The 54,399-nt window shown below is 43.0% G+C and overlaps 4 protein-coding genes and 2 long non-coding RNA genes across 7 annotated transcripts; 1 reads left to right on the top strand and 5 right to left on the bottom strand.

The window, feature by feature from the left end:
- Positions 1-13,748: 13,748 nt before the first annotated feature.
- LOC306825025 lies at positions 13,749-16,496 on the bottom strand. Its single transcript, XR_013779208.1, has 4 exons — positions 15,971-16,496; positions 14,434-14,611; positions 13,985-14,290; positions 13,749-13,813 (listed from the first exon to the last, which is right to left on the bottom strand). It is a non-coding gene; the product is annotated as an uncharacterized lncRNA (long non-coding RNA).
- A 2,754-nt stretch (positions 16,497-19,250) lies between these two features.
- Positions 19,251-21,954, bottom strand: rnaseh1 (ribonuclease H1). Of its 2 annotated transcripts, none has more exons than XM_079345339.1 (8): positions 21,486-21,954; positions 21,038-21,165; positions 20,678-20,869; positions 20,192-20,291; positions 20,030-20,084; positions 19,822-19,906; positions 19,580-19,704; positions 19,251-19,488 (listed from the first exon to the last, which is right to left on the bottom strand). In XM_079345339.1, exons 1-8 carry the CDS (start codon positions 21,611-21,613, stop codon positions 19,372-19,374), a joined length of 930 nt encoding a protein of 309 aa, XP_079201465.1. In that variant the 5' UTR covers positions 21,614-21,954; the 3' UTR covers positions 19,251-19,371. The 2 variants fall into 2 exon arrangements, with proteins under 2 accessions (XP_079201465.1, XP_079201464.1); XM_079345338.1 differs by having other exon boundaries at positions 21,029-21,165; positions 21,486-21,900.
- A 51-nt stretch (positions 21,955-22,005) lies between these two features.
- Positions 22,006-26,879, top strand: rps7 (ribosomal protein S7). The gene is made up of 7 exons (XM_079345397.1): positions 22,006-22,086; positions 22,752-22,837; positions 23,329-23,400; positions 23,751-23,894; positions 24,801-24,865; positions 26,223-26,373; positions 26,766-26,879. Exons 2-7 carry the CDS (start codon positions 22,763-22,765, stop codon positions 26,841-26,843), a joined length of 585 nt encoding a protein of 194 aa, XP_079201523.1. The 5' UTR covers positions 22,006-22,086; positions 22,752-22,762; the 3' UTR covers positions 26,844-26,879.
- A 399-nt stretch (positions 26,880-27,278) lies between these two features.
- On the bottom strand, positions 27,279-32,498 carry ipcef1 (interaction protein for cytohesin exchange factors 1). Its single transcript, XM_079345315.1, has 9 exons — positions 31,233-32,498; positions 30,399-30,559; positions 30,193-30,266; positions 29,269-29,340; positions 28,881-28,936; positions 28,553-28,647; positions 28,251-28,470; positions 27,961-28,136; positions 27,279-27,849 (listed from the first exon to the last, which is right to left on the bottom strand). The coding sequence occupies exons 2-9, from the start codon at positions 30,555-30,557 to the stop codon at positions 27,688-27,690; spliced, it is 1,014 nt and encodes a 337-aa protein (XP_079201441.1). The 5' UTR covers positions 30,558-30,559; positions 31,233-32,498; the 3' UTR covers positions 27,279-27,687.
- A 5,688-nt stretch (positions 32,499-38,186) lies between these two features.
- Positions 38,187-42,543, bottom strand: LOC306841554. Its single transcript, XR_013781547.1, has 2 exons — positions 41,791-42,543; positions 38,187-40,237 (listed from the first exon to the last, which is right to left on the bottom strand). It is a non-coding gene; the product is annotated as an uncharacterized lncRNA (long non-coding RNA).
- A 6,256-nt stretch (positions 42,544-48,799) lies between these two features.
- LOC306841549 (uncharacterized protein) lies at positions 48,800-54,053 on the bottom strand. Its single transcript, XM_079371502.1, has 2 exons — positions 53,323-54,053; positions 48,800-50,498 (listed from the first exon to the last, which is right to left on the bottom strand). Exons 1-2 carry the CDS (start codon positions 53,513-53,515, stop codon positions 49,147-49,149), a joined length of 1,545 nt encoding a protein of 514 aa, XP_079227628.1. The 5' UTR covers positions 53,516-54,053; the 3' UTR covers positions 48,800-49,146.
- Between the last annotated feature and the right edge of the window lie 346 nt (positions 54,054-54,399).

Genomic DNA, 54,399 nt, shown 5'->3' with positions numbered 1-54,399 from the left:
CTCCTTCCTCTCTCCTCCTGCCGTCTTCTAACCCTCTTGTTTCACCTCCTCTTCCTCCTTCCTTCCTTCCTGCTCTCTTCTTCTCACCTCTTCTTTCAGCCTCTGCTTCCTTTTACTTCTCTCACTTCCTGTTTCCTCCTCTCCACTTGATTCATGCTCTCCTCTCCTCTCCTCCCTTCCTTGTTTCCTCGGTTCTTTCCTCCCTCGCCTTTTGATGATGCTCATCTTGTTTCCTTTCCTCCTCCTCCTCCTCTCCTTCTTGTCCTCTTCTTTTAACTCCTCTCTTCTTCTCCCACCCTTCCTCGAGACAGAAAGTTTTACCTGTGGTTTCTCAAAGTTGGCGCCTAGGGTACAAAGATCTCCTCCCTACACCTCCTCAAAGACTTTCACCTCCTACTACTACACACACACACACACACACACACACACACACACAGGGATCCATATTTGAATTCCGTTATCTGACGTTATTGAGGCCTGTCATGTTGCGGTGGGCTGTACGTTCGATGTTCGGGATGAGGAGATTTGGGAGTCGTGTGCACGTAAATTATTCATCGCCCCTTGAAATGCAAACGACAGCCGAGGCGAGGGAGCCGCCACGCTATGTAGGTCACTTCCTATCTCGCACGGCCTCGGCACTGGAGGAGAGAGAGAGTTGTTGAAGCGAGGCGACCGGCTGATGAATCGCCAATCTGAGACGAACACGTGACTGGAAGAAGAGGTCGTGGGTCTTTGTTTTCCTCAGAGGGACGAACGCCTCCGTGAAAGACGGTGACCTCACCTGGAGTCCAGGTAAAGGTGTAGCGGTAACGTCGAAGGTGTTCGCAGTAATACTTTGCACGTTTCCACTGTTGAAGGCTAAATATGCGATACATGAATATGAAGTCAGACTCCCTCTGGGTTTGCTGTTCTCAGCTCTGTGTTCACGCTGACAGGACGAAGCTTCCTTCGATGCTGATGTGAGAACGCCGCAGGATATTCTCCGGAGAATTCACCTCAAGCCAATAGGAGGGGGAGGGGCTTTTGTTTTTTTATACTGTGATATGCAAATATTTTCATTATAACATCATAGAGAGGAGTCTGTCGCTTATTTCGCTACTTCTGCTTTTTTTTTTTTTTTTACATCAATTCTGAAAATAAACCAGATGTTTTGATGTTGTATCAAAGAATACCTTTGTAAAGTGTGTTGTTTAAAAAGACGTGTCAATCAAAACCAACAAGCGTCCATTAAGAAAATGTGATGTCAGAGAGAACATCGCCACAACCACGCCAACGGATTACAACGCACAAAAACAACAAAAAGACACTTTTAGTCTCTAACTCTTGAGTACGCTGATGATGCATCAAACTTTTGTTGTTAAAAATTATAATTATTTTGCTTCGTGAAGATCACGATTTATGTGACGCAGAGAACGCAGGTGACCACCAGGGGGCGACGCTTCTAAATGATCTCTTATGAATTACTGTTGATTCTTAACCTGTTTGTGTCTCTTACGGATAAAGACAATGACAATGTTTTCCATTCATGGACTTGTCAGGGGAGCTGTCTGGTGTCTCCGTGGAAACAGGCAGCCATTTTAGATTCTCACAGGGGAGCTGATGGCGTGAATACGGCTGCTATCAATCAAGCTGTGGTTCCCCCTGCGGTGACGGGAACCCTGATCAGAGCTGCAGAGAGAGGGCTCTGTCTCGCTCGCTCGCTCGCTCTCTCTCTCTCTCTCTCTCTCTCTCCTCTACGCACATACTTCCAGGTTCTCTTGAATATCTCCGTCAACGCCAATCAGAAGGTGGGAAGATGAATCGAGATAATCTCTCTGGGGAACAGATTTGCTCCTTCAGATATGTCGCAGATTAAAGACAGAAAATACAGCAAAGTTAAATATGAACCAACAGAGGTCACTTAACCCTACGAGTACCAAAATATTACACCTGCAGCTTTTAAATATCTTTAAGCCTATTTAATGATCCCATATTATTTTTATTTGGCCTTTCATGTTGTCAGTCTGTGAAACCCATCGAGTAGCTCTGCAGGATTCGCACCTTAAAATGTGGATTTATCTGATGCTCTGCCTGGAATGATTCGTTTTAGCTACTGTCTCTTTAAGGACCCGCCCCACACGCCTACTTGCTTGTGATTGGTCCAGGTTGGCAGAACGCTGCAGGGCTGCCAGTGGAGGGCTGCTCTCCAGGTCACAACGAGGTCTGAAGCTGAAATTCTTGGTTTCATAATGGTGTAATTTGCAGAACAAGCCATTTAGCGCCCCCTGCAGACTCGTCATGGGATTACTCCGACATATTTTGTGTTTACCTCATGATCTGAAATTTTGTTGACTTTTGGTTCATTGTGAGACCATATGTGAGTATTTAAATGAGGTTTAGCAGAATAAGTCGGCTTTAAAACCTCAGGGAACTCTGCAGCTCTACACAAGTGTTCCCGTCTCTTCGAGCTTTTTCTTTGTTTGTGCTAAATATAAAAATATGTTTAATCCCATCGAAACTTTTTTTTTAATCTCCAGCTGTCTTAAAGTAAATAAACTACATATTACATGCACCAGAACCCAGACAAAAAAGTGAAGCGACCTCACTGGATAAGTTTCTCGGGGGGGGGGGGCAACTCCACTCCAATGGTCTTGTTTCTTCATTACAGCCAATCAAAGACAAGTTCAAACCAGTTGAAGTTCAGCTTGTAACTTTGGTCCCTTCACTACATAAAAGTTTCCCGCACTTCCTGTGGAATATCAAATCTAACAATAATGAGTATACGGTTAAGGATGACCTTTTGACCCCCCCCCCCCCTCCCCAGGATGAACTCTCCTGTTATCTAATATCTGCCCGTATTTCTGCCTGGTCTTTAAAGAGTGTGGCGTGTCTCTCTGCAGGATTTTGACTTTGAACGTTTTGGGGTTTTTGGCGGCTGATTTTGCGCATAAAGAACGAGGAGAAGATTTGGAGCTGAATTAAGAAACACAAAGCCAAAGAGAGCGGCTGAGTCTGCAGGAGGCTGATTAACATTTAATACAAGAGAGGCAGACAGACAGGCACTGACAGACAGACAGACACGCTGCTGCCTGTGTTACTGAAGGGATTCATATTAATGAACAGAAACAAAGAAGGCGTCTTGTGTTCTGAACGGTACGTCGCTGTTTTCTCGTTAATCTGTCAACAAAAACACTTTCTGTCGTGCAGCTTCGGTATTCTGTTGTTTCTGATCTTGATTTGCGAAATAAGTTTGAAGAACCTAAAAGTGAGATTTTCATTTAGCACTAGCATGAAACCAAAACAAACTCCTCCGCTGTCCTCGACGCACCTCCAACTTCTCTTCCCTCGAGGTCAAACGAAGGATAACGGATCAAACCCCATTCAAGCACCATTAAACGCACGCAGAGGACAAAATGATCCTTGGCTCAAGCTGCAATCGCCCCGTGCCTTTCGTTGTTAGCGCTCCAACGTTAGCGCTATTCAGTTAGCTTGTAGCTTCACATGACAAACGGAGTGAGCGTGATCTAAAAACTCTTCATCCAAACAATCAGTGAGTATGTTCTTCTTCTTCTCTGTCTGAAACAGCTTTTATACTGAAGGGGAGGAGCCAAACACAGCTCTGACAACAACACAGCTAGCGGGACTCTTGGAGCGATCATCAAACCGTCACTCAACCAACTGCAGGATTTTTGCACTTCCCAGATGTAGATAAAGGATTCAGATCGACGCACATTCACGTTTTAAAAGTTTCAAACAGTCATCTAAGTTGCCTTCAGTTGTTTCCATTGTGCTCCCAGCGTTAAACCTCGAAGCGTCGCTGAGTGGTTAGTGAATACGCTTCCCTGAGTTTTGCCTCTCAGGCTGCCCCACTTACAGCAGCACCATCTTCATCACACCTTTCCTCACATGATAAATAAATTCACTTTAGTTGTTCTGATTGCAGAAAAAAAGCCAGACTTCTGAATCCAAACCTACTTTGAAACCCTGTCTGGTCGATATGTGTTTGTTTTTTTTGAGTTTTTCAGGCAGAGCTTTTCAACCGAGCTCCAGACACAACAGGAGGCGAGACACAAACAAATCAAAACAAAAACAATTACTGAACCACAGCCTCGGAAAAATCTATAAAAATCTGGTTTTATAAGTGCGTTCTTTTAGAAATGCAGTCTTTGGATCATTTCTGCGTATTGAAGTTACTGGCAGGAGCAGAATCTGTATCAGCGAATATTTAAGAACAAGTTTTGGAGAGATGAAGACAGGAATGTCCAGGCACAACTCGGAGATTACAGAGCAGAAAAACCCGAGAGATATCTTTTGTTTCTAAGTCAATTACAATACGCCTACATAATTACTCCTATAACTGAATCACAGAGGAAGCACAGGTTCCCCTGAAGCTAACGATGCGAAACACTTGATAGTGAGCGAAGAAATGAGCCAAAAACTCAAAAGGCTAATTTATGTAGAAATATGCGGCTGCTCGTCGGCCTGTGGCGGCCCTCGGAGGGTTTCACTTTGGCTTTTGTAATCGAGTGATTACAGCGGGAGCACACGACTGGTGGACTGTCGTCGTTTGAGGTGGTGCTTGGGGTCGAGTCAAGACCACATTTCCCATCAGCCCTCCTTCTCACACTAACATTATCCTTCCTGCAGATGCTCCCACAAAAAAAAAGAAAAAGTTTATTTCTGTCTCCTTCTGGATTTATCATCGCTGGTTCAACCTCTGAAGGTTTTAATGTGTGTATGATGGTGTTCTCTGTTGAGGCAGGGTGTGTGTGTGTGTGTGTGTGTGTGTGTGTGTGTGTGTGTGTTTGGGATTCAGACAGTCTGCCTCTGCTGCCGGCTGCCTCTCTGGATCTCAGCCTGCTGCAGACATGAACAGCATGTTAACATCCAGCAGCAGGCAGCTCACAGCTCCCCACCACACATCTCTACCACGGCACAGCGAGAGCAGCGCTTCAGAGGAACACGCCGTCCTCACAATGCTTTTTGGTTTCTATGGTGATCCAGATGGATTTTAGAATTACTTAAGCTGCGTTTCCATAGACTAAAGCCGGGAAGGATTCCCAAATTACCGATCCGTACAGTCCCACTTTTTGGGGCGCCAAGAATATCGATCTGAGCCTAAAAGGCTTTATTAATAAAGAGTCACTGCTGGATGTCTTCTTCGTTGGTTTTGTTTGTGCAGCGTTTTTCTCCTTTGTTGAATTTATTAGCGAGGTAGCTGTTAGCGATTAGCTGCTAGCTTGTAATGCTATCACCTCGCTGACGCAGCTTTTGGCGTCCAGTTTACACAAATACGGCAGTGGAAACACAAACGGTACTGTCGTGATCCGTACTCTCCCGTCACTTTCTCTTTGTTGATTTTATTTTTGAAACACAAAGTCTTGTTTATAAAGCTTTAAAGAAAAAGGGAGCAGGACTAGTTTTTTCGTTTTTTTTCACTTAAAACCTTGAAAATCCAGAAACAATGCGTTCATTGTTATTTCTTTTTTTCTGACCAATCTTGGGGGGGGGGTTTGTTTTTTTAAATGTTCAGAATAAATAAATGAAATGCAGACACAGCTCACGTTCTTTAGCCTGACTTCTGTTGGTCAAATCGCCTACGCACACGGTCTGGCATGCAGGCGCTGTGATTGGTCCCCGGAGTTTACCTGCACATACAGAATGACCGGTATCGCCGCCGCCTCTGCAGAACTCTTCCTCCTCTTTGCTGTCACTCCTCGGTTGATTTTTCAGATATTTGTACGAGTTTGTTTTGTCTCCTTTCGTCCTCCGTCGAAGGTCTACTTCTTCTTCAGTCTAGCTGACTTTCCTTTCACTTTTCCACTCTCTCACTCTTTTCCCGTCCTTTCTCACAGGTGTTCTCGCCTCCCTCCTTTAACTTCCTACTCAGCCTACCTGTTCCTTTCTTCTCCATCTGTCTCCACCAGGCTTCTTGCTTCCATTCCCTCGACCACCTCACTTTCCCTCCCTGTTCCATCTCCTCGCTTTTTGATTTCCCCCTCTCTTCCCAAGTCTGCCCCCCCCCCCCCCCCCTCCCACCACCACCACCAGAAGTTGCTCCCTCTTCTCCTCTCTGTGTTTCTGTCTATCTTTGTCATCTGTTTCCTCAAATGTCCTCCAATTCCCTCCCCGCCATCTTCGTCTCCTTTTTCTTCTCGGTTCCTTTTCTTCTCTCTCTCCCCCCCCCCCTCCCCCGTCTCCCACTCTCCTCTTTTCATTCCCCACCTCTTCCATCACGTCCGTCCTCCCTTTTCGTCTCATTTCTGCCGTTTCCTGCCTTCTGAAACATCAGCGCTCGCAGCGGGCTGTCGAAAACCACCCGCAGATTCTACCCACAATTCACCTCTCTTAATAATGAGGACGACGGGTGCTGCCGGTGCGTAGTTCAAACACTGAAAACAGCAATTAAAAGAGGTTGATGAGTCGGTTTTGGTGAAGAGGTGAAACCAGGTTTGTGCTGTTTGACGCTGCAAGTCAGCTGAGCGTTTTCTTCTGATGTAATGTGTTATGATAATTCTGACGCTTTTATCCTCCTCATGAGTCTGCTGCAGCGTCTGATCACATCTTCAGGGCTGAGCCACACAGCTCAGTGTTGATCAAAAAAAAAAAAAAAAAAAGACACATCAGCACTTCTCTAATGCACGGAACCTGTAATAAGGTGGTCCTGCTTCTGCATGCACGGTGGGGAAGCACCAAACCATCAACAGAGTATAAAAGGGACACGATAAAACTATAATGAGTTTAGTTTTAGAAGCTGCAAACTTACAGAGACCAAATCTGGGCCAGAAGGTGGAACCCAAGACGTAAAAGTAAAAGTAGTGATCGGTGTTTTCAGAGGAACTATCCAAACGCCTCGTCTGTTTTTGTTTTTGTGAATCCAGGTGAAACAACTCCTGCATTAGTAACATAATCAGAGTTTTAATTTTATGTTACTGTAAGTTTTAAAAGGCCAGAAAACAAGGGAAGAAAAATCCACATCAAGTATTTATGTTCAAAAACAGACAAAAATAAATAAAAAGCTGTTTTTACAGCATGAAAAAACATGTTTACGTGCAGACCGTTAGCGTGCACAGCCAGCGTGTCTGTAGCGTGCAGACCGTTAGCGTGCACAGCCAGCGTGTCTGTAGCGTGCAGACCGTTAGCGTGCACAGCCAGCGTGTCTGTAGTGTGCAGACTGTTAGCATGCACAGCCAGCGTGTCTGTGGCGTGCAGACCGTTAGCGTGCACAGCCAGCGTGTCTGTAGCGTGCAGACTGTTAGCATGCACAGCCAGCGTGTCTGTGGCGTGCAGACCGTTAGCGTGCACAGCCAGCGTGTCTGTGGCGTGCAGATATTTTGGCGTGCATTAGAGGCACAGCGAAGCAGGAAATCAAAGACATCATCTCTTAGTTGGAGGCATCTTTGTTTATGTTCATATATGGAGAACAGTTGGAACCTGACTCTCAGCTATACCGCCTCTGATAATGAACACACACACACAAACACACACACACACACACACACACACACACACACACACACACACACACACACGCACACACACACACACAGACAAACAGATGCACCCTCTCTCTCTCTCCTCTGGAGCTCCATCTGTGTAATGACATCTCACGCTTGGTTAGGACTCTGCTGCATAATTAGAGCTCTGGCAGCTGATGGATGGCACTGCAGCACCTCCACCCTGCCGACCTTGGCCTCACCTCGGCGTGGGATGAGACCGGCACGGGTCCGAAAACGTAAAGCTGGGCACATAAAGGAAATACCACTAATGAGTAAAAATGAAAGGATCACCCCTCGCTGTTTGCTCTAACGCCTTCAGTGTTCCTTTTTTTTTTGTATTGTAAACAAACACTGAGACTTTCAGCAGCATGAAAATCAGATGTAACAAATAATCAGAAACTGGTTTTATGTCGGCCAACAAGGCGTTCAGTTTTGTCATCATGCACTACTTTCACACCTCCACCAAACTCCAGAGCTGCATGTGTGAATGCAAACAGTCAAACTTTATCCAACGTTTTCTCCTGCCAGGAAGTCAGAGTGAGCTGATGTGACGTCCTGCAGTTTCACTTGGAACCTCGGAGCAACTTCAGCCGTCCGACTTAAATATAATATAAAAGTATAGTGTTCAAGAGCAGCTTAGTCCTCCTTTATTCTAAGTAGATTGGTCACACAGGAAGTATCGTAAATATTCTATTTGTGGACTCTTCTCCTCTGTCGCCCCCCGGTGGTAGAACAAACCAGTAGAACTCAATTTGATCTGCAGGGTCCTTTTGCACCTTTAAGAAAAAGCTAAAGACCTGAACACCTACGACCTTCATGATGATGACAATGATGGTGGGTTTTTTTTTTTGTTTTTTTTCATTGTATGAGGGACGGTTTTGATGCTAATTAGAACTCTCAAGATTAGCGGTCCATGTTGGGCTCTGTCTCTGGTCACTTCCTGTCAGCGCCTCTGGTCACTTCCTGTCAGCACCGGTCTGTCCAATCGGACTTAAAACTGTCTGTTTTCACTTCCTGTCGTTGTTTCCTCGTCTCTAGATCCACTCTGATGTTCTTCCCTTCGGATTAAAGCTTCTGCTGAGTGAATTATAGAATTATAATTAAACTGATCTGAAATAATGACCTAAACGTTTATCTTCCAAAAACACGGATATTATCCCGACAAGTGTCGCCTTACTGGCATGCAGATCCTGTCGATAGTCAACAAGTTCAGATTATTCACATGATGACTTTTACTTTTGATTATTATTTTTTTTTCATGATTTCCAAACGCTCGAGGTCTCGTTCTGCGGTGAAACCCGAGGAACGCAGAGGTGAAGGCTGCAGGGATGCGGAGCAGCGCCAAACTTTCAACAAGGCCACAAATTGATTCATGTGTTTCTGTCCACGATGCGAATCTGCGGGGAGACGAGATAATGAAGCCCCAGATGATGGGAACCTGCCAAGCTGCTAATAGCTGTTAGCACACGAAAAAAACCCCCCCCAAAAACGATCAGGTCGAATCACAGCGATGTCTGGCTCAGGCCTGTGGTGCGTTCGCTGACCTGACTGACCAACAGCTTCATCTATTGATGAGGAAAAAAAAACTGCAAATTGGATGTATTGCATCGCTTCGTTGGCGAGTAATCAGCCCGTCTGGGACATGATGCTTCTGCTCACGTGCTCGTTACTTCAAGGCTCATTTTAGCAGATTACTTTCACAATAAGGAAGATTTCAGGGTTTTTATTTTCTGTGTTTTAAAGTTACGTAAGATTTCAGCAAAGAATTGATGAGAGGAAATGTGGCACAGAGATTGTGTTTTACTCTGACCTCTTGACCTCTGATTATTCTGATTAATACATCTTTGGCTGCAGATGAAAAAAAACGAGTGGTTGCTTTTGGGTTTTGAGATCACCTCCTAATGGGATTGAAGCTTCCTACGTAAAAGATGTTTAAATCAATGCTGTTGTCTAGAAAACCAGATCCCTCGCCAAAAACCTCCAAGAAAGAACCCCCCCCCTCCTCCCTCCTCCTCCTCCCTCCTCCTCCCTTTTCTTTTCTTTTTTTAAACAAACGGGATGTTAAATCATAGCAGGTGGGGGAGCATTTTTCAGAGCCAGATGCAGACAGCTGTCATGGAAACAGACACGACTTTGTTCAATATTGTCGTCTCTGAGCGTCACTCTCTCTCTCTCTCTCTCTCTCTCTCTCTCTCTCTCTCTCTGCAGAAGCCGAGCCGTTCATTCTGCGGCAGGATCAGAGAGGAAACGTTGAAGACGCCGACGAGGAGAGCGGGGGGGGGGGGGCCAAAGCGTGAGAGCGTGATGATGTTCTCCAGCTGTTCACGCAGCAGAACGAGACGTTTGCTCCTCAACGCTCCGACGATAAAAACCTTCGAATAGAAGTTTCAAAAGTGAGTCCGACTTGCACGCAGAAACCTCGGCGTGACGTCAGACGCTCAGATGACACCTCAGTGATTCAGACACAAAGAAACGCCAACATACCTTTAAACCTCTGCTCAGAGGTGAAGGGATATCTTAGCCTTTAGGCCTGAGAGGCCTTAAAGGCTCACGACCATCCGATTCTTGTTTCTGACTCCTAAAGAATCATCTCAGTCATTAAAATGGATTAGTTATAATAATTATATTATTTGTTATTAAAGAAGGCCTGGTGGTTTGTTTATGGCCAGGTCTGCAGAGAGGGTGACCCAGGTTTAGGTCAGACCTTTGGCTACTTTGCCGAGGGTCATTTCTCTCTCTCTCTCTCTCTCTCTCTCTCTCTCTCTCTCTCTCTCTCTCTCTCTCTCTGTCTCTCTCTCTGTCTCTCTCTCTGTGTCTCTCTCTCTCTGTCTCTCTCTCTCTCTCTCTCTCTCTCTCTCTCTGTCTCTCTCTCTCTGTTCAGCCATTAAGCACCAGGATCCAGAGTGGAACCTGCAGCTGGTGAGACATTTCGTACGCCGAGCTTCTTCTCCACCGACTGAGCTACGACCAAGACTTGAATCTCAACTTTGCGGGAGTCAACTTGGACTTTCACTACTTGGAACAACCATCACAGTCTTGTCATACTTCCTGTCAGGCAGCAGAACGCCTGCGTGAAGTTTCTTTAACGAAACATCCCCCGCTCCATGTCAGACGGTTTGCGGTGTCAGAGAGTTGATCAACCCCGGCAGAAGATGCGAGTTTATTTGAGCCGCTGTCGGGTCTAGAAATTGACAAAACCTCGTAGTGAAGTGTGAGCAGGATGTTTCTAATGTCTGGTTTGTTAAGTTTCTTTACAGTTCTTCTCGCTCTTCCTCCCCTCCAGCGGGGCAGCGGTGGACCAATGCCAGAGCTCAAGTCTGCTGAGGAGAAATGTGCGTGCGCTGAGGAGGAGTGCTAACGAGGCTCAGCCAGCAAGGAGGTGAAGCTGCTGCGAGATGACCTTTGGCCTCCGAGACACGCTCTCTCTCTCTCCCTCTCAGACTGGGCTGCCTCCGGCGGGGTCGTGGCGGCCTACGTTGGCCGGAAGGCAGCAGCCAGGGTCAGAGAGAGAAACCCCGAGCCTCCGTCTTGCCGTTTACAACATCCACACCAACCGATCGACCGCCCGCAGGAGCACGGAGGAGGAGGAGGAAGGAGAAGGAGAGGAGAGTAAGGGAGGAAGGAGGCTCTGATTTCTCTCTCTCTCTCTTTTCCATCAGCAGAAACAAATTAGTTTTTACAACACGTTCTGTCAGACAGAGAGGAAATACTTACTCACAATGTGAAGCACTAAGTAGGAAAAAGTACAGAAGCAGCATCAGCACGGTGCAATAAAGGCAGTGATTTCAAACAGAGGGAGCCACAGACATGTGGAGGTCGTCATCCTTCTGCCTTCCATCTTTTACAGGACAAACGAGCAATGCAACAAGTCGAGTCTCGCCCCTCACAGTCACCTGTGTGCAAAGGTGTGTGATGGAGAGAGAGAGTACAGTGTGAGCTCCTCACAGCATAGACGTTGCATCCCGCACACATCAGATTTCCACACAAAGAAACCGAGGGGGCTTTACGTCCGTCGCATGTTTGAACGCTCACCTGGCCTGTCGAGAAGTTGCTCACACACCTTGCATGTCTGAGCTGAATCACTCCCTCCTTCACTCTGACTGTTTCTCCTTCCAGACGGACGGGAAGATGAAACGCAGAGGGCAGAACAAACACCTAGCTGTGGGCGTGTCACCCACCTAGGGGGGAGGGGCTACTGCCCCTTTGTGATGTCATGAAGGGAACATCTCCAAACGGCCTGTTTTGAGCACACATTTTTCTGGAGGTTCTCAGCCCAAACTTTGTCAGATGTTACGTCGCAGCTTTTTATAATGCAGTGAAAAAAATTATACATTTCAATTAAAAAAAGCCCAATCTGTGCAACTTAATCAACAGTTTTTTTTTTCCTCCCTCAGGTCTCTGAAAACTTCTCCGAACTTGCTCGCTGCAGTCCGAAGGATTCCTTGGCACTCATCTCCTCATCTATGGAGCGTCAGTCAGCGCTTATAGTTTTTAAAAGGCCTGTAGCACATGTAGTCCGCACTGCCAAACGTTCGTCAGCTAAACACCCGGCAGGGTTACAAAGTTCTGTTCAGTCTCATAAAGTTTGAAACGTTACATGCTGATATTTTATTTTTTATTTTTTTATTGCAGTATCTGATTACTTGCACTCCACTTAAATAAAGGAGGACTTCGCATGCACGCACTTACGTACATGTTACATGAAATTGATCTCTACCCTCAAACAGATGCTGAAGCCTTTTCACCTTTAGTCACTTGTGCAAAAAAAAAACAAAAAAAAAACAATTGGCTGCTGAGGGGTTTAGAAACCAGACCTTTTTCCTCAGAGATGAACTTTTTAGGATTTTTACAGCAAACACAACCAAACCTGAAAACAAATGAAAACGTATCGCCACAGGGACCTCGCTGTTTCCACGGCAATGTTTCCCACCCCAATGGCTTTTTTAAAATGTTCTCCTGTTGCTTGTTTCAAGGAAAAATAAATTCCCTTGGCATCTGTTTTTGTCTTTTGGACCACGTTTTCATTCAAATATGTCCACACAACTCAAGTTTATCTTTTTATGAATTAAATTCTCTTTTTAATTAAATCAAAGATACATGAACGTTTTTGTTTCCCTCACAGTTGAGAGCACAAATGCATGATGTCTCGGCTCCAGTCCTCAGGTTTCATTTTTAAATTCATGAGGAAATATATAAAGAATTTTCAGGATTCAGTGACTTTTTTTTTTTTTTTTAGCTCTGAATGTCCAAATAGATAAATAGAATTAGAGTTTATTGTGCGTTGTTTAACGCTGTCAGTGCTGCAGACTCATGTTGGTGCTCAGCGCTTGTATCTGTGACACTGGCTCCCTCTAGTGGTTTGATAATAGTAATGCAAGTGTTCAAACTCCAAGTCTGTGATCATCAGCACGATGTCGCTGACGTCGAGCGCACCATGACCGCCCCTCACCTATCGAGCTGTTCTGGAGTTTGAGGGCCATCCGTAGGGTTTCACCCAGAGGAAAGCTCCTCCCACGCAGGGATGGACTCTCAGCATGTCGTCGACAGAGAAACAAAATAAACGTTAGTCTCGGGCGACTGGAGTCTCAGATCTACACATCGTGACCTCTCCAAAGATGAATGAAAAACCCATCTCGTAAAGATGTCTGTGATGCCACGTGAGAGACAGTCAAGAAGAAGAACTTCCTGATAACAGCAGGTTCTTATCAGTGTTTTAAAAGCTGCACTGGTGTTTATCTGAGATCAAAGAAAACATGCAGGGATATCACCTTTCCTTACATAAAGCTTTATTTGTATAAGATCTTTTTCAATGTCTGAAAAATCATTTGGTCCGTGAATGAAGCAGCTTAAGTCTTCTGACATGATCCAAACCAGCAGGAGTGTTGACACTGGTACCAATAACTACGGACTACAAGTCACACTGGGAAGTGAGATTGACAGATGGATCGGCTCACCATCACCAGTAACGCAGCTCTTTTTGTTCGGGGGTGGCTGTGGCTCAGTGGGTCGAGCTGTCGTGTCTCCACTTGGAAGATCGAGGGTTCAATCCCCGGCTCCTGTGAGTAACATGTCTGATGTGCTCTTGGGCAAGATGCTTGACGAAGTGCTCCTCCTCCTTTGGATCCCTGAGCATCAGAAAGATACTTTATTTCCTGTTTGGATATAAGCCTGCTTTTATTTTGAAAATAAATAAGGAACAACTTTTATTTAACCACAGGAAAAAAGGAACTCGTTACGGATTAAAAAAATGAAAAGAGTTAAAGAGGACGGTAATGTGAAATGTTGGACGCCATTTGATGGACATTACTTTTGACGTCGTCGTCGTTTTTCCAACCCTGAAGAAAAAGGAAACAAACTGTTTAACACAAAACTTTTATTTTCACATAACGTTCAAAAAGTGTTTTTAGTCCAACATAAGGATTGAGATATTATTATATAAATATCTTTAAAATTATTTCAATGTTTCAGTTTTATTTGTTTGAAAAGAGTACGGTTGAAATACTTACTCTTGGTAACAGACAGATGAACGACAGAGGAGAATGTTGTTGTTCCTGATATGTGCTGTTCACACACATACAGACCAGCATCCTCCTCTGTGATCTTCTTTATAAGCAGAGAACAGTCCTCTGTAACATTCAGTCTGCCCGATTCAACTCGAGGGTTTCTAACCTGCCAAAGATACACCAGCCCCTCTGCTGCTGGGTGTCCTGGATAAGTCGTATATTCACACGTCTGTTGAACTTGTGTCACATTTCCACAAGGCAGCGTGGCGTCCTCGCCAAGTCTGAATGTGACTACTTTATATTGAGCTGCTGCAGTCGAGAAAATGACAAAGAAGAAAGTAAATCAAGAAGAAATTGATTATAATCACAATCAGTTTCATGTGTGTTTTCTCAGAGTTCATTAAATCCATCATGTTAAAAAAAGGTTCAATATGTGATATAAATGTTCTTACCAGCAAACTGAAGCAGCGCTGTGAGAAGTAAAGAAGTTTGAATCCATTTGAGCTGGTTCATCCTGATTCTGCGTCTCCGTCCTCCCGTTGTCTCCCGACTGTCTGACTTTCTTCACTCGTGTGTTTTTAAACAGACGCTGCATCTCCTCCCCCTTTTTCAGCGTTCCTTTCCTGAGAACTGAAGGGGAAGGTAATCCAACGATCCAGAGCCTCAACCAGCCTCAACGTGCTTTTATCACATAACCACATCATGGAGCAGTGTCAACTATTAAAGTTGTGAAATGCAGGAAGGGTTTGACATTGTAGTATTCTGCTGCTATAGACTGGTGTAGATTTGAGTCCTAAAACCAGGAAGTGAGTTAGCATTTTAGCGCCATGGGTTCCTCACTCTAAAAGTCAAAGTGGATTTTGAATGTGTTTGTGTTTATACGCCTGAAATAAGGTCTGTGGTTAACACAAGCTGAAGAGATGTTTTGCTAGAACTACGTTAGCTAAGACCCCCACTTGTGAATTTTAGAGTTTTTACGCGACCTTTAAACGGCAGTTGCTAACGAGTAGCTAACTGAAACTACAGTGGTTGTCATGGAGACATTAAACGTCATCACGCCGGGAACTCTCTCCCTAATCCTCCTTACAGCCTCTAGTCATGTTTTTCAGTGCTCTTGTAAATATTAGGTAAATAAACAACTTATTAAGCTAACGTTTAGCTAGCTTGTCAAATCCGCTCTTCAGATTGATGAAGCATAACGGTCGTGACGTCATAATAAACCGCCCGCGGTGTAGTTAGCTTGTAGCATAACGTTAGCTTTTTACTTCTCTGGGCTGCATTAACTCTTCAAACTTTATATAAATGATGTTCATCTGTAAAGATTATCCCGCTGAACAAAACAGCTACACATCAGAAACGTGTGTTTGACACAGAGATTATTTTCTGCAATGATCCAAAATCCAATTCAAAAATCCAACAGGCGAATTTTCGTAGGAACCACCGCCGCCATTTTTTCGGATTGGCCTACAAAAATACATCATTACTACACCAGTCTATTGTTCCCACCATGAGCATCTGTTTTCATGCTGCAGGGGAAACTGACATGTACAACACTCCCCAGCTCCTTCACAGTCATTTCTGTTAAATTCAAACAAGGCCCAACATGTTTGTTTTGTAGGTGTTTTCATCTGAGATATTTGGCTCTATAACTCTATTTTACTAACAATGGGACATGTTCAAACTGACAGCCTCCTGCAGGATCACTGGGGAATGCTCTCATTCAGCTTTATTGTATGTGTTTATGCCGCCCCCCAGTGTTGTGGAATTTTCCTATTTCCAAAGAGTGAGATTAAAGAGAAGATCTATTCAGTAAAGAACCCCAAGAATGATCTGGTCTCAATGAATATTTATTCAAAGGCAGAATCAGTGTTCAAAGACCCCCCTCTCATACTGTGAGGAGAGAAAGTGTCACGTTTACGGGTAGGAAACATGGGAGGACCCAAGTGCAGAATACAAATTTATTAAACAAAAGATAAAACAAAAAATTACTGAATTAATAAAGCCAAAACGTTCCGAAAAGCAACTCGAGCAAAGACAAAGAAAATCCAAAAACCTACGAGGAGAACCACCGGGAGCAGGGAGAAGAAACAACAGGCCGACGTAAGACAATGAACCGACAAGAGGGTCAGAACACACAGAGACTAAATAGACATGGGGTAATCAGACACAGGTGAGACTAATGAGACAGGTGAGGAACATCAGGGTCATCACAAAGGCGGGAAACACAAGGAACAAAGAACACAAGACCAGAACAACTGAAGACAAGTACAAAGTAAAACCCAACACTGACAACACCTAAAACCAGATATACAAAATAAAACAGGAAACACTAAAGACAGGAAATAAACTAACAGGTCACATAGGAGGACACAGGGAAACACACTGAAGACTAAAATAAACACAAGACTATGAAACAATCAACACAGGAGGCAAACCACTACAAAAACTTCTTCTAATGATGACAGATCTGAGTTCTTAAGGTGATGAATTGATGAAACTCAAAATGACACTTAGCTGTACTGAACATCGAGCGCTGTAAAACTTTTACATTCATTTAATTGGGATCAATCACATTTTAATCACACGTTTAAAATTCCATTAACTTGTATTTCAAAAAGTTTTATTTTGTACTTTATTAAGCTGAGGATACTTTATTTCCTGTGCGGATATAAACCTGTTTTTATTTTGAAAGAAAATAAGGAACGTCGAAGGTTAAAACATTCATTTAACCACAGAAAAAAGGAACTTGTTAAAAATAAAAATGAAAGAGTTAACGAGGACGATAATAATGTGAAATGTTGGTCGTCATTTGGTGGACATTACTTTTGACTCGACAGCTGAGCCGCCTCCTGCTGGTTGTGGTGTTTGATTGGTATCCAAACCTGAAGAAAAGGGAAACACAAGCAAACAAGTAAACTTGTGTTTTCATATAAAGTTCAAAAAGTTTGAATATTTTAAGGGTTTTCGGTCCAGAGTCTTTATAATTATTGAAATACTTCAGTTTATTGTTTGAATTAGAAAAGATTGAAATACTTACTCTTGGTAACAGATAGATAAACTGGAGATAAGCCTCTTCTTGATTTGACATTTTGACAGAAATACAAACCAGCATCCTCCTCTGTGACCTTCTTTATAAGCAGAGAACAGTTCTTTGTAACTTTCAGTCTGCCTGATTGAAATCCAGAGTTTAAAACAACATCAAAATTAACCAGCAATGTCGCAGTTGTTTTTGTCTCAGCAAAGAGCCAAACCATCACACACTGTTGCCCTTGTATCACATCACCACAAGGCAGCGTGGCGTCCTCTCCAAGTCTGAATGTGACTTGTTTATGTTCAGCTGCTGCTGTCGAGAAAAAGACAAAGAAGAAAGTACATCAAGAAAAAATCGATTATAATCACAATCAGTTTCATGTGTGTTTTCTCAGAGTTCATTAAATCCATCATGTTAGAAAAAGGTTCAATATGTGATATAAATGTTCTTACCAGCAGACTGAAGCAGCGCTGTGAGAAGTAAAGAAGTTTGAATCCATTTGAGCTGGTTCATCCTGATTCTGTGTCTCCGTCCTCCCGTTGTCTCCTGACTGTCTGACTTTCATCACTTGTGTGTTTTTAAACAGACGCTGCATCTCCTCCCCCTTTTTCAGCCTTCCTCACTTCTCAGGGAAAACTACGGAGATGAAAATGTGCCAAAACAGATGAACTTGTGAATTTGTGGAGTACAGACGAGGGAGGAACAGGAGAGTGGATTAAATGCAGAGAGACATCTGTAGTGAAGGATGTCTTCTTCTTCGAAAAACCTTTCAGTCAAAATCCCCTCTCCAAATATCACGTCACTATTTAAGTGCAATCAGTCTTTCATATTTTAAACGAGTTTACGTCTATCTGCATTTAAAAACTGAAAGAGATTGAAGCCAATAAATATTTAAAGCAACGTTTGCATCCATGGAAGGCAAAGTTACACAATTTCTCTCAACACTGAGTCTTCACTATGCTATGACAGCTTCTTACTGTATGTATAATAGACCTACTGTTCATGTTTCACTCTGTTGACATGTTTCACAACAGGAAGTTCCTTCATAAAGGGATCATTTCATTCTCACACTGTGTGGGATGAAATCTCTGTTTGAACTTTTATGTGTCTTCATAGTTTAAACTCTCCATGTGCATTTTAATTTGATATCATTTTTTTGTTGTTGGGCTAAAGCCAAAATACATGAACTCCAGCATGTGTTCAAACTTCTCAAAGTGAATCATTAAGCGTATAAAAAGAAAATGAAAATGATACAAATGTTCTGTTCAACTTTATTTTGACCCTGCTGAGCCTCAAACATCAGGAGCGACGCATCACATCCTGGACACTCTGTTCACCACCGTCCCATCAGGCACTGGGCTGATGGGAGGGTCACACTGACCATCCGTACGGTGCACAGAAGGAGAGAGCTGAGGAGGAGCTGTGTGACATTGAGAGCGTGCTGCCGACAAAAATCCCTCCACTGTCTGAAACACTTTTAATCAGGACGCGTCGTTCTACAATTCCTCGATTAAAATCTAAAACTCTCTGAAAAGTTTTTTTTTTTTTTTTAAATCAAGGAGCAGAGAAGTGTTGAAAAGCACTTAGATGTTTAAAGTTCACAAAATGAAATGTGAACCAGTAAAACCAGCCGGCACGATGAAACACTTAATGCATATCAGACAATCCCTTTACTTTAGCACCTTTAATGATAATCACATTGATCGTGTGTGGACACTTCCCATTCGGCAGAGGAGCGAATATGAGAGCGAGGAAGTACCCCATGGACCCTCCCTTTCCTGTCACCTACATCACTATATACCGACACACCCAGTGCCTCCAGCGTCCCTCATGGAAGAGAAGACATATCCACAACTAAATAACATGCAAGCAACGTCTCCTACAACTTCAATACATTTCTATATTTTTTTAAAATCTTTTCTGCTGCTTTTGTTTTACATTTATTTATCGAGGGTTTGGCTTCACTTCTTCTGCTCCTGAACAGATCAGAGTCACAATGTTGAGAACTCCAAACTCCATTTATTGATTTATTTTAATATACATTTTATTTAGTTTTTCATGAAACTCCATTTATTTATGTTTCCTTCATGATTATTTGTCTAAAGCTCATGCAAGTGCGTGCGAGCTGTGTTTGGGGAATCCTTGATAATTAAAGAGGGAAACACCATGTGTCCCTTCGTCTCCTCTCCTGTCAGTGTTTATCTGGTTCCGCTCCAAATACAAGAATTTCGTTTGAGGCAGAAATGTAAAAACTTTATTTACAGCAACAAAAAACAAACAAAATGCACAAAAACATTTCTTCAAAGGCAAAAAAATAAAATAAAATAAAGACTCAGACTTAAAGCTGCAGCAGATCTCTTTAAAAGTCGTCGTCTGAGTCTTCAAACTTCTCCTCTAAAGGCTTCGCTGCTCCTTCCCTCGACAGTCGGTCCGCCTCCTCGTTGCCTCTGTAGCCGGCGTGACCCGGGATGTGCAACTGGAGGAAGAGGAGGAGGAGGAGGACAACGCTTCAGAACAGCTTATAGGGAGGTGTGGAGGTGACTGCACAGAGGCGTGTCGATATTTACCCAGACGACCTCCAGCTCTGCGTTCAGTCTGTCCAGCTTCACAAAGTCGTCTTTGTTGGTGATCGGACCTCCAGACTTCAGCCTCCAGCCGTTCAGCTTCCAGTTCTTCACCCAGCTGGTCACACCTGCACACACACACACACACACACCTCTCTTCACTCGTCTTTCTGATGGACGCTGGGATTCAAAAAGCCGCACACACTGGAGAGGAGGTTCATGACGTGACGCTCTTCAGGACTCACCGTTGATGGTGAACTTGCTGTCTGTGTAGAGAACCAGCTTCTTGATGTTCATCTCTTTGGCTTGTTTGAGCGCTTTGTAGGCCGCCTGGTTCAAAACGACACGCAAACAGGAAACAGTTCCTTCGTTAGACATGATAAGAGACTCGTGCTCGTGGTTCTGCACGGACTAACTGGAACCCTGCAGGTGCACGTAAAGCGAGGCGCTCACCTGTAATTCAGCGCGCTGGTTGGTTTGCCTTCCATGTAGACGCTCTGCAACATTTCTGCAGGAAAGCAGCGTCACATGTGACACACGAGCGGGCGTTCAAATGTTCTTTAATCATGACAGAGTTCAGACGTGTGTCAGAGTGGCGTGTGTGCGTTTTCTCACAGTGGACTGTTGTGGCCCCAGTAGACCCCGATGCCGGCTCGGGCGCCCTTCTTTCCGTTACCCGAACAACAACCGTCGGTGTAAACAACCACAGCATCACCTGCGGAGGCAAACAGAACACGGGCATCAGAATTCATTCATCCATTCACACACCGCTGAAGAAGCAGTGGGAGCAACTCGGGGGGGGGGGGGGGGGGGGGGTTAAGTGTCCCGGACATGTTGCTGCACAACTGAGCTGGGAATTGAACCCTTGACCTTCCGGTTGAGAGACGAGTATTTATTACTCGACGTTGCAGAACAGTTTTTACATTTCACTGCAAATCTTTCAATCTTTACTGATTTAAACTTATTCTAAATCACACTATTAAAAATGCCTTTATTTAAATTCTAGTTTGATAAATAACTTATTAAACTAAGCAAAAGCTCAGTGTTCAAATCTACAGTTCACATTTATCTAAGATCCACAAACATGTCCGACCATCTTACCCATATATGTGAATCCGTCCGAGCTTCCTGAAGACGAACTTTCCGACGGTTTGACTCGTTTGGGGCAGGACTCTGCTCCTCCTCCTCCTTCTGTTTTGGAGTGAGCTCTCTTCTTACCCAGCGGGATGTACTCCAGAGGCTCGGGGCCTCTTTTTGGAAGCAGATTGATGGTCGACTCTGCAACGTCAGACACTGAAATACAAGTTTTTATTTCAGCGCTGCAAACAACAAATCAACGTACTTTATAGTCAGCACAGTGACGCGCGTCTTAACCGCCGGACTTTGTTTCTACAGTTCTGTAAAGTCAAACATATGTGTTCCTCACAGATCTCCACAACAAGAAGAGTTTACCTGGCTGACCTTTTGTCACCTCTGGAGCTGCAAGTGAAGGTTCAATTCCCCTGATGAACAACCAGGCATCTTTCTCTGATGCAAACTTCTTAAAAGAAGCTGACGGAAACTTGTCCACTTGGCTCTTACATTCATCCCTGAAAAAGCAAAGTGAAAACACAAAATAATAATAATTAATACAAGCATATCTGACCAGGACACTGTTATTGAATGTATGGATAAAATATTTATAGTTGTGTTTTCTCCAAGCCGATATAAAGTGTTGACTTGTGTTATCACAAAACTATCTTATAATATTCCCTGTCTGGTTTTCTATGCTGAGAAACATGAAGAAGAAGTTCAATCATTAAATATCTGAATGGAGTTTCGCGTGCACCTCCAATAAGCTACAACCGGCTGCAGCGCTATTTGAGGAGTTTTCTAACAATGTGATGAGCTTAATTTAAAGCCCTCTCACCATGAACTGTAGACTCCTGGTTTGAATCCTTTCTTCACTGCGTAGAAAAACTTTCCTTTGGCCATGTCGTCCACGGCGCTGCAGACGCTCCTGCGGGCTAATCTGAACACACCGGTCAGCCTGAACATCACCGTGAGGAGGAGGATGAGGGGGCTCTTGTTGCCATGGTAACTAAAAAAAGGTCATGAAGTAGGACTGCTTAAAAGGAGTAGTTTGCAATAACCTCCCTGGTTAAAACCGGCTGCGGGGCACAGCTGCACGGCATCCGTGATAATTACGTAATTACGTAAGCAGCGCGTAGTTTCCGCTCTCTATAATTACAAAACTAAGTCCTTTGTTACCATGACAACGTGTCAATCCCTGCTGCTGTCTTTAAACGTATCTTTGTGACCTTAAAGTTTCAAAGTCAAAAAAATAACAACGCAGAAAAAAATTCGACGTGACAAGCACATCCACCTTCACACAGCAGCATTCTCGCGATGTTTTATCCCCAACAACCCAACTCGCCTTAACTCTCGCGATAGCAACTTCCACGCGCTCTGATTGGATTAATACAACTCTCGCGATGTTCCGGCCTCTTCCTTGGCCGTCGTTGACTGAGGTTAGTCGTGCGATTTTCCCCAGGACTGTCTTTTTGGTGTTTAAATGTGTCTTAATGCCGTTTTACTTTGGTTTTTCCGACCCGTTTGGCTTCGTACATGACTGATGCGTTAGATTATGCGTGTTGTAAGAGCGGATGGCTGGTTTATATATATTAAAACAAAGCGTAAAGTAAAGCAGCTCCGGTGAATGGCTGTCCTGTAACAGGGAGCAGTTAGCAGGCCTAGCATGTGTTCAGGCAGCAGACACAGGAGAGATAATAGAAGAAGAAGAAGGCTGACTTTAAAACTAAAATATATGCTTGATTAAGTCGCTTAATGTGGATAAAATAATGTTTAAGCTTTATCTCCCTCTGGGGCTAAATAATAGCTCAACTGTCAGCCTGCTAGGTGGCTTCGGCTAGCTCACTTAGCGCTGACTTCTCCAACATTAGAGACGTGATGAGTGTCTTTATTGTTTCTGCAGGTTTGAGTGTGTTTAACTAAGTGTTGACTGACTCATATTCACCCTTAACTGCTTAGTAAGTTTAAAATCCATGTGAGTTAGCCTCGTGTTAGCCTTTAGCTTAGTGCTGCTCAATGATACATCCTCATGTGTGTGAAGAGATGCCTGGTGTGTTTGTGTGTACATGTGTGACTTAAATGTGTGTTGATTTTGTCTTTGCAGAGACACAGGCCATGTTCAGTACCAGCGCCAAAATAGTGAAGCCGAATGGCGAAAAGCCAGACGAGTTTGAGTCTGGGATCTCCCAGGTAAGATCTTCACATCCTGTGGTTTTCAACTTGCATTGAAATGTGTGTTATTAAGGCTGAGACTGATAGTCACTAAAATGCAAGTTGTTCAAGGTTCAGTCAAGAGTCTGAGAGTCAATCAGAAACATCATGTGTGTAAGAAAGAAAGCTTTTATTGTCCTGCACAATGGAACTAAAAATATTTAACCTTAATTGGTACTTCATGTGATTTTTGTAAAATGAAAGATTAGAGATGAAGGAAGTGGAGGGAGGATTCATTGGACCACATGTGATGTGGGGTTGGTTCATGTTGGAGTTCTCACTCTGAGCTAGAAGCAACACTAGTCGTAAAGATTCTTTTATCAGCATCACGTGGTCACTCCTAATGTCGTCAAACATGTTGAGTATTGGTACGTTATAATGTTGTCTTCCACTGACTTATGAGGCGGGAACCTGACCAATCACACGAGGAGAACAGAGAAGATGTGAAAATGTGTCTCGTGTCCCTGCAGGCTCTGCTCGAGCTGGAGATGAACTCCGATCTGAAGGCTCAGCTGAGAGAGCTGAACATCACAGCAGCAAAGGTAAGGTGTCTCGTCTCACCTGTCTCGTGGTGTGAAAATGTTTGATCTGCTGACGTGGTCATCCAGCGAGGTTGCTCTCCTGGCTCTGTCCTGGTGGCGTATGGGAGCGTAGCCTTGATTGGGGCTGAGACGTACATTCCCGTTCCACGACGTCGCACACTAAGCTGCGTCCCCGGCTGCTGGTCGGCCGGCGAGGACGAGGCGTCCTGCATATTCCTACATCCTCCCAGAGTCCCTCTGGGGCCGTGACTGGGGGGCCAAACCATGCAGTGCACAAACTTTACCTCCAGTCTTTTTAAATATCTGTGACTGTTTTTTCCTGTCCTCTGACGTCTGGGTCTCGTCTGCAGGAGATCGAGGTCGGTGGCAGCAGGAAAGCCATCATCATCTTCGTTCCCGTTCCTCAGCTGAAGTCCTTCCAGAAGATTCAGGTGCGTCTGGTGAGGGAGCTGGAGAAGAAGTTCAGCGGGAAGCACGTGGTCTTCATCGCACAGGTGAGCTCAAGCTTCTCGGGCGTTCTTTGAGCGCTCCGCCGCGCTCGTGTTTGAGGAGAAAAATGAAGGAGCAGTGACCTTTTTTAGTTTAAACTCAGAGTGATGACTGCTCCGTCTCCAGAGTGTGAAACAGGATGAAAACGTCAACCAATCAGAGCGCTGGATTCCTCAGTGATCTGCAGCTCTTTGTGTCATCGTTACCCGTGTCGAGTCCGAGCGTGTTTCACACACGGAGCAGCACCAGCTGAATGGAGCCAGAACGTTCTGGATGCAGATGCAGTACGGATAAATCACGTGTCATTATGTTTAAACTATAATTCAGGGCACAAAGCATCTAAATATCAGATTTTAAAACCACTCCACTGTTCTTTAGTTTGCATTTTAAGTCAAAAAGTTGCTGATTAATTTTTTATTTTTGCACGTTCGCTCTTGTAAAATCTTTTTATGCAGCGTTCAGATTTTATTGTTTCCCAAACTTGAGGTCCGTGTCAGACGACATGCAAGAATCTTTTCCTGAAGGATCGGAGGTGAAACGACTCCTCCGTCTGTGTTTTCATTGTTTTTGTTACCCGGGTCCCGACGTGGTCATCCAGCGAGGTTGCTCTCCTGGCTCTGTCCTGGTGGCGTATGGGAGCGTAGCCTTGATTGGGGCTGAGACGTACATTCCCGTTCCACGACGTCGCACACTAAGCTGCGTCCCCCGGCTGCTGGTCGGCCGGCGAGGACGAGGCGTCCTGCATATTCCTACATCCTCCCAGAGTCCCTCTGGGGCTGTGACTGGGGGGCCAAACCATGCAGTGCACATTTACTTCACTGAACAGTTTAAAGTTTGATGCATGAAGAGAAGTTGTGGACTGTTTCTGATCCAGTTCAGACTCTAACTCATCGTCTCCGTTTGGTTTTCAGAGGAGAATTCTGCCCAAGCCCACCAGGAAAAGCCGCACGAAGAATAAGCAGAAGCGTCCCAGGAGGTGAGTGGGTTAAATCCTGTCCGACATCGAGAGGGGGGAGGAGCCTGTGTGGCGTGATCGTACGTTTGTCAGAGACCCTCTTCTTCCTCACATGGACTCTTGGGTTGTGTGAATCTGATTTTATGAGGTCTCGTCGTTGATCTGTTTGTCGGCCGTGTCGAGGAAACGATCAGGACGTGACTCCACGCGCTCAGACGGCTCGCGTTAAAGAGTCACTACAGAAGTTCTGTGACGCCCTGAAAGTTGAAGCTGCAGTTTAAAATGATTCTCCTCAAACTCTCCTTCAAAGTGTGAAATGTTTGATCTGCTGACGTGGTCATCCAGCGAGGTTGCTCTCCTGGCTCTGTCCTGGTGGCGTATGGGAGCGTAGCCTTGATTGGGGCTGAGACGTACATTCCCGTTCCACGACGTCGCACACTAAGCTGCGTCCCCGGCTGCTGGTCGGCCGGCGAGGACGAGGCGTCCTGCATATTCCTACATCCTCCCAGAGTCCCTCTGGGGCCGTGACTGGGGGGCTAAACCATGCAGTGCACAAACTTGAATTTCCCTCGGGATCAATAAAGTATCTATCTAACTGAGTGAATAAATGTTTTATGCACCCGTCTGGATTTTAACAGAATCAGAAAAGTTTATATTTGATACAACAGGAATGTTTGTAAATGTTGATCTAAAGAGCAGCTTCATTTGGATCAAACTTCACTTGACTTAAATCAAACAGACTTCTTCCTCCGCCAACGATTTAAAATATCTGAATGAGTGAAAGAGCTCGCACTGTTGTAACATTAAACTCCCATATTCAATGTAGTCGATAAATCTGCAGGGTGAAAAATACCTGTGGCCTAGTGGTTACTTTGAGTGTACAGAGGCTGCGGCCCGGTTTCACACCCGACCTCTGACTCGTTTCTCACGCTGTTGTGTTTGACCGTCCGATGTCCTGATGCTAAAATAAAGACGGTAAAACCTGAGAAATCCTTGTAGCCGCGCCGATCGAAATGAGCGTCGTAGCTTCTCCTCGAGGTTTAAAAATCAGCAGCTTCCCTTCTAGATTAAAGACGCCGAACTAGCTCCAGTCTGGATCGCTGCAGGTTCATCATCTGTCGGCTCTTCTCCAATCACTGAGGAGTCGTCAGATCTCAGCTTAGTGTTTGTTTTTGTTCAGTGGAGAAGAGCTCGACTGATTCATCCACCGGCCGGTAATATCTGCAGATGTCAGCGTGTCACATGACTTATGGTGTCGGCTGATTTAAAGTGTTTTTGTTTTTAACTGTGAAAATAAATTCCTCATAAATCCTCAGACGTGATGAATCAGATCTGTCAGGTCCAGTTCTATATTAACATTTCCTCTCTCCGCCTCCAGCCGCACTCTGACCGCGGTCCACGACGCCATCCTGGAGGACCTGGTGTACCCGAGCGAGATCGTGGGCAAGAGGATCCGAGTGAAACTGGACAGCAGCCGGCTCATCAAGGTCCATCTGGACAAGGCACAGCAGAACAACGTGGAACACAAAGTGAGCGTCTCGTCTCGTGGTGTGAAATGTTTGATCTGCTGACGTGGTCATCCAGCGAGGTTGCTCTCCTGGCTCTGTCCTGGTGGCGTATGGGAGCGTAGCCTTGATTGGGGCTGAGACGTACATTCCCGTTCCACGACGTCGCACACTAAGCTGCGTCCCCGGCTGCTGGTCGGCCGGCGAGGACGAGGCGTCCTGCATATTCCTACATCCTCCCAGAGTCCCTCTGGGGCCGTGACTGGGGGGCTAAACCATGCAGTGCACAAACTGTCACCTGTGATTTTTAATGGGCTGATGATGAATGTGGACACAGAAAATAAGCACACACACGACCTTTGACCCCTTGAACCGGCTGCATTAAAAGCTAATATCTGTCTCCTTTGTTTTCCCAGGTGGAAACTTTCTCTGGTGTCTACAAGAAGCTCACAGGCAAAGACGTCGTGTTTGAATTCCCAGAATTCCAGCTGTAAATGCAGATGACAAAATAAATTTGTTTACTGTTATAACGCTGCTTTTTTCTGCTTTATTTATTTATTCTGATCCACAACAAGTCAAATCAGGAAGGAGGCGAGTTGACATGTTTCCTGGTCTTGATGTGTTCAGTCTTCAGGCGGTGATTCCCAAACTTTTCTCCTTGCGTTTTTAAATCGGCTGACTCGGACTCGCCATCATCATGAGCAGAAAATGAAGGAATCATTTCTGATCTTCAGATTTGAACGCTTCATATTAACCGACTGTTTGACAGTGAGCGTGTTCACGCTGCTGTAGCGCGGCTGGCTCAGGAGGTGAAGACACCGTTACATCCTGGTCACACGAGAGAATCCTACTGAGCATGTGCAGAGTGAGGTCATCACTCCAGCTTGTTTCTTTTTGGAGGACTTGAATGTGATGGTTTACACTGAAACATTAGCTTAGCACAAGATGCTAAAAAAAAATTATATTGTGAAAAACTCAAATTCTTCATCCAATCAAAATGGAGATGAAAATAAAATAATCCTTTTAATCATCAAAAAAAAATACAGTAAAGTAGAAAATTAAATTATATAAAAATGTAAAAAGTTTAAAAGACGTGAGTCTGTGTATAAACTTTAAAAACATTCACCCTCTGCACATTGTGCCAGGCTGTAAACATGTCTGCTGTAAAAACAGGCTTTTTGAATGGGTGTGTATGTGACTTACTGTGCTGCTGCAGCCAGCCTCTAGTGGACACTCCAGGTACTGCAGGATGTTACACATAGGCGCTGGACCCTTTTAATCAGAGGTAAGCGATTTGTGTTTTAATGTGAAAGGACGATCTGAGTCACTGAGAGGTGTTCAGGAGGTCTGTTGCTCCGCGGCGCCCCCTGCTGCCTGGTTTCTTCGCCTGATCTCCTGCAGTAAGATGGCGTTGGAGAGCCTCCACGTTCTGTAGGTAGGTGGCGTTAGAGCCGGGTCAGTCAGGATCTGCTCCACCGCCAGCAGCTCCAACTGTTTCGCCTGAAGGACAAACGGAGGAGGTTATCACAGGTCCTCGCCGCCTGCCGCCTTGGATCACGTGGCGTGCAACGCTAACCACCAGGCCAATGACGCCAACGTGCACTGAGTCACCTTTAACGTGCTCCTGAGGATCCTGAGCCGGTGAAGCTCTTCATTGACTTTGTCGTTCTTACATCGTCTGACAAACGACGCTCTGAAGTCCCTCTGATCGAACCGTCCAATCAGAGACAAGCTGGCCGCCTTCAGGTGGACGTAAAGGTTCTCCATCTCATCTGGAGCCGGCTCGTCTGAAAAGAAAGAAGAGGTCACGTCACTTTTTCTAAACACTTTTCAATTCAATTCAAGTTTTACAATAATGCCAGGGTCAAAGGTCATTTTTCCCGCCAAGCTCAGGTGTTCACCTTGGGCCGCAGCCTCCTCGACACTTTGTCCTCGCACCAGAGGGAGGGACGCCCCCGTGCTGTCTCCATCCGGCCCGGTGAGATCTAACCAGGACAGACGCTGCTCCGAGCCCGCCGAGGCTTTTCTTCTTCTTCTGTTTCTGCACAAACCTGCCGCCTCGGAGGTACTTCTTCTTCTGTGGTCTCTCTGCAGGTCGTCGAGGAGAGGAGGCGGCGGAGGCTGTGAGGAGAGGAAACACTTCACAGGCCGCGCAGAGGGGTCGCAATAAAACATCGCCTTCGAGATGAGTGTTCACACTCACGTGTTCAGACTGTGCCACTTGTTGTTCGGGCTGCGGAGAACAGGAAGTGCACGCAACCTCATCACAGTCCTGATCGCTGCTTTCGCTGTAGCACTCTATACACACACACACACACACACACACACACACACACACACACACACACACACACACACACACACACACACACACACACACACACACACACACACACACACACACACACACACACACACACACACACACACACACACACACACACACACACACACACACAGAGAGAGAACAACTTACAGACAGTTTGCAGACTAAGTGAAGATTTTCAGAATAAGAGCACGAGGACTCTGACCTTCAGCGAAGATGACGTCACACGGCTCGGCCGCCTCCGACAGTTTACTGATCCACCTTCAGCACAAAAAGACAAACACACTTATCAGTTCACACCATCACAGAACAAAACCAGAGAAGAAGAGGAAGTCTACATCTGTACCACACGAAGCATCGATAACGATCGAAACAGCCTGAGCTCAACTTCCAATCAGCTCTTTATATTTCATATCAGTTTAGTCCTTTTTAATTCATTTAATTTAGTTTTCTTTAATTCATTTTATAGTCATTTGATGTCTATGTTTTATTTTAATTAGCATTTAAATGATTTTAGTTTTTATTGATTGAATTTCCTTGCCTCATTTTATTTTGTATTTTGTTATGGTTCTCGTCAAAGATTCATCACTCGCCTGTTCATGTCGAGGAAGCTCTCTGCAGCGATGAAGATGTTCACCACCAGAGGATGACTCGCTGTTATGGCGCTGAAACACAACACAGAGGCGTCAAACATAAACCCCAAACGCCCCCGTGTTCAGGCGGCCTCGGTTAGCATGGTGTTAGCTACGACGCTGCCAGGCTAGTGGCAACACCGAAACTACCACATGACCTCTAATGACCCGACAACACAAGTCCAAATATTCAAACATTAAACAAACTTTAGCATTGATTATACACTGACAGTATATCTTGTTTCACAATGCAGGAGAAAGGGCATCTCTGTCTCCACCTCGCCTGTCCGACAGCGACCACATGTTCTACTTTATTTTGGTTGCTATGGTTTCCTGTGTCTTCCTGTTTGTGATCCATCTCTCTAACAGTTCACAGATATTCTGTTTCGGGCCGGAGAACGTTCCAGTCTACTTTGTCTTTTAGTTTCTTCTTCTCAGTGTTCCCGATCGTTTTCTTTACATCGTGTTGGCTCTCTCTCTCTCTCTCTCTCCCTCTCTCTCCATCTCTCTCTCTCCCTCCCCCTCTCTCTCTCTCTCTCTCTCTCTCTCTCTCTCACTCCCTCTCTGTCTGTCTCTCTCACTCCCTCCCTCTCTCTCTCTCCCTCTCTCTCTCTCTCTCTCTCCCTCCCTCTCTCTCTCCTCTCTCTCTCTCTCTCTCTCTCTCTCTCCATCTCTCTCTCTCTCTCTCTCACTCCCTCCCTCTCTCTCTCTCTCTCTGTCTCTCTCTCTCTCTCTCTGTCTGTCTCTCTCCCTCTCTCTCTCTCTCTCTCTCTCTCTCTCTCTCTCTCTCCCTCCCTCTCTCCCTCCCTCTCTCTCTCTCGCTCTCTCCCTCTCTCTCCCCCCCCCCATCACTACATGCAGCACAGAGACACAGACACGTCTTACTGTTTCTTCCTGCACTGTTTGGCCTGTTCGACGGTGAAGCCACAGAGGTTGATGAATCCGTCTGCTTTCTCCGCCTGCAGAAGAAAAAAACAAACATCAACAGACTCTGTGAACCTGGCACAAAAAAAAAATCAACCAAGTCTGATTAGTTATTGTCCCCATGAGCCATGATTGACAGGTGGATGAGACATTAAAAAAAACCTCACCATCTGGTCTTTGTACCAGTACAGAGAACTCTTCTTCAGGACAAACCAGTATCTCTTCCATCTGCTCCCCAGGAAGCTGCGGCCCTCTCTCCTGCGGTGAAGCCAGCCCTCGCAGTCCAACACGCCGAGATCCTTCACAGAAACCTGCCGCCGATTCATCCCTGCTGCCAGCGACCCACAGACACAGCTGCATGAGAACAATACAAGGCACAGGTGCACGCAGTTCGAGGAAACCTGTCCAATTAGAGCGGGTACACTCCACATACCTGCTAAGCTAGGTGGCTAGTTTATTTTTGTGTGTTTGCACACCTATTTAATGAGACAGGTGTGTGTGTGTGTGTGTGTCTGGACCAGAATGCTGCAGGTTGTTCAGGAGTTTTTAAATACTTCAAAATTGTGCTTTTGTCTTCTTTTTGTGTTGCTAAAAGCTGATGTTGCTAATATCTGGTGTTATTAAGAAGACATGATCGGTCACAGTTCAGGCCACCTCTGCATCAGTCAGTGTCCCAGTTCAGCAACCACAGTCAAAGGGGTCTAAAAAACGCCCCTGCAAATCAGCAAAACAGAACAAACCACCGAAGACGAAATGAGTTTGAAGTGCAACATAAACAATATTTAAAACATTTGAACTGATCTACCACCTCCAGAGTCAACAGGAAAAGAACGCCTTTCTACCTCCATGTGAACTGTAACATTACACTTTTTGGTCTCAGTTTCACATCTTTTAAACGGCGTTACAGTCTGCCTGCGATGTACGACTCACACTAAAGCAACTGGTTTTTGTTTTTTTAGAGAAAGAACAAAGACAAGTTTTAAAGAGGTCTCCTTCCTTACCTGCAGTGTGAACGTCCGGCACGCCGTTTTCTCTTTCCACTCAGCAGAGGAGGAACTTGAGTCTCTCTCTGTGTGTGTGGGTTTATACATAAGCCCATCAACAGACCACAAAGTGAAAATCACACTCGCACATACGAACAAATACCCACACCATACTTCCTGTTTCACATCTTCTTTGACCCGTCTGCTCGGAGACGCTGCGACTCTTAACTTCCCCCTGTGTCTCTGTAGATATGAAACATTTGTGCAGCCGCTTCAGTTCAACAGACATCTTGATCCAACACCAAGTTTCATGTGAAGCTAACAGAGACGTCTGGATTCAGTGGATTTGACTCCTCATCTTAGCTGCCTCTAAAAGATTCAAAGTAAACAGCAGCTTCACACGACTGAAAACATAGACGGTCATTTTCAGCACGTTGTAAAGAAAGAATTCTTTCACCGGTGGAAGTGTTATTTACTTTATTTTTATTAAAGTGAAAGAACAGAAATACGATTTAAAACAATATTTGGTGAGAGCACCCTTTGCCTTCGAAACAGCATCAATTCTTCGAAGCACCACAGTTCTTTAAAGGACTCAGGAATGTTTTTTTCCAAACATCTCGGAGAACTAACCACGGATCTACTGTGGATGTCGGCTGGTCTCTTCATGTAACCCCAGACTCACTATAATAATGCTGAGGTCAGGCCACACCATCACTTCCAGGACTCCTTAACCTTCTGCTGCAGAATACATTTGGGACCTATCAGACACCTCCCTGATGATGATGATGATGATTAATGCATGATGGATAAGGATATTGGTATTTATCAACATTGAGGACATCATTAATTCAAAAAAAATCCCCAACTCCATCTGCAGAAATGCAGCCCCAAACTTTCAAGGACCACTCAGTGTCCACAAGATGGCGCCATTGTCCTGCTAATATCTGAAAAGCCAGTCCCTCTGTGCTCTAAGTGAAACGTGTTTCTGAGCTTTGGTCCAATTATAACATGAATCAAGCAGCAGAGGAGGTTTGAGGCCCTGTAAAAAACAGCTCTCTCAGAACGCTCCGTTTTGGTGTGTGTGTCTCTTTAAATGCAGTGAGTCAGTCGTTGATATGTCCCCCCTTAAGGAGACTTCACATTGTATTACTTTACCACAGGGGGGCGCCAGAATCCACAAACTTAAAGCTCCTCACAGCAGGTCTGAATCAGATATTCGAGCCAGAAGTTGTTCTGGGCAGGATTTAGAAATGTGTAACATTTGTTGATGAATTCATGCAAAAAGGTTTGTAATATTTATAAGACTGCACAGGGCTAACTGTTTGACCCGCAGGAGATCCAGAAAAAGAGGCTCTCGGTCCGGTATCCAAGTAAAGCGAAGACGTGCTGCGGCGCACGGGGGCTCCGTCGTCTTCGGTTGCCGGGACCACGCTCGGTTCCTGCGCCAGATTCCTCTCCTCGATGTGTGCGCCAGCGTGTCCTCGCTGCCGCCTGCCCGCACTTCAACAACTGTCCTGGACCCTTCACAGTGCTGGAGCCATGATCAGGGGTTTTCATCGCCATCGCCTACTTCCGTGTTTATGCCGGCTTTTCCAGCGTGGACCAGCTGGAGCTCACGTGACCGCTGGATGTGCCTTCGTCCAATCCCGCTGCGCAACACGGACACTACCTCCGAGACACCAATCCACGTCGGCCTATTGAATGCTCGTTCAATTGCGAACAAGTCTCATTCACTAAACGATCTTTTTACAAGAGAAAACCTGGATATTATGTGTCTTTCAGAGACATGGCAGAGAGAGGAAGAGTTCATTCATTTAAATGATCTCTGTCCACCTGGCTGCTCTGGCTGTCGGGAAGCCCCGCCCCTATCGCCGTGGTGGTGGCCTGGCCATTGTGCACAGGGAGGTCCAGAAATGCAAACTGATCCAGTCCCAAGATTTCTCTTCGTTTGAATCACAGATGGTTAAGATGGGTTCCTCATCCCCTTTTTACTGTGTGTTGATCTACCGTCCTCCTGGCCCTGCCGCTGTCTTCTTAAAGGATTTTAGTGACTTCTTGTCCTCTATTATAAAGCTGGACTCTGTTTTAATCCTTGGGGATTTTAACCTTCATGTTGATGACAGCTCGTCTTCCCCTGCAATGGAACTTCTAACATTGACTGAAACTTTTAATTTTGAGCAGCATGTTTCTGAGCCCACTCACCAAAAAGGCCATATTTTAGACTTAGTTTTTACGCTTGGCCTAGACATTTTAAACCTGTCTGTAAATGATGTTCATTTGAGTGATCATAGTCTTGTTCTGTTTGATCTGCACTTTTGTCCTGAGCCCAAGCCTTCAACAGTCAGGTCTCAGAGGCGTGTTATCACTGCTAATACTGCAGATAGTTTCTCTCATTTATTTGATCCTGTCTTGGTCATGAACTGTCTCGATGTGGATGATCTCACTCACTGTTTTAACAATCACTGTGTAGAAATTCTGAACCAGGTGGCTCCTGTTAAAACAAACTCCTCTACCAGGGAAAAAGCTCGCCCGTGGACTAATGAAGACATCCTAAATCTAAAGAGACTATGTCGAAAGACTGAACGCCTGTGGAAATCCACTAACCTTGAGGTGCACAGGCTCTACCTCAGGGACCTTGTGTCCTCATACAATGTGATGGTCGAAAATGCCAGATCTAAGTATATCCATCAACTGGTAGCACTAAATAAGAAAAACCCCAAAGTGTTATTTGAAAAGATAAACTCACTTGTATGTCCTGCTGCCCCAGTTACTCCCGTGTTTTGTGAAGCTGACAGCAATGCCTTTTTGAGATTCTTCACAAACAAGATAAAGATGATCATGGACAACATCCCGCCCCCTCTTCGTGTTACCCCTGCTGTTTCTGAGCCTGTCTCCAGCTTGTGGTCCTTGTTTAGGACTGTGACGGTTGCTGATATTTCAGCAGTGGTGTCTAAGATGAAGCCCTCCTCTTGCTCATCTGACGTCCTTCCCTGTAGGCTTTTTAAAAAAGTGTTTGGGGAAATCGGCCCGTGTGTGACCAAAATGGTTAACCTGTCTTTGTCCACTGGTGTGTTTCCTACTGCATTCAAACATGCCATAGTGGAGCCATTACTAAAAAAAGCAGGCCTAGACCAAACAGATCTTAATAGCTTTAGGCCTATTTCTAAGCTCCCTTTCATGTCAAAGATCCTTGAGAAGGTGGTCTGTAACCAGTTGACCCTTTTCCTGGATCAAAGCAGCATCCATGAACCGCTTCAGTCCGGTTTCCGTAACAAACACTCCACGGAAACGGCCTTACTGAAAGTGTCCAGCGACATTATGATGGCTGCTGACTCTGGAAAGTCCACGGTCCTGGTTCTCTTGGACCTGTCCGCAGCCTTCGACACTGTAGACCATCAGATTCTGCTGAGAAGACTGAGGTATCAAGTTGGACTGTCGGGTTCAGTTCTAAAATGGTTCTCTTCTTATCTAGCTGGACGAAGCTTCAGTGTAGCAGCCAACCAAATAAGGTCGGAGTCTGCGGACCTGCTGTGTGGAGTGCCTCAAGGTTCTGTCTTGGGTCCTGTCTTGTTTTTGCTGTATTTGATCCCTCTAGGAAAGATCATACGAAGGTTCGATGATGTTTCTTTCCACCTATTTGCTGACGATATCCAGCTGTACTGCTCTTTTAAGCCGTCCGAGATCCAGAAGCTGAGCTCCCTACGTCATTGTCTGATGGAAATCAAACAATGGCTCAGCAAAAATTCTCTGCAGCTCAATGCAGAGAAAACAGAAACATTGATTCTCGCCCCTGATGACTCAATTCCAGGGATTAAGCAGTTCTTGGGGGACCTAGGCCAGTCCGTGAAGCCTAGTCTTAGAAACCTGGGAGTTATCTTCGACAAAGACATGTCTTTAGTCCAGCACTGTAAACAGCTGTCAAGGAACTGCTTCTTTCAACTGAGGAAGATCTCCAAACTTAGAAACATGGTTTCGCAGAATGATTTGGAGCTCATTATCCATGCCTTTGTGTCTTCACGTTTAGACTATTGCAACAGTTTGTTTTCTTGTCTAAACCAGAAAGAGCTCTCTAGACTGCAATTAGTTCAAAATTCTGCAGCAAGAATTCTGACCCGGACAAATAGGAGGACCCACATATCCCCGGCTCTGAAAGACCTTCACTGGCTGCCAGTGTCCTTTAGGTTCAGGTTAAAATCCTGGTTCTGGCCTTCAGAGCCCTACATGGTCAGGCTCCCTCTTACCTTAGTGAGCTGATCCAGCCTTACGCCCCTATGCGAGCGCTGAGGTCTATGGATCAGAACCTGATGAAGATCCCTCGAGCTCATTATCACACTAGAGGTGACCGGTCGTTCCAGGTCGTTGCTCCGAGCCTCTGGAATGAACTTCCATCATCCTTGCGCTCAATTGATTCAGTTGACACTTTCAAGAGTCAAGGTGTTCTCCTTAACTTTGCACTTATGATTGCATTGCTGCTGTACTGAAGTCAATCTTCCAGGGGGAGTAGATTCTGTACCTGCCCGCTGGGGATCTGCATTCCTCAAATTTCCATCTGTGTTTGTATGAAACTCATTTAGACTATTTTGTCTGTTTTCATGAACACTTACACTTCTTAATGCCTCAGCATATGTCACCTTATTCAAAGTGTTGTACCTCTGTACTCCTTTAGCTTGAGTTTGGACCACACATCCAGCATATGCAGCACTATGCTCACCTCCACAGTTACAGCATTTTAACTTAGCATCCTTTTTACATTTACCATAATCATGTTCTTCTCCACATTTTGCACATCTCTGTTTCCATTTGCATTGTTGAGCTATGTGCCCTATTCTCTGGCATTTGAAACACCGTAGAGGTTGAGGAATATATTCCCTCACTTTATAGTTGAACCATCCGATTTTGACTTCCAAAGGCATTGTCTTTTCAAAAACAGGCAGCACAGACAAACTATCATTCTTGACACCACCTTTATTTGTTTGGAGTCTTTTAGCTTCGAGTACTTTACTGCCTTGCAACTCTTTCTTCACTTCTTCCATTGTCATCTCTAGAGGTACATTTGATATCACTCCTCTTGTTTTCTCAACCATTCCTGGTGAACTTTAATCTGACTTCCATCAAGATGATTCATTTTCATGATCTTCTCTTGTTGTTTCTTGTTCACTGCTGATATGAGAATTCTTCTGTTACCCAACAGTTTAGCATACTTGATCTTCCCTATTTCTTTCTCAATTGCTTTCGTCACCTTGACTGGATGAAAATGTCCTTTATCATTACTGAATGTAATGATAACTTTAAAATCCTCCTGCTTGTCACTTTGGGGTTTATTGTTCCCATTAGTTCTAGCTTTCAGTTTTTTTTAAACTTGTGTTGATGAGCCTTCTTCTCCACTACTTGATACAGACCATGATTTTTTCCTTGCAGCTTTCCGTTGACTAATCTCCATTTCTGAAGTCCATCCACCACCATCACCATCCGAAGTGTCACCCATAGCTACACTCACGGTACAGTTTGTTTGTAACCCGCTTTGTCCAAGATTTCGTAACTGCTGCCAACGACGCTCCGTGCATCCGCTCCACTGCTCAATCCACTTCCCCAGTCTATGGTTTAAACATGGCGGGGGGTTTTCTTTACTGTTGTAACACGGGAAGTGACGATTTCTTCAACCAATCAACGGACTGCAGTGTTTGGCTCCATCCAGAGCCATATAGAGAGATGACTCATGCGGGATTCTCCGGCGGAGCAACGTGGCGGCCATCTTGGGTCAGACAGCGGACGTGCTGCGCTCTATGGGCGCAGGTGGAAGGTTAATGATAAACTTCAACAAAAATACTCTTAACTCCATGAAATATTGACGGATTTACAAACGGCTTGCTTTATTACAGACCGTATTACACGTGGGTATGACACGTGATGTCTGTACATGTTGAGATTGCCGCTTTTGTTTTTGAAAAACAAACTTAATTGTGAAACATAGTTGTGTCCAGTGTTGAGCTTTGCAGCTTCACCAGCGATCAACTCGGAGGATTGATGACAGAGACGGAACTTTTTCTTTAGCCTTTCAGTATGTTTATTTCACCGGCTCTCATTCCGTGACTTCTCACTTGACACACTCTGAACAACTGCGCAGTACAAGTTCTAGACGCGATGAGTGACAAGAAAAGGTGATGACGTAGTATGGATACATATCACCCCTTATACCACACAGGGGGCTTACAGCATATCTCATATGTAAATCAAAATACATCACTGTACCTCAGTTAATAATAACAGAAATACATAAAATGACAACTGAGCACACAAAACAAAAGCTTATCTCAACAACACTGTAACTGTGTGTGTTTGATTAGAAATAATACAGTGCGTGTTTGTGTGAACATAAGCAGCTGTTAGTCTGATTGACAGCTGAACGTAATCAGCTGATGTCGCGTCTCATGTCTGTTAAAACTGATTTCCTCCGTGCATCTCTGGTGGGCGGGACTAAGACGCAAGTGGAGGAGACAACTTTGGAAGACACTCGATGCAACGAAAGATAAAAAGATAGATAGATACTTTATTGATCCCGAGGCAAAACAAGCAAAATAAGGGAACCGGAGCTCCATAAGGGCCTGAGGGGCCGAGATGTAAACTGGAGTGAAGCCATGAAGGGCTTACAACAAAAGCAGGATATTTATGCGTCTATTCTGAACTGGGAGCCGGTGCAAGAATATTGAATTCAAAATATTGAATTTCAGTAGTTGGGTCTGGAGGTCATCAGGGCATGGATGTGGGATCCAAGGGTTGTCTCAGAGCTCCATTTTTTTTGCACATCCTGTACTGCAAAGGGAACACAAGTAAGGACTATCTTCTGTGTATCAGTATGTGTATCTGTTCTTTTGGAAATATTTTTTCACAAACAGAGCAGCTGAAATATTTCATAATGCACATAATGAGGAGATCGGTAAATATCAAGACCAATTTACAAAACACAAAAAAAGAAATATTGCAAACAAGAATTTATTTTGTTTGGAAGAAAGAGATATTTTACATACAAAACAAATACAACATTTTTGAATAACTGTTTCAGAATGCAGAATTTATTTAATCGTGTGACTTTGTCTGCTGAAAAGATCAAACTGAAGAAGACATATTTTGGAGTCTGTTTTATTATTATTATTTTTTTAATCTAGACATCGTTAAGATGTGTCTGACCTTTTTAATAGATTCCTACAAGTATTATTTGGCATTACAGACATTTTGAAATTTCCTTCTTTCACAAACAAGCATGTGACGTTTAGAAAAATCATGTTGAGAGACCTTTTTAGACTATTAACAACTCAATGGTTTCTCTCATGTGTGAACTGCCAGGTGGTGTTTCAGAGTTTGACTTCCTTTATATCTTTTACCACAAACTGAACAGCTAAACGGTTTCTCTCCTGAGTGAACTGCCATGTGGATCTTCAGAGTTCCATTTAGTTTAAATCTTTTACCACAAACTGAACAGCTAAATGGTTTCTCTCCTGAGTGAACTGCCATGTGGGACTTCAGATGTGCATTTTGTACAAATCTTTTATCACAAACTGAACAGCTAAATGGTTTCTCTCCTGAGTGAACTGCCATGTGGGACTTCAGATGTCCATTTCGTTTAAATCTTTTACCACAAACTGAACAACTGAATGGTTTCTCTTCTGAGTGAACTGCCATGTGGTTTTTCAGTTTTCTACTTTGTGTAAATCTTTTACCACAAACTGAGCAGCTAAATGGTTTCTCTCCTGAATGAACTGCCATGTGGGACTGCAAATGTGCATTTCGTACAAATCTTTTACCACAAACTGAACTGCTAAGTGGTTTCTCTTCTGAGTGAACTGCCATGTGGATCTTCAGAGTTCCATTTAGTTTAAATCTTTTACCGCAAACTGAACAGCTAAATGGTTTCTCTCCTGAGTGAACTGCCATGTGGTACTTCAGAGTGTCATTACGTGTAAATCTTTTACCACAAACTGAACAGCTAAATGGTTTCTCTCCTGAGTGAACTGCCATGTGGTACTTCAGAGTGTCATTACGTGTAAATCTTTTACCACAAACTGAACAGCTAAATGGTTTCTCTCCTGAGTGAACTGCCATGTGGGACTTCAGAGTGTCATTACGTGTAAATATTTTACCACAAACGGAACAGCTAAATGGTTTCTCTCCTGAGTGAAATGCAGAGTGTTGCCTCAGATCTACAATTCGTCTAAATGTTTTACCACAAACTGAACAACTGAATGGTTTCTCTCCTGAGTGAACTGCCATGTGGTACTTCAGACTCCCACTTTGTGTAAATCTTTTACCACAAACTGAACACTTGAAAGGTTTCTCCCCTGTGTGGGTCCTCATGTGTACCACAAGAGCTGCTGGGGAACAATAACTTTTTTTACAAAGTGAACAGCTGGTTTTTTTGCAATTCAAAAGTTTCACTCCTGTTTGGATTCCTTTTTGTTTTTTTGGTTTCTTTTGTCCGAAGCTTGTAGCACATTCAGAGGAGCTGACTGATGTTTTAGCTGTATTACATACCACATTACTCACAGGTGCATCTTTGTTTTTTATAAGTTTTAAACCTTCCTGAGGTTCATCTCTCTCCTCCCAATCACCTCTGTCATCAGTATCAGATCCAGAAAAGTCTGAAGTCTTGTCAGGAGTATCTGGCTGTAAATGACTGTCTGGATTAAAGTCTCTTCCTGGTTCTGGTCCTCCACAGTCCTCTCCGTCAGCTTCTGTTTTCATATGCTGTGTGTCTCTGCTCTCTTCACTTTGGTTTTCATGAAGCTGTGAGATCTGAGGTTTCTCTTCGTCTTCTTCTTCCTTCTTCACGGGGACAAGTTGGAATGTTAACATGCTGATATCAAAATCCTCTGGCCCTTGAAGCTGCTCTCCTTCCTGTCTGCCCCAGAGCTCCTTCTCTTCATCTTTAATTTGTGGTGAGTTTGGTGGCTCACTCTGGTCCAGTCTAGGGCTCAGATCCTGCTGCTCAGGGGAAACCTTGTCTTGACTCACCACCAGCTGCTGCACATCTGTGAAAACAGTGAAATACATAAAGTTATAAAAACCTGAATTTACTAATCAGATGAAACCACTGATAGCACTACCTCATAGAGGGTATGCACGAGATGTCTCAGTGGGCAGAGTCCACTGAGACAGTGGTCAGATTGCGTCACACCGGCGTGATAAGTGCTGTCCCAATTCAGCAGCTCCTTCGAATGCAGCCTTCTTCTCCTCGATTTGGAGGCTCCAACGGTTGGATCCTTTGCAGTCTTCCCTTCCCAAGATGCATTGCGGGCAAGGGACATTCAACTTTAACAATGGCATCCCCGTCATTCAGATGGTTTGCTATGACTCCAATAGCTAAACTGGAGTGAAGCATAATTTAACGTTACATCGCTTCAACATATTTGGTTTGATCAGAGTCAGGGAGAGAAAGAGAGAGAGAGACTTCGATGGGGAGCTGATGGACCTCATCAAAGAGGACATGAGGTTACAGAGGGCGCAGGAGAGCGAGGCACAGATGGAGAAGATGTTCTGGAAAATTTCATGGAAAAATAATTTCAGTTAAATATTCAAATTGAAATAGTTTATTCTGTTACATATTTGTCATGTTTTCTATGTTTAATGTTATTTTAATATAGGTTTTAATTTGATCTGACTATGTATGGATGCACCAAACTGATTAAAATTACAACTTCTGAATCGTTGATTAATTTATTTTAAGAAATGCAGCATGATTCACTACAGGTGCAAACTAAATCACAAGAAGAACATCTGACCTTCCAAGAAAATATTTAGACTGCACATTATTTACTGTACTTCCAGCTACCTACCTGAGAGAGCAGACAACAAGCAGACTCCCCATGCCAGCAGGCGGCGTTAGAGTATTATGATAAGAGAAGGCCATTTTTACTTGTATTATAGGGAGTCTACTAATCCAGAATAATGTCTGATAAAAGGTTGAAAATGTCACTGGTGTCGTCAGCCCTTGGTCTTCATCAGAAAAAGCATAGAAGAGGCGAAGGCAACAGATAAGGAGAAACCGTACTAATGGCGAACAGAGAGATTCCTCTCACCAACCGCGCTGACCGACGCTGATATGAAATGTCGAGTCGGCCAAAAAATGGCTGACGGGGGTCGACAGAGTAGGACACACCACAAAAACAAAGGCGACGATCCCTCACTGACCGTCTAACCAGGAGCGATGGCCGACGTTCTCCTCGCTGTGTCAGGGCCTTTAAAGTCCCTGGAAGCCAAATTCCACAAAACCTTTCTAACTATGTTATTTATGATCTTATGTACACAACATTAACTCTCTTAAAGTATCACAGATGACGTCTTCACCATTTGTTGAGATTTGGTCATTTTGTATTCAAGTTCTGGACAAATATTATGTACATTATCCGAATCGTGAGCTGTGGTGCAACACCACGAAATGGAGGCAAAATGAAGCGCAAGGGAGGCGAAATTTGTGGCTTCGCAAGAGTTGAAAACATCCAACTTGAGATTCAACACATTCACAAACAAACGGGTAATGTTCACATTTTACTGGGAATGAAAAAGCATAAAAAACAATACAAACCTAATCTGTGGAGGCAGACTCGAGGGTTGAAAGCTGCATCCAGCAGGTGGCGTTGTTGCTTCGTTTCCCGTTTTAATCGACGGATTTCCTCCTCATATTCCGCTTTGGTTCTTTCAAACTGCTCCAGAATCTTTTCAGCAGCTGCAGGCAGTCTCTGCTCGGTGAAAGCTCTCAGCAACTCAACTTCAGACATTTTGGAAAAAAATCGCGGAAACTTCTCTCTCAAAAAACTCCCGTTTATATTTCAAACTGAAGTTACTGAGCCGTTACCATGGTTACCTTACCCATAGATATGTCCAAAAAAAGAAGAAGCTCCTTTTCCACACAGCAGTTCGGTACGGATCAGTACAGTCTGGTTCGATGAAGCATGATCCCGTTTGAGTTTCCTCAGCCACCCGCGTGTTAGCCTTATGTAAAAAGCGCCATGTGATAGCAGCTAACCGCTAACAGCTAACTAATAAATTCAACAAAGGAGAAAAACCCTACTAAAAAAAAAACCCACGCTGGAAGACATCCAGCGGTTCATCCACTTCGTCACTAGCATGTAGATCTTTAGAACCAAACTAAATCAAGCTTTGTCTCAGAGAAGGCTGTGTGCCGCGAGGAGAAATAAACACACGTAAACATCTTCTTCGTCTTCTTTTAGTTTAATGGCGGGTTACAAACATATCTTAAAGAGGTGTATACCGCCACCTACTGTACCGGAGTATGTAGCTTGAGTTTATACTTCTCTATTTAATATCAAGTAAATGAAAATAATAATAATAAAATAAAAATAACTAAGTAAATACCTTTAAAAATAATAATAATTAAAACAATAAATTAATAAATTAATAATAATAATAATGAATAAAACAATTAACTTAATAAATTAATAAATATTTTTAAAGAAAAAATAATAAAAAAATATAATGATAATAATAGTAATAATGATACATAAATAAGTAATGACCTAAATCCAATTATATATCTCTATATCTTTCAAAAATTTAATCACAGCTTTCTGTGTTTTCTTGATTCCTTCTCCTGTAGTTCCAAGTAATCCCTCAATACTCCATTTTCTTCTTACCTCTCTTATCTTTTGATTTAGTCTTATCCTCATTCTTCTATAGTTTTTTGCAATGGAACAATATGTGTTCAACGTTTTCTGTGACTCCACATTCCTCACATTCATCTGTGTCTCTTTTACCTAACAAAAACATTGTGTTATTCAACCCTGTATGGTCAAATCTCATTTTAGTTAAAATTGTCTTTACTCCTTGTGTATTTAAAGATTTCTGTAAATTGTAATATTTCCTCCCATTTTTATTCCTGTCCCAACTGACTTGCCATTTCTTTGTCATTTCTTTTTTGATCAATGTCTGGTGCCGAATTAATTATATTATAGTTGTAGTAAAGTATAGCTCAAAGACCCACAAAAACGTGAACACTGTATAAACTCTCAAATTATTTTGTGTGACGTCACTAACAGGCGCAGGGCCCCGAGCCAATCTGGCAGCCCGAGCCGATCTTGTACCTACACCGGTCATTTTGATACCTTTCTTGTGTGTGTGGCGCAAACGCTGTGGGAGGAGTAGCGTGCCTAAAACAGAATATTATATTAATAAAAATAAAAATAATATTAATAGTAGTAGTGTGGTTTGCCTTTCAGGCAACCACCCTACTAATACATTTTATTTGCTTGATGGCGCCTTTCATGTCACCCAAGGTCACCTCACATAGGACAAAAGCATAAAATAACATCACAGAGTATTAAAATCCAACATTGACAAACAAAGACAAGTGTAGTGCACAGTGACCAATCAGAGTGAGTATGGCAGTTTGAACAGGTGGGTTCTGAGTTTGGATTTGAAGGTTGTGATGGAGTCTGACTGTCTTAGGTTTAGGGGGGAGGGAGTTCCAAAGATGTAAACCAGCGGAGTGCAGCAGCAGTGATCCCAGTGCCAGCCAGGCGGTCCAGGACTATTGTGTGGGAGATAGTATTGAATGCTCCTCCCATTGAAGTCCTATAATAATAGCCATCATTTCTGAAGTATATACTGACAACTGATCAGGTAATCTTTTACCAATATTTATTTTTATTGATGGTATGCTTATTCCTATACCTACCCTATCCTATTTGTCTTTAGATCCGTCTGTATATATATATATATCTATATAATTGTAATATTTATTTTTAATATACTGACTTACTAATATTCTTTTCTCATTGTCTCCCCATTTTCTTTTCAGGTCCATCAAACTCAAATCTACCTCAGTAGCCGGAAACATCCAAATAGGAATATTACTGATAGGAGTAGGAGATGTAATGCATATATTTTCAATCTTATATTCCTCTGCTTTAGCTTTTATTTCCCTGCCAAATCCATTACCGTTAAAAGAATGATATTCCCAACAATCTTTTATTACACTTTTAGCAGGATTTGAACTATCACTACCATGTAACCGACTCCAATATGATAGCATGAGTGTATCACTTCTTAGGTCTGAGGGGGCTTCTCCTAACTCCACCTGTAATGCCTGAATTGGAGTTGATCTCATTGCACCAGCACATATCCTCAGTGCTTTGTTGATAACTCTATCTATTTTTAATAAATGAGTTTTGGCTGCTGCTCTGTACACAAAGCACCCATAGTCTATAGTGGACCTCATCAAAGCCCTATATATGTACATGAGCGATCTTTTATCAGCTCCCCACTCTTGTCCAGCTATTGCTCTCATTACATTTATAATTTTCTTACATTTAGATTCTACTTGAAACTGATCTACTCTTTCCATATCCTGTCCATATAGCTTAAATGTATTTTTGTCTATCCCTTTTTTTCTGGTGAATAACATATGACAGGATTTACTTGCTGAAAGCTTAAAGCCCCATTTATAAGACCATTGTTCAACTTTTCTTATTGATTCTTCAATTTTATCTGTCACATTTTTGGGATCTCGTCCTCTGACCCATATGGCTCCATCATCCGCATATAGCGCTGATCCAACTCTTCTATCTAGATTTGAAAAGATATCATTAATCATAACATTAAATAGTGCAGGACTAATAACACTACCTTGTGGAATTCCATTTATAATATCATATTCTTCAGATACTTCTGAACCTATTTTTACTTTAAATCTTCTATCTGAAAGAAAGTCTAATACCCAGTTATGAAACCTGCCTCTAATTCCTATTTTGTTCAATTTAATTCATAGTCTTTCCCTCCACATACTGTAGAGTCATAAGCCTTTTCAATATCAAAAAATACTATATTCATAATTTCCTTCATTTTAAATGTCTTCTCATTGTTTACTTTTACGATAGCATCCATAGTTGATCGTCCTTTCCTAAAACCACTTTGATAAGATGCATATAATCCTCTTTGTTCTAGGAAGAAGTTCAGCCTTCTGATTGATATCTTTTCCATCCATTTACATAGATGGGATGTTAAGGCTATGGGTCTGTAATTACCCGAATTATTAGGATCTTTCCCAGGTTTATTAATTGGCAATATTAATGCACTCTTCCAATTTTTTGCTAATTTTCCTTCATTCCAAATCTTAATGAAGACATCCAATATTCTCTCATACATTTTCCCAGGAAGTTTTTGAAACTTTACATAACTTAATTGATCTTCTCCTGTATCAGAGTTCTTGATTCTATTTAAAACTGTTATCAATTCATTCATGTTGATGTCAGCATCTAAAGAACTTTCCTCACGGTCTTTTTTTATTATACACATCCTTATTTTCGTCTAGAATTGTGGCTTTATTTTTCCTGTGATCATCATCTAAATGTTGACCACTATGTACACTGGCAAACTTCTTTCCCAACATATTTTCCTTATCTTTATCTGTTATTGCCAGTGTTCCATCTTCTTCTAATACCGGTACTTTAGTATCATTTTCTTTCCACTCATTTTCTTCAACATTGTCCAAACCTCTCCTATTTTAAACAATATTGGAAAATGATCACTTCCTATGTTTGTATTGTTTTCTATATTCCACTCACAAGAGTGTGCAAAGATACTAGTTAGTAGTTCTCTCCCATTTCCTCGTCTCATTATGTCTTCTAATATTCTCAGATTTAATAATTTACAAGGATTATACATGTTAATTATTGTTATATTTCCTTCTCGATCGAACCTAACAGACTCATATCCAGGTAAAATGAAATCAAGGTGAGGCCTAAGCCAGGTTTCTTGAATGCAAACAACATCAGGTCTCATTTCAGATTCTGTTACAAACCTTTTAAATTCTTGTCCATTTGCAATCAAGCTCCGAGCGTTCCATTGGAAAATGAGGAACACCATCACTAGATTAAGTGGTATTCTAAGAACCCACCTCATTTGCGCCCCTCAACATACAATGTATGTCTTCAGCTTTTAAATCTTTCATATCTAGAAACTCCTCTGCAGCTTCTACTACTGTCTTAATTCGATCACTCTTTCTTTCTTGTCGTGTTGCAACATTAATTACTTTACATATAAAAGCTACAAAACTTTCCTTCTCCACTATCAAGGTGTTCTCCTTAACTTTGCACTTATGTTTACATTGCTGCTGTACTGTAGTCAATCTTCAGGGGGAGTAGATTCTGTACCTGCCCACTGGGGACCTGCATTCCTCAAATTTCCATCTGTGTTTGTATGAAACTCATTTAGACTATTTTGTCTGTTTTCATGAACACTTACACTTCTTAATGCCTCAGCATATGTCACCTTATTCAAAGTTTTGTACCTCTGTACTTCTTTAGCTTGAGTTTGGACCACACATCCAGCATATGCAGCACTATGCTCACCTCCACAGTTACAGCATTTTAACTTAGCATCCTTTTTACATTTACCATTATCATGTTCTTCTCCACATTTTGCACATCTCTGTTTCCATTTGCATTGTTGAGCTATGCGCCCTATTCTCTGGCATTTGAAACACCGTAGAGGTTGAGGAATATATTCCCTCACTTTATAGTTGAACCATCCTATTTTGACTTCCAAAGGCATTGTCTTTTCAAAAACAAGCAGCACAGACAGACTCTCATTCTTGACACCACCTTTATTTGTTTGGAGTCTTTTAGCTTCGAGTACTTTACTGCCTTGCAACTCTTTCTTCACTTCTTCCATTGTCATCTCTAGAGGTACATTTGATATCACTCCTCTTGTTTTCTCAACCGACTTCCATCAAGATGATTCATTTTCATGATCTTCTCTTGTTGTTTCTTGTTCACTGCTGATATGAGAATTCTTCTGTTACCCAACAGTTTAGCATACTTGATCTTCCCTATTTCTTTCTCAATTGCTTTCATCACCTTGACTGGATGAAAATCTCCTTTATCATTACTGAATGTAATGATAACTTTAAAATCCTCCTGCTTGTCACTTTGGGGTTTATTGTTCCCATTAGTTCTACCTTTCAGTTTTTTGAAACTTGTGTTGATGAGCCTTCTTCTCCACTACTTGATACAGACCATGATTTTTTCCTTGCAGCTTTCCGTTGACTAATCTCCATTTCTGAAGTCCATCCACCACCATCACCATCCGAAGTGTCACCCATAGCTACACTCACGGTACAGTTTGTTTGTAACCCGCTTTGTCCAAGATTTCGTAACTGCTGCCAACGACGCTCCGTGCATCCGCTCCACTGCTCAATCCACTTCCCCAGTCTATGGTTTAAACATGGCGGGGGGTTTTCTTTACTGTTGTAACATTTCTTCAACCAATCAACAGACTGCAGTGTTTGGCTCCACCCAGAGCCATATAGAGAGATGACTCATGCGGGATTCTCCGGCGGAGCAACGTGGCGGCCATCTTGGGTCAGACAGCGGACGTGCTGCGCTCTATGGGCGCAGGCTGAAGGTTAATGATAAACTTCAACAAAAATACTCTTAACTCCATGAAATATTGACGGATTTACAAACGGCTGGCTTTATTACAGACCGTATTATACGTGGGTATGACACGTGATGTCTGTACATGTTGAGATTGCCGCTTTTGTTTTTGAAAAACAAACTTAATTGTGAAACATAGTTGTGTCCAGTGTTGAGCTTTGCAGTTTCACCAGCGATCAACTCGGAGGATTGATGACAGAGACGGAACTTTTTCTTTAGCCTTTCAGTATGTTTATTTCACCGGCTCTCATTCCGTGGCTTCTCACTTGACACACTCTGTGCAACTGCGCAGTACAAGTTCTAGACGCGATGAGTGACAAGAAAAGGTGATGACGTAGTATGCATACATATCACCCCTTACACCATACAGGGGGCTTACAGCATATCTCATATGTAAATCAAAATACATCACTGTACCTCAGTTAATAACAGAAATACATTAAATGACAACTGAGCACACAAAACAAAAGCTTATCTCAACAACACTGTAACTGTGTGTGTTTGATTAGAAATAATACAGTGCGTGTTTGTGTGAACATAAACAGCTGTTAGTCTGATTGACAGCTGAACGCGATCAGCCGATGTTACGTCTCACGTCTGTTAAAACTGATTTCCTCCGTGCATCTCTGGTGGGCGGGACTAAGACGCAAGTGGAGGAGACAACTTTGGAAGACACTCGATGCAATGAAAGATAGAAAGATAGATAGATACTTTATTGATCCCGAGGGAAATTCAAGCAAAATAAGGGAACCGGAGCTCCATAAGGGCCTGAGGGGCCGAGATGTAAACTGGAGTGAAGCCATGAAGGGCTTACAACAAAAGCAGGATATTTATGTGTCTATTCTGAACTGGGAGCCGGTGCAAGAATATTGAATTCAAAATATTGAATTTCAGTAGTTGGGTCTGGAGGTCATCAGGGCATGGATGTGGGATCCAAGGGTTGTCTCAGAGCTCCATTTTTTTTGCACATCCTGTACTGCAAAGGGAACACAAGTAAGGACTATCTTCTGTGTATCAGTATGTGTATCTGTTCTTTTGGAAATATTTTTTCACAAACAGAGCAGCTGAAATATTTCATAATGCACATAATGAGGAGATCGGTAAATATCAAGACCAATTTACAAAACACAAAAAAAGAAATATTGCAAACAAGAATTTATTTTGTTTGGAAGAAAGAGATATTTTACATACAAAACAAATACAACATTTTTGAATAACTGTTTCAGAATGCAGAATTTATTTAATCGTGTGACTTTGTCTGCTGAAAAGATCAAACTGAAGAAGACATATTTTGGAGTCTGTTTTATTATTATTTTTTTTAATCTAGACATCGTTAAGATGTGTCTGACCTTTTTAATAGATTCCTACAAGTATTATTTGGCATTATAGACATTTTGAAATTTCCTTCTTTCACAAACAAGCATGTGACGTTTAGAAAAATCATGTTGAGAGACCTTTTTAGACTATTAACAACTCAATGGTTTCTCTCATGTGTGAACTGCCAGGTGGTGTTTCAGAGTTTGACTTCCTTTATATCTTTTACCACAAACTGAACAGCTAAACGGTTTCTCTCCTGAGTGAACTGCCATGTGGATCTTCAGAGTTCCATTTAGTTTAAATCTTTTACCACAAACTGAACAGCTAAATGGTTTCTCTCCTGAGTGAACTGCCATGTGGGACTTCAGATGTGCATTTTGTACAAATCTTTTATCACAAACTGAACAGCTAAATGGTTTCTCTCCTGAGTGAACTGCCATGTGGGACTTCAGATGTCCATTTCGTTTAAATCTTTTACCACAAACTGAACAACTGAATGGTTTCTCTTCTGAGTGAACTGCCATGTGAATCTTCAGAGTTCCACTTGTCGTAAATCTTTTACCACAAACTGAACAGCTAAATGGTTTCTCTCCTGAGTGAACTGCCATGTGGGACTTCAGATGTCCATTTCGTTTAAATCTTTTACCACAAACTGAACAACTGAATGGTTTCTCTTTTGAGTGAACTGCCATGTGGAACTTCAGATTTTCATTTAGTTTAAATCTTTTACCACAAACTGAACAGCTAAATGGTTTCTCTCCTGAGTGAACTGCCATGTGGTACTTCCGATTTCCACTTCGTGTAAATCTTTTACCACAAACTGAACACTTGAAAGGTTTCTCCCCTGTGTGGGTCCTCATGTGTACCACAAGAGCGGCTGGGGAACAACAACTTTTTTTACAAAGTGAACAGCTGGTTTTTTTGCAATTCAAAAGTTTCACTCCTGTTTGGATTCCTTTTTGTTTTTTTGGTTTCTTTTGTCCGAAGCTTGTAGCACATTCAGAGGAGCTGACTGATGTTTTAGCTGTATTACATACCACATTACTCACAGGTGCATCTTTGTTTTTTATAAGTTTTAAACCTTCCTGAGGTTCATCTCTCTCCTCCCAATCACCACTGTCATCAGTATCAGATCCAGAAAAGTCTGAAGTCTTGTCAGGAGTATCTGGCTGTAAATGACTGTCTGGATTAAAGTCTCTTCCTGGTTCTGGTCCGGCACAGTCCTCTCCGTCAGCTTCTGTTTTCATATGCTGTGTGTCTCTGCTCTCTTCACTTTGGTTTTCATGAAGCTGTGAGATCTGAGGTTTCTCTTCGTCTTCTTCTTCCGTCTTCACAGGGACAAGTTGGAATGTCAACATGCTGACATCAACCTCCTCCTGCTCTCCTTCCTGTCTGCCCCAGAGCTCCTTCTCTTCATCTTTAATTTGTGGTGAGTTTGGTGGCTCGCTCTGGTCCAGTCTAGGGCTCAGATCCTGCTGCTCAGGGGAAACGTCGTCTTGACTCACCACCAGCTGCTGCACATCTGTGAAAACAGTAAAATACATGAAGTTATAAAAATCTGAATTTACTAATCAGATGAAACCACTGATAGCACTACCTCATAGAGGGTATGCACGAGATGTCTCAGTGGGCAGAGTCCACTGAGACAGTGGTCGGATTGCGTCACACCGGCGTGATAAGTGCTGTCCCAATTCAGCAGCTCCTTCGAATGCAGCCTTATTCTCCTCGATTTGGAGGCTCCAACGGCTGGATCCTTTGCACTCTTGCCTTCCCAAGATGCATTGCGCGCAAGGGACATTCAACTTTAACAATGGCATCCCTGTCATTCAGATGGTTTGCTACGACTCCAGTAGCTAAACTGGAGTGAAGCATAATTTAACGTCACATCGCTTCAACATATTTGGTTTGATCAGAGTCGGGGAGAGAAAGAGAGAGAGAGACTTCGATGGGGAGCTGATGGACCTCATCAAAGAGGACATGAGGTTACAGAGGGCGCAGGAGAGCGAGGCACAGATGGAGAAGATGTTCTGGAACATTTCATGGAAAAATAATTTCAGTTAAATATTCAAATTGAAATAGTTTATTCTGTTACATATTTGTCATGTTTTCTATGTTTAATGTTATTTTAATATAGGTTTTAATTTGATCTGACCATGTATGGATGCACCAAACTGATTAAAATGACAACTTCTGAATCGTTGATTAATTTATTTTAAGAAATGCAGCATGATTCACTACAGGTGCAAACTAAATCACAAGAAGATCATCTGACCTTCCAAGAAAATATTTAGACTGCACATTATTTACTGTACTGCCAGCTACCTACCTGAGAGAGCAGACAACAAGCAGACAGCGTTAGAGTATTATGATAAGAGAAAGCCATTTTTACGTGTATTATAGGGAGTCTACTAATCCAGAATAATGTCTGATAAAAGGTTGAAAATGTCACTGGTGTCGTCAGCCCTTGGTCTTCAGCAGAAAAAGCATAGAAGAGGCGAAGGCAACAGATAAGGAGAAACCGTACTAATGGCGAACAGAGAGATTCCTCTCACCAACCGCGCTGACCGATGCTGATATGAAATGTCGAGTCGGCCAAAAAATGGCTGACGGGGGTCGACAGAGTAGGACACACCACAAAAACAAGGGCAACGATCCCTCACTGACCGTCTTACCAGGAGCGATGGCCGACGTTCTCCTCGCTGTGTCAGGGCCTTTAAAGTCCCTGGAAGCCAAATTCCACAAAACCTTTCTAACTATGTTATTTATGATCGTATGTACACAACATTAACTCTCTTAAAGTATCACAGATGACGTCTTCACCATTTGTTGAGATTTGGTCATTTTGTATTCAAGTTCTGGACAAATATTATGTACATTATCCGAATCGTGAGCTGTGGTGCAACGCCACGAAATGGAGGCAAAATGAAGCACAAGGGAGGCGAAATTTGTGGCTTCGCAAGAGTTGAAAACATCCAACTTGTTGAAAGATCCCAGATGATTCACCACACCGGTCTGAAGCAAGGGAGACTGCTCATCGTCAACAGCTGAAAGCTTGGCTGACACTTTGACCCCCTCACAGGGGAATTTTCACTCAAGCTGAGTTCAGGCTGAATTTAGCTAATGACAATAGTCATATTTACTTTAATAAACCTTATCATAAAAAGTTGATATGTGTTACATGCATAATGTGTACTTAAAACATTGTAAGGAGTGTCATATTATTATGTGTTAGAATAGTTGGCGGTCATAAAACCGCTTGTGGGAGTGCAGGCTGTAAATCTTATTGGGGGTCCTGGACTGCTCACATAGTGGGGTGTGTAGAAGTGCCCTGTTAGAGACAAGGGAGTGTCCTGCAGCTGCATGAGAAACACACAGATAAACATATACGTCTTGTTTTTGCTACATTCCTTTTGACGTAACTCAAAATGAATATTTAAATTGTCATGACGTAAATGTAAAGTCAACCAGAGTATATAGGAGGGAAGCACAAGCTTCTCTCTGGTTGTCCAGACTTCCTTTTGGGACTTGACTTTTGCTCTACACTGAGATCAACTGTTTTATATTTTCTTTTATTGAGCTCTAGTCACTCACTGTGAGAATAACACTCCTTTGTAGGATTTGTATTATTTTGTAATCTCTGTGTTTAATCAATTGTGTTATTATAAAATAAAAGGAAACCTTCCATTGTAAAGACTTTCCAACAAAAACCCTTTTCCTTTTAGATCTTATATTTTCCTCTTGTTGGACCACGACGGACCAAAGTGATAGAGGACTAAGGTAAGAAGCTTTTTGTCCCCATTGTTCCAATACCAGAGAGGAAAACATAGACTGGGGAGGGACACTCTGCTTTAAAGTGGTTAGGACCCACTAGGGTGTGAGAGACCCAAGGAGAGTCCCCTCCAGGTAACGGCTGTGAAGGAGGCCTTTCCAGTATTAACAGCCTATTATCTGACCATAGAGGGGAATGACTTCAACACTGTAATAACTCAATAACTTTAAAGATAAACTGAAAACTGTGTATTTCTTTAACCGCTCCTAATGACCAATAGTGATGTTCTAGTTCAAGGCAGCAGCGATATCTTTATGAAAGGCAGTTATTGGTCCTCCTGACGAGATTCACACTCGGCCCAGACCAAGCAATCAAAGTGAGGCAGGGTCGAGGTTTCAAGGTCAAGTAGTAAATAAGAGCAACAAACTAGGATATTAAAATAATTCCTAAAAACGCCAACTGCTTAGCCGAGATCCCCGCGCTCTTGCAACAAACTTGAGATTCAACACATTCACAAACAAACGGGTAATGTTCACATTTTACTGGGAATGAAAAAGCATAAAAGAACAATACAAACCTAATCTGTGGAGGCAGACTCGAGGGTTGAAAGCAGCATCCAGCAGGTAGCGTTGTTGCTTCGTTTCCCGTTTTAATCGACGGATTTCCTCCTCATATTCCGCTTTGGTTCTTTCAAACTGCTCCAGAGTCTTTTCAGCAGCTGCAGGCAGTCTCTGCTCGGTGAAAGCTCTCGGCAACTCAACTTCAGACATTTTGGAAAAAAATCGCGGAAACTTCTCGCTCAAAAAGCTCCCGTTTCTATTTCAAACTGAAGTTACTGAGACGTTACCATGGTTACCTTACCCATAGATATGTCTAAAAAAAATGAACAAGTTCCTTGTCCACACAGCAGTCCGGTACGGATCAGTACAGTCTGGTTCAGACTGATCCCGTTTGAGTTTCCTCAGCCACCCGCGTGTTAGCCTTATGTAAAAAGCGCCATGTGATAGCAGCTAACGGCTAACAGCTAACAGCTAACAGCTAACAGCTAACTAATAAATTCAACAAAGGAGAAAAACCCTACTCAAAAAAAAACCCACGCTGGAAGACATCCAGCGGTTCATCCACTTCGTCACTAGCATGTAGATCTTTGGAACCAAACTAAATCAAGCTTTGTCTCAGAGAAGGCTGTGTGCCGCGAGGAGAAATAACCACACGTAAACTTCTTCTTCGTCTTCTTTTAGTTTAATGGCGGGTTACAAACATATCTTAAAGAGGTGTATACCGCCACCTACTGTACCGGAGTATGTAGCTTGAGTTTATACTTCTCTATTTAATATCAAGTAAATGAAAAAAAAAAAATAACAATAATAAAATAAAAATAACTAAGTAAATAAATTTAAAAAAAAATAATTAAAACAATAAATAAATAAATAATAATAATAATAAATAAAACAATAAAAATAAAATAAAAATAAATAAATAAATTTAAAAATATAAGAATAATTAAAAAATATAATAATAATAATAATAATAAATAAATAAGTAATGACCTAAATCCGATTATATATCTCTATATCTTTCAAAAAATTTAATCACAGCTTTCTGTGTTTTCTTGATTCCTTCTCCTGTAGTTCCAAGTAACCCCTCAATACTC

Source organism: Symphodus melops, assembly GCF_947650265.1.
Source record: "Symphodus melops genome assembly, chromosome: 1".
In the NCBI taxonomy this organism is placed as follows: Eukaryota; Metazoa; Chordata; class Actinopteri; order Labriformes; family Labridae; genus Symphodus; species Symphodus melops.
The sequence above is the reverse complement of the archived record's forward strand: the minus strand, read 5'-3'. Positions and strand labels throughout refer to the sequence as shown.

Coding starts and splice junctions, on each gene's coding strand:
- rnaseh1 (XM_079345338.1), bottom strand. CDS start 21,613: ATGTTCAGGCTGACCGGTGTGTTCAGATTAGCCCGCAGGAGCGTCTGC. Junction 20,870..21,028: donor GGTGACAAAAGGTCAGCCAG/GTAAACTCTTCT, acceptor CTTGTATTTCAG/TGTCTGACGTTGCAGAGTCG. Junction 19,489..19,579: donor CAGAGCTGGAGGTCGTCTGG/GTAAATATCGAC, acceptor CTCTTCCTCCAG/TTGCACATCCCGGGTCACGC.
- rps7 (XM_079345397.1), top strand. CDS start 22,763: ATGTTCAGTACCAGCGCCAAAATAGTGAAGCCGAATGGCGAAAAGCCA. Junction 24,866..26,222: donor AAGCAGAAGCGTCCCAGGAG/GTGAGTGGGTTA, acceptor CTCCGCCTCCAG/CCGCACTCTGACCGCGGTCC. Junction 26,374..26,765: donor AGAACAACGTGGAACACAAA/GTGAGCGTCTCG, acceptor TTGTTTTCCCAG/GTGGAAACTTTCTCTGGTGT.
- ipcef1 (XM_079345315.1), bottom strand. CDS start 30,557: ATGAATCGGCGGCAGGTTTCTGTGAAGGATCTCGGCGTGTTGGACTGC. Junction 28,937..29,268: donor AGCTTCCTCGACATGAACAG/GCGAGTGATGAA, acceptor TTTGTGCTGAAG/GTGGATCAGTAAACTGTCGG. Junction 28,137..28,250: donor CGAGGAGGCTGCGGCCCAAG/GTGAACACCTGA, acceptor CTTTCTTTTCAG/ACGAGCCGGCTCCAGATGAG.
- LOC306841549 (XM_079371502.1), bottom strand. CDS start 53,515: ATGTCTGAAGTTGAGTTGCCGAGAGCTTTCACCGAGCAGAGACTGCCT. Junction 50,499..53,322: donor AGTCTGCCTCCACAGATTAG/GTTTGTATTGTT, acceptor CTGTTTTCACAG/ATGTGCAGCAGCTGGTGGTG.